This window comes from Colias croceus, chromosome 13 (genome assembly GCF_905220415.1).
Source record: "Colias croceus chromosome 13, ilColCroc2.1".
In the NCBI taxonomy this organism is placed as follows: Eukaryota; Metazoa; Arthropoda; class Insecta; order Lepidoptera; family Pieridae; genus Colias; species Colias croceus.
In genome coordinates, this window is record NC_059549.1 from 5531689 (window position 1) to 5592636 (window position 60948).

Here is a 60948-nt window from a genome sequence, read left to right on the forward strand (position 1 = left end):
CCTGCTGGTAAGCATTTACCACGACGGTTCGTACATTTGGCGATCGAGCGTTCGGGACTCGGGTACTATTATCTGTACATACGTACTGCTGCACTCGCATTTTCTCCACTCAAAAAGAACGCACGAAGCATAAGTACATAATCCCGTGATATGAATTGATATTATATTGTACCGGGAAAAACGTAAACAAACGCGACGAAAAAAAGCAAGTTTTCACTTCCGCTAACAATTAGGCACTGTTTGTCCGTTGTCGCAACGCGTTCGGCGTTGGGGTGCGAACTGCGAACTGCGAACTGCGACGCGGGCGCAGGCCACAGAGGGAAAGGGGGTGGCGGGGTGAAGGATGGCGAGCTTCGACGCGAGTTTGCCGGAATTTATCAATGGAGCTGTCCAGCGGACCTATTCGAAATCGTACGCTAGAAAATTACAACACAATACCTAGTGTGGGTCATTGACTAAGAATAGATTTAACAATTTTTACATATTTATGTGGACAATTTTGGGTCATTTCTGTTTGTTAGTGTTTTTAATTATTTCTTACACAAATATTATGATTGGTTAAAGGTACTTAACACCCTGTAAAATTTTATGTACTGATTAAAAAATAGTGGTGTATTTTGTAAGGCGCGCACTGCGCTAATAAAGTTATCTGTAAATAAATCAAAGTTTTTTGCGGACGCACAATGCAATGGTTTAAAATCAAACATTTGATTTAAATACGCGGAAACTAACATACGCTTATCATCATATTTATCTTTTAAAGTTTGTAAAATTAAATTATAATTTTCAGCGGAGGGGGTTATACCAGCTATAACAGTTGTGGCCTTCCCCGTTAATTTACCTAGTAAATAATATAAGCGCTCGGCATCTGTAAGGCCGGGATTGTTATGAACAATTGATTCAAAATTCGAAAGAAACAGCGGAAATGAGCGAATATCACCCGAAAATGGTACTAATTCGATAGGCGGTAATTTAGGCCTATTTTTATGCAAATTATTAATATCTCCGTGTGACGGACATGGTTGCGAATATTGCGATTTAATTCTTTTAATCCTGCTATACAAAGACTCGAATGCAACGAGGCTTTTATAATCAGGTTTCGCGGCGGGAATTAATGATAACAAACGAATATTATATTCATCTAAACATTTCTTATAATCATCGCGTAATGATTCTATCTGCGCGGACTCGTCAAGGAAACTTTCCATAAGCGCAGCGTTGTTATGAACGTTCAAAGACAAATCATAAATTCTTTGCACCATTTCGAATATAACTTCGCGTTTAGCTAACAACATGGATAACTGCGAATCATTTATATCTTCCGAATCATTAACATCCGAAGCGTCACTATCAGCTAACTTAGTCATTTTCTTAGGCGGCATTTTTAATAACAAAAGTAAATATTCAAACAGAGAATGTTACAATAAAAGTTACAATAACAAGTAATACGACCAAATAAAGTAGGTCAGTGACGCAAGCGTAATAAGAACCGAGTATGCACTATGCAATTACAATATGGTCGGATTATAACAGCGGATCGCGGAATGTAGGTACTCGATAAATTTCGAGTGCGGGTAGACCGTAGATAAATATGATGTAATATGTTCGATTTATAATGATTTTAGCGTTATAACTGCGGATAAACAATATGAATATAGCTTTAATTAACTATTTTAATAATAATATACGCGTAACTTAATGTTACGGGCGGAATAAAATATATTTTAAGCGGAAAATAATAGATGACGCAATGTCGATCTATGCGGTTATAGTTATTTCACAATGAATGTACTATTAAATCACTTATTAGGGCCTACAATGAGTATCCTAATAAGGGCGGGTTTAAAATATATTTTATATGAATAGTAGAAGACGCATTGTCGTTCTACGCGGTAAATTAAATAGTATTTCGCATTGAAGATACTACTAATACGCTTATTAGGGCCTACACAATGAGTATCCTAACAAGGGCGGTGGAATCATCAGGTAATGTACGATTCGTAAGGACTAACAATGGTTACTATCCGGATCGAAGGTACCAATCTATGGTCGCGCCAATATAAAAATATACGTAAATGTATTCTCGATATGAAAGTGGACTGTATTTAGATCAACGTGATGTTAGCAAAGAGGGGAAAGACGGGAACACACGGCACATACCTCGTCGGAGGGAGTAGCGTCCAGAACACACGCCGCTGCCACGCGGTCAGGGTCCTCCAGCTCGCGGCGGGCAAGAACGGGTCCAGTCCAACACTCCACACAAACACACACGCGGCGGTGAGCGCGACCAAGGGCCGGGGCACGGGATACCCCGGTGGTGTTACAAAAGCACAATGCCTGATGATCTAGAGAGCCTCGTGGAAGCTCTCCGGCGGTGAGTCCCGATCCTCGCTAAAGATCGGAGAGAACTACTGGCTGTCGTTCGTGACATAGGTAGGTCACGTGACGAGCGCTAAATAGCGCGCGGTGATTGGTTGTGCTCGTATGTAGGGAAGGATGAAGGAATAAACCACAAATAATAAACATTTAATTTCTACATTTACTATTTTAATTATATTGGCGTTACCAATCATGAAGATAAGAATTTTCACTCAATTTTTTCCCTTAATGAATTTGATATTTTAGTGCAGTTTTTCCAGTTTTCTAAAGGTATTAAAAGCGAACTTTTAACACTTACCATTATTTTATTGAAATTGCTTGCGTGATCGTGGCTCATATAATTATATAACCAAATGAATGGAGGGAAATTTACGTTTTCATTGGGGAGAATCATTTCAAAACCAAGCACAGTATTTATGAAAATCTATGCAAATTCTAATAAAAAAAAACTTGATACCTAAGTTAGGAGAAAAACTTGGAACAATTCTCAAGGTGTAATAAGTAGTAGGTATTATGCACTACGATTTATGAACTGCCTATGCCCCCAGGCATTTCTTCAAAACAAATACACTCACTTACAGTAATCCAAAATTAATAATGCGCATGCAAATCTTCGCTAATTGTCGTATTTCCGAAGACACTCGAATCATTGAATCGTAAGAGCCCTAAACAACGAACTTGCATTTTACACCTTGTTCAAAAGAAATAGAAGTCACGGTCATACACAATCAAAAACAAATCGGGCGGTAGGTGACGGTAGCCTGTCAGTCAAAAAACTCAAAAATCCGTCAGTTGTCTTTAAATATTGGTGGTGACTGCACGTGTTCTCTCTGTGTGGAATTATATAGAGCTGCTATTACGTACCCTTCTTGGTTTTGTTTTTAAAGGTGAATTGAATTAATCGATGAAATGATTTACACAGGTGATGGCAGTAGGGAAAGTGAAAATGAAGAAGAGTTCCGATGTATCTAAAATGTCAGAAATAAAGATAATCCCTAATTTTGATTGTTTTTTTTTTGTAATTGTCATAATATTGAAAAATGATCAGTACTGTAAATACTTTTGAACTGAGATTTTTTGATAAGATTTACATATATGGTTTAAATATAAACCTGTGTTTGAAAACCATACTTTATCTACACTAATATTATAAAGAGGTAAACTTTGTTTGTTTGTTTGTTTGTTTGATTGTAATGAATAGGCTCATAAACTACTGGACCGATTTTAAAAATTCTTTCACCATTCGAAAGCTACATTATCCACAAGTAACATAGGCTAGGTTTTATCCCGGAAATCCCGCGGGAACGGGAACTATGCGGGTTTTTCTTTAAAAACGCGGGCGAAGCCGCAGGCGGAAAGCTAGTACAATATAAATTTTGTGTTATTTTAACCTTCTTTTCTTCCATTATTACACCAGCTTCAGTAAGACACTTTAAAAGTACTATAAAATTTTCCAAGTAAATCAATCCAACAAAGATAATATACCTATTCGCAATCGTGGGGTTATACTCGCTATTTACTTACAAGGAATTATCGAAACAAAATCCTTACTTACCTACAAATACATATTAATCTCTTTTAGCACAAAACATATAATTTGACTAAATATATAATTATGCATGAAGAAAATGCATTTAACCGCTCTATATAGATATCATCTTCGGACGCTCCGAGAATATGACAGTTGCCGAACAGTGACGAAGATTTCTATGCGCATTATTACTTTTGGATTACCGTACAAACATTAATAAACTCACTTAAACATACGCATCTACTGGTAGGAATGTATATTCTACAAGTTTTCCCTCCTAAAAATTCCAATACAATATTTCGTATGACCTTCTGTACTTACCTATATTTAAATCATTATAAGCTTTACCTTTGGGAAATCTGGGGGCACGGTAGTGCCCCCGCCAAGACTAGCCAAAGAAGAAAGCGAAGCGCACGGGCACTACCTATCTTTTCTCGAAGCGCTTCGACGTTTTTTTGAACCCTCATAACTTGGGTTTGGATTATGCTAGATCAACAAAATTTTCGGGATATATTGTCAATAGCGGACTTATTGAACATATTAAGTTTTAATTACATTAGCTTTTATATTTCAGATTTTATTTATATCTAAAAAACGCTAATTTCGTCACTGACTCACTGATGATCATCAAAATTCTTAAGGTATTTCCTAATGTCCTAGAAAGCTGAAATTTTGTATGTAAGCTAGTATTAGCACACAAACAACAAAAAAATTATAAAACTTGTAACTTTCATCCCCCAACCCCTTAAACTAGGGGATGGGAGTTTGTATGAGATCTGTAATTTTAAATTAAATTTTGATGACGCTAGAGGTCTAATATAATAATCTAAAACTTGGTTCCCCTAGATATATATATGTATAGGTACTCCTTGTTAAAAAAAAATATTTAAAAATTTAATCGACATATATCGAGACATATACTTCAGATCAGATCATATAAATATGAATAGAAGTGTTGCGAACGTCTCCTGCCTCTTACGTCCACACAGTAGCTAAAAATAAAAATAAAATTAAGAATAAGAAAAAATAGTTTGGAAAATCCAAAAGTGCACGCCTCATAATCTCATCCTTTACAATAAAATTGATTATTTATAAAGAGTACGTGACTATAAATATAAAAATGAAATAAAATAAAACATTTGGAAAAGTAAAGAAAGCGGTACCGTAATAATTGAGCTATTTTTCTTGTGGCCCCACCTAGATGTGAAACTGCGCAGGTTTAAGGGACTGACTACCAACTTATTTTTTTAAACCTTGGCTTATAGTATAAAGAATCGAGTTTATAATGGTGAATTTTGAGTACACTATAAAAAAAAAAAAAAAAGTCGATATTTTTTTTGTTTATTTAATAACAATTAAACCACATCGAATCAGACCCTGAAAAATGAAAGGGTTCTATTCCTGAGCATACTCAAGCGTAAGAGAAAAAAAAAGACTCGATTAGTAAAGTATCGGTCGCTATCGTGTTAACAAGAAAAAGGATCCGCACATACAGACACACGGACGTCCAAGACAGAACTTTTTTAAACTGTTTTTTAACTAGTTTAAATAACAAAAATGACATCAAAAATATCATGAACGTTAAAAATAGTGTTTTTTCTTAATATGTGTGTGTATGTATTATCTTACAAGTGCAATGTATGATACATAAAGACATTTTAAGTTTGAAAAATCAGATGTTTTGCGCGAAGTGACAGTAGTACCCACCTCAACGCTTCGCTTATGAGGCGTGCAATAAGAGAGTGGGCTATAAAAAAAGGCGTCTCTGATGTGCAAGAAATACACCCCAAAAAAAGAAGAAGAAAAAAATATTAAAATTTTTTGTTACAAACAACTTACAAAAAGAAATGAAATCCCACCAAAAACATTTTCATGTAAAATGTTGCCAACCCGAGCCCATATGACTCGCACTGTCAAAAAGTTATCAGATCTAATGTAGAGCCAAGCTTCTAAACACTACACGCCCTATCTCTACAAGGCCTAACTTCACAAACTCTAAACCTTAGTCAAAATATGTGGCTGACCGACCACCGACACAGACACCGACACAGACACAGACACCGACACAGACACCGACACAGACACAGACACAGACACCGACACAGACACAGACACAGACACCGACACAGACACCAACACAGACACAGACACCGACACAGACACAGACACAGAGAGAGATACAGACACAGACACAGACACCGACACCGACACAGACACAAACACAGACACAGACAAAGACACAAACACAGACACAGACACAGACACAGACACAGACTCAGACACAGACACAGACTCAGACACCGACACAGACACAGACACAGACACAGACACAGACACCAACACAGACACAGACACCGACACAGAAACCAACACAGACACAGACACCGACACAGACACAGACACAGAGAGAGATACAGACACAGACACAGACACCGACACAGACACAAACACAGACACAGACACAGACACAGACACAGACTCAGACACAGACACAGACTCAGACACCGACATAGACACAGACACAGACACAGACACAGACACAGACACAGACACCGACACAGACACCGACACCGACACAGACACAGACACAGACACAGACACAGACACAGAGAGAGATACAGACACAGACACAGACACAGACACAGACACAGACACCGACACCGACACAGACACAGACACAGACACCGACACCGACACCGACACAGACACAGACACAGACACAGACACCGACACCGACACCGACACCGACACAGACACAAACACAGACACAGACACAGACACAAACACAGACACAGACACAGACACAGACACAGACACAGACACAAACACAGACACAGACACCGACACAGACGCTGACACAGACACAGACTCAGACAGAGACACCGACACAGACGCTGACACAGACACAGACTCAGACACAGACACCGACACAGACACCGAAACAGACACAGACACAGACACAGACACAGACACCGACACCGACATAGACACAGACACAGACACAGACACAGACACAGACACCGACACAGACACCGACACAGACACAGACACAGACACAGACACAGACACAGACACAGACACAGACACAGACACTGACACTGACACTGACACTGACACTGACACTGACACTGACACTGACACAGACACAGACTCAGACACAGACACCGACACGGACGCTGACACTGACACTGACACTGACACTGACACTGACACTGGCACTGACACTGACACGGACGCTGACACAGACACAGACTCAGACACAGACACCGACCCATATGACTCGCACTGTCAAAAAGTTATCAGATCTCATGTAGAGCGAAGCTTCTAACACTACACGCCCAAACTCTACAAGGCCCTAACTTCACAAACTCTACACCTTAGTCAAAATATGTGGCTTGGCCGTTCGTTACTACAAGAACTATTGTATAACACAAAAGTAATGCACAGTCAATTAATTTTTCACCTTACGCCGATGTGAATGTAGCGAAATGGCCAAGCCACATATTTTGACTAAGGTGTAGAGTTTGTGAAGTTAGGCCTTGTAGAGTTAGGGCGTGTAGTGTTAGAAGCTTCGCTCTACATGAGATCTGATAACTTTTTGACAGTGCGAGTCATATGGGCTCGTCTTGGCAACATTTTACATGAAAATGTTTTTGGTGGGATTGTTATTTGTGTTAGCCACACCTGTTCGAGTTTGTGAAATCAGTTGTGTCACTGTAAGTACACAATTTTTATTATTACGAATTAAAAAAAATCAACAACCACACGTTACAGCCCGTTCACACATGTCTCCGTTTTACTGTTCCGTTTTATCGTGTACGTTTTTTTTTCGTCGATGGCGTATGTAATTGTATGAGCGACTTCACACATGGCACAGTATACTGTATACAGTAAAAAATATCGTTCTGTAAAAAAATTACACTCCGTTTTGTCATCGAATACTGGACGACGGAACAGTAAAAATATACGGATACGTAGAATTTTAACGGATAGGTCCTGTGTGCGTGAAGAGCGGTGTGTGCGGGGTGTAGAAGGGGGAGTGATGCGACAGGTTTTGACTCACATTTTTTATTGTACATTCAAAGAGAACGCGTGCGTGCATTGTGTGTAATAATTATTATAATCATTGATTTATAGAATAACGGCGGTATACTGCGAGAGATTTCTGTTCACACATCCGATCCAGTAATGACGGATCCGTTGAACGTTATACGGTGCCTATGTGTGAACAGAGCATAAATTTATGACGTATCCGTTAAAAACGTTCAAGTAAAACGGACTCCCATGTGTGAACGGGCTGTCAGTTATAAATTACTCTTGAATTACTCGGATATCATTTATGTGATTATATGTTGGATGTCTGTACGAATATTAACTAACTTCTGTCAAATGCATTTGACTACGCAATTTTATTCAAAAGACGACAATGAAAGGGGTGTCTGTAGCAGATTATGGCTCTAAAGCGGCCAAAGCGAGTCGTATAAGTATAATTACGTTCAAGTTTAGCGCATGTAGTGCCATTTGCTAATAACACAGTATCTCATAGCTCGTGAATACGGAACTGAGACAAGCTGGTAACTAGGCAATAAATGACAATGGCCGTTTGTCCGCAGTCGGAGCTATAGCGTCTCTGCAAACATTAATCACTAGACAAGATCGTGTGTGCTCTCTAATGGTTCTCCAGTGTCTTTGGAGTACCTTCAAAATCGCCTTATATTAAACGATATTTGTTATAATCGTTCCTTTTGTAAAATAAACTTGTAGATTGCAGTTTGAGTGATAGTACGACAATACTCACTGGATTCTACTTGAAGCTATTTTCGATTCGTAGTATTTCCATTGTTGAATATATTTTTTCCTTCTTATTTAAATGGCTACGATAGCTGAACAATGCACAACGTAATTCATATATTTTTAAAGTCTTGCGACAAATACCCGCATAACTATGAGTTTCTCAATGACTCTACCAGTTCCCATTTAACATTTTTTTTTTTTGTGTGTCTATTTTCAATGTGCAATCTATCAATAGGTAATAAGGTAATAAGCCTTATAATATATCTACAGAAGTTGTGAAACTTACAATGTTATAATCCTTATCGAACGCTAATTCCCAATCAAGAACGCAACGTATATATCTAAGTATTTAAAGGCAATGTACTAAAGATGATGATGTTATTACAAGTTCCATGAAACTTATTATGTGGCGATGTATAAACGACAGTTTTAGCATGAAAATTACTGGTCTGAAGCATGCCCATCTATTCCGACCGATTAGATCGATAACCCGTCTTAGAAAGTTAAATTGAATGGGTTAAGGCTCCGCTAACATACAAGTTAGGTACAATATATGTAAGTACGATATAGCTTACATACCCATGAGTATTTTCTATGAATTTTGATGTAGGTACTGTATATTAATAAAGACTAAATTAAATGATAGGGCTAAACGAAATCAATATGGACTGTTTGAATTTTAAATTAACTAATCGCATGGATTTTGAGAAGTACTAATTATGTATATAATTTTATCAATCTGAATCCTCGAAAATATCATCTAGTTTGATGTATAATTTGTATATTTTATTTTTTAGATTTAGTCTTGAATATTATACGTCATATAATAGAGAGACAAGAGGTCCTCACACACGATTGGTAATTTTGCTTTATAAGGTTCTGCATCATATTTTGTAGAGCTAACGTTTTAAATGACATCATCTATACATATAATAAAATCGTAGGAAAGTCAAAACTGTACATTGAATATTTTTTTAAAAGAATACCTGGGCCGTGATCTATAATCGATATAGAAGCCAAAAACATAGTTTTTAGAATTTTTGTCTGTTTGTCTGTTTGTCTGTATGTTTGTCCGAGCTAATCTCGAAAAGTACTGCATAGATTGACTTCAAATTTTGCATGAATATTACTAACAGGTCGGGTGAGGCTATAGGCTACATATTATCAAGCTATCACCTACGGGGGAGGAGCTGTGAACCTTTATTTTTCTTACGTATTCCGTGTATTACGACAGCGTACAATCTAAAGACTCATGTTTAAATGTTGGTTTCGAGTAAGCCATGCTATTATCTAGCTTTACAAAATAAAAACTATGTCATTTACGTAATTTGGGCAGAGAAACAGTTTAATGAATTTAGTAGTATAAAGACAAATTAGAAACAGCGCCATCTATTAAATGTTATAAAAATCAAATCAATTTACACGTTAACTATTGGAAATTAATAATCAAATGACGCATATATAAATGTTGTTTGACAATATCTATATTGACACTATAAAAATTATGCCATTTAAGTAACTTGGGAAGAGAAACATAGCTTAAAGAATGTAAGTTGTATAATGTTAATTTTGTAACAGCGCCATCTATGAGATTTCGTAAAAATCAAATCAATTTACATGTTAACACTACTGAACACAATGTTAAAAATTAATAATTTAAATATAATTATGTTATTTATTTATTTAACTCTTTAACCCATATCTTCCGTTCCCTATAAGATATATTTCGTGTAAATAATAAACTACATTTTTTTAAAGCGAGGGTAGATGTTTATTATTTTAAGTAAAAATAGACACCATTATCTACAGTTAATCTAATGATTGTGTTCCAAAGAGTATACTAATATATTGTTGCGTTCATTAGTTACAATTTTAAAAATCTTCGTGTTTTATAAATTTACTAGCTTACCGCCCGCGGCTTCGTCCGCTTTGTCTAAAACCTAATAAATTATGTACTAAAACCTTCCTCTTGAATCAGTCTATCTATTAAAAAAACCGCATCAAAATCTGTTGCGAAGTTTTAAAGATTTAAGCATACAAAGGGACAGGGAGCATTAGTAATCATCCGCTTCGTCAATTTTTGACTGAAGTTAATGTCCAACGTCCAATGGTTCAATCATTGGAAGTATTTCGGGAAATTTTGGAGGATATTTTTCAGGAAGGAGAGGAGGGGCAGCCAACCACATATCAAACTACTACGTTTTAGTACCGAAAAAATTTTTATTGCCAAATGAAACGTAAATTTTGCACTCACAACTTTACAAGTAATGTTTTTATTTTGACTTTGCGGTTATCTGATTATAATATTTATCGTTATGGCTATCGACGTACCGACCGTACTGGGATCAGAGTAGGTACATGATATACAGTTCATCATCCAGGATTGCTTAGAGCATTTTCACACTGAAAAAGATGTTTTCTTTGAATCGTAGTTGCTTCATTTATTTATTTTTAATCATTTTACATAATATGTTTTATATTTTATAAATATATCATTTTCATTATTTAAGTAGATAAAATAAATTATGTAACGGTTTTATGAGAAAACACATTATATTTGTTAGGCGACGGTGATTTCTTCCAGGCAAAAGATATTCATCAGCTCAATAAAATTGAACAGTATGTTGTTAGTTATTCTTTAGATTCACAATTGTAATGAGCATTTCCGCATGCAAGTTGTATCGTAGTTTAGATATATCATAGTTTTTACATATTAAAGTTCCAACAAAACCCTCAAATTTTTTAGTAGAGTTGAGCAAGATAATTTGAAAAATGTGCCGTGTTAAGTATTATAGAAAAGGTTAGTTCGTTGTTAATTATTATTTCTTCTTCATTTACATGTTGTTAGTAAAAATAAACTTTGACTAACAGTCAAAGTATATTTTAACTAATACTACTTAATATCTATTATACTTATGTTCAGTATTTATCTGTATTATTATTGCTTGACAATTAATATATTTTCATGTCGTATACCAAATTATAAACATAAGTTTAAAATGTAATTAGCTGGATTTATTTTTACACACTCACAGACTTATATTTTATGTTAAATGTTAAAAGAGTGTTAATATGTAGTGTAAATCATAATACATTTTTTCACAATTAAAAATAATCCTTTTTTCTGATGGTGTTGGCATTGAATTAAACCGCGCTGTCGTTTCGTTCACAAAAAGTGATGTTATGAGGAGCATATTCGGTCCTCATATCATAAAAAATCTTTGCGAAAACAATAAACACGTGTGAGGCCCTCACGGCAGATCGGGGCGGTCTGACGCGAAGTGGGGACAGCGTTGTCACTGTATCGCTCTAGCCACGCTGGTCAACAGACTTATTCGTTAGTTCAGTTTTGTATTAAGACCTCTGTGACATCCAACCCGTGAGACAACCAAACCCGGTCTCCCCTACTATCCCGTGAGACCGAACCTTCACTGAGAGGGTATGACGTCACACAGCTGATCGCAAACGGCATATTGTACTATCCCGTGAGACTGAGAGGGAATTTCGTCTCACTACTGATCACGACAGTCATATTTTATCTCGAGAATCTGAAACTTTACTCAATATGAAGACCGTTTGACAAATGATAGGGTGCATCATAATAAGATGAACATGAGCATAAGCAATGACTAGAGTAGGGACGCGAATATTACAATTATATGAGACAAGAACGATTAATAAGTTTGTTTAATGAAAGATTAAGAATTGAAACTATTCGGTCTCTGGAAACGTACGAATAGCGAGAGGCCCGTCTTACTGCAGACAGATTTCGTCATAGTCTTAATGTCTTGAGGTAAACAATCTACGAATTCGGTGGTGTGGTCTGACAAATATAAAAGTGGGTTTGCTTATAACCTCACAATTGATTACAGATCATTTTCTGTATAGGCGATATTAACGTAGTATGTTCTTTTTGTAATGCTTTAAAGTGTAGTAAGGCGATTCGGCTTTCGTTTGAAGATACACCGGAACTTTTCACAAAATCACTACTTTTAGAGGAACATACTGTGCAATTAGCGTTTAGCTACTATTATGTATATTCTGTGGTGCAATGTAAACTGTTATTAGACAATATTCGCTCTTATAGTAGTGCGTTTCAAATGATCCTTTGGTGCTCAATAATTATCAGAAGATCCGTTCATGCTTACTTTTAAGATACAAGGTCAAGTTTACCATTTGATAGGATCCCTTTTGCCTGAAGGCCAACCTAAGTTTGTTTAAATATATTTTGTATTCGACTACAACGAATAGTGGAATACAAGAAATCAATATTTCTCAATTTTAAAACTGAACTCATTTCACAATTTTAGAACAGGTTAATTCGTATGTATGCAGTTTTAAATCGACATTAGAAGCTTTTCCTCAAGATGGTGATATCGGCACTCAGGAACTCCCTGGGCGTGTTATAACGCCCAGGCCACAGTATTACAATTTTTCCTACAGTAGGGCGACGAATGTATTTTCGCATAGCAACGGAGGGGAACTCGCGGGGGGTCAAGTGACGCGGGCCACGTACCACAAACATGCTTAGTTTGTGGTATGGAGCGCGAAAGATAGTCATCGTGTTTTTAGTAAAGTTACTATGTAAACTAACGTAATTTAATACTTAGGTACATATTCTATAATGGTGTGCTCAAACTGTTAATCTACATTTAATTTAGATTATTATTTGATACTAAGTAATGTAGAATTTAAACCACATTCATGTTTTCTTCAGATTTTAAGATTTTCTTATCAGAGTGTTCAATTTTTATGTAGTTAAATTTTATAAGAGACAATAATTAAGAAAATTTTAAAATAAAGTGTCACGTATTTTTTTAAACGACGAATGACGAAAAACGACCTAATCGCGGACGAAGTCGCGGGCAACAGCTAGTTTATTATAAATCAAATTTAGGTATTAAGTTACCTATTCTTAGAGGATATACAAAGTTTCATAAAAATTTGAAGGTAGTAAGGTTATTACATAATTGCTGTTGTAACAATGACACGACCGAAAATGAAGAGCTAATTGGAGGAAAATTAAAAAATACACAATTTCTGACTTGGGGCATATTGTTTTATCGAAATAAATGACGAATTTCCTTTTCCTTAATGACGACAGCGTTATTAAGAAAAAGGCAAAGTAATTAATTAAAACATCGTGGGCACAAATCTTTGTTAAACTCTGTATTGTATAATTAAGGCGAAGTGTACTTCTTATCATTACAGCGTAGGCCTTTAAACTTTCAAAATTGTATTTTGTAATACGCAATGACCTTAGGACCGTATAGGTAGGTACACACTTGTTTGAGAAGGAATTTTGCCAGCGGATTGTAAAGTCTATTACAATTTGTCAGAGTACAGTTTTATAATACTTATATTAATTCAGTGTTACGTGTCAGATTGTTATCTGTGGAATTAAGTTTAACTAGTGTAGTATCACACCAGCGAAGCCAATTCGCTTTCGGCAAATTAGGTACTACACAACTAAGCCTATAATATCCAACCCAAGTCTAAAGTTATAGAGACTCATTTTCTAAGAGTTAATGTAAACTTTCAAGAGATATTTTTATCTAAATGAGTATTTTTTTTAAATATAGTACGAAAGTACTTATTATTACTTTATTTGTGATTAATTTTTATAAGAGAATTGTGTAAAGAAGTTATTTTAAAATAATACTGGTTAAAATTGTAGATGAAAAAGTAACAATAATTCTTCCTTTTAGAAAATTGCAAACTTCAATGAAACTCATTTCAAATTTTTAAATTATGCATTTTAATTCATCATGCATGTCATCATTTTATTCACTTGGTATTTAATTTTTGTTTACGTAAATTATTCGTCATTGTAACGAAAAGTAAATGTATGATTATTGTATTATACAGTTCATTGAGGTAACTGCGAACAATGAGTAATTTGGAAAATTGCGATTTCCTCTTAACGTTTAAGCTTATTGAATAATACAAAGAACTATATATTATTTAAAACTTAGATAAGTTCTAGAAAAGTAATTATTCTTACAAACTAAATAGACAAGCAGTTAACTAATTAAAATGTGCCTTATGTAAATTATAAGCCTAACCTTAAATTCCACGAATAAGCCAGGAAGCTAATATATCTAGATAAATTAAGCTCATATTATTATGTAATTAGCCATTGGATAAACCGTAAAGGTAACCGCACCGCCTTAGGGATAGTTCAAATACCTGGAACGTATTTAGTTAGTAAACAACGCTTGTATAGAGTACGGAATGAAGCCAATCTTTGCAGACCCTGTTTAAATTAAAATTTTAAATTGAGTCTTACCTTATGTAAATATCATCTATATGGTAAATGGTTATAAATGAAGATAATTAATAATTCTTATTTAGCAATCCTTCAAATGTTATCCTGATTTTTGCGCTTACCTATAGGATTTTGGAAATACATTCGTGAAGATTCGTTAAGATATTTCTTTCTTATACCTACGTTAATTTACGCTAATGACTTGAATTTTTATATTATAATTATATTTCCACATCTAATTATTTCAATTATGTAATCCCGTTGCCTTTGCGACAACTATCCATTCCAGTTGCACTCACGAATGCACTTTAAATTTTCTATAAGCGCAAAAATCAGGATAACATTTTGCAATGCACATTAATCGTAAATAAGCGACCGTTTCCGTCCGCAACATCCGAAAGCCATTTTAGTTTCGAGATAAACAGCCATAAAGTATTTGCGATGAAAATAAAAATGTACAGCAGCATTGTTTTAACATAAACGAATACATTTATCGTGAACATACCTATTACTAGTATTTGGTAAACTGGGAAAAGAGATTACTATTTAGGGGTCATATCCACATTTTTTCTAGGAATTCTTAGTTTTCAACAATATATTATACCTATTATGAGGTTTTGTTATCTTGGAAACAATTATTGCGAAAAACATAGGTATGTAAAATGGGCATTGGGCACCGATGTAATATTTATCATCTACCTACAGAAAATTAATTATTTCTACTAATACGAAATAATTTCACTAACAATTTTTGTAATATTTCTACAAAGAGAAAGTGATATTATTAATTAGGGACTTGCTGCCCCAGCAAAAGTTGATCTGCCCGATTGCCCCTTTTTCGTGTTTTCTCTCCATTCTGGAGAATGGTCTCCAGAAGGTTATTTTCTGTGTCCAAAAAAGATTTAATTTAGCCGCATTTGTGCTCAAGTTTTACGCTTAGCAACATATTTGGCGATTCATTTTTATTGTAATTATAGAAAATAGATACAAGAAAACTTAATGGAATACCTACAAACCATACAAATATTATGTTCTATAATCGTTACTTTAGTTTCGCGAGTCTAACCAACGTGGCTAAAAAATGTTATTGCCTAAAGAAATAGCACTTAAGTTTCTTCCTTTAATTTAATTTAAGGAAATATAATTTACCTCCCTCTACTTGTAGCTCTACCTTATTAATTTTCTCCTATCATTACCTACTTCATGGATTGTTTTATTTTTTAACCTTGTTTTAAACATGTATTCGGCTCTGAATTTACTACGTAAGTGTTATCCTATTACCAATTTACATTAAATACTTAATTACAAGCAAATAACGAAATTTTTAGGGTTCCGTACCTCAAAAGAAAAAAACGGAACCCTTATAGGATCACTTTGTTGTCCGTCTGTCCGTCCGTCCGTCCGTCTGACAAGACCCTTTTTCTCAGGAACGCGTGGAGGTATGAAGCTAAAATTTATATCAATTACTCAGGTCTACTGTCCCTTGAAGCTGTGAAAAAATCAAACTTCTAAGCCAACGCAATCAAAAGATACAGCCGTTTATGCCGCAAATTTTCGACACTTGCAAGGGAATGAAAACCTACAGGGTGCTTCCCGTGAACTCAGAATCTTGAAATTTGGTACGAAGCAACGTCTTATAGCATAGATAAAGTAAAAATTACGAAAACCATAAATTTTTAGTTACATCACATAATATATTTTTTTTTTTAATAATTTTAAACTTACTACCCATTTCCTCACAAACGCGTAGAGGTATTAAATTGAAATTCATACCAAATTATGGTATTAAATACGTAAGTAGTAAATAGGTATTAAATACGGAACCCTCGGTGCGCGAGTCCGACTCGCACTTGGCCGGTTTTTCCTACTTACATTAAATACCTAATTATTCACAACTTCGTCACAACATTCAGTTTCTTTTTTAGGTATTTCTCCAGAATAAATAAAAACGTCAATAGTAAAAAAATATTCTCATTTGTGAGTAAAAAGCCTTCGTTTCACCATTGCAAAACGCGTAATATCCATCGATGCATAATGCCCGCTCGCCACGCCATAAACAAAAATAATGCTCCACACCAACAGTGGTTCAAAAGGACTTTAACAACATTATATTTATGCTACCTATTGATAACTTATACGATTTGTTTTCGTATATTTTTATATTGTTACATGATTGTACTATAGAGACAAATAAATTTATTTACACTCAATATTGAAAAAAATTTTGATATTTCTACCGAAGATTTAGAAGTAAGTACATAATATAATTTATGCAGTAGGTATGCTTGTTAATAAGACTTATTGTTCTCGTGGTCGTTAAATTGTATCGATAAATAAACAAAGTACCTACATATTAAAACCTTAATAGTTCCAATTCCGGTCTCTGCCAGAACGCAGTCACGGTCAACCTGTTTATAAGCAATAGCACCCAGTTTCGTATACAGTTAATAGTAAAAGAACAATTATATATAATAGGTGAATAGTACAGTACTAAAAGAACAAAACATGAAACGATTTGGAAAATAATTTTTAGCCGTACTTACCCAACAAATTCAACTCTCGTTAGAACATATCAACTCGGTAGAGTTAATTCAAACAAGCTTAAACATTTGCGACAAACTCGACTAAGTATGCACAAATTTTCGTACAATTATTCACTTACTTTGCCTTAAATTATTTCACCTTGCGTACCTACGAAAAGTTTTCCTTCACACGATTACCATTAAACGAATTAACATATTACAAATTACTCGTAGGAGAAAGGAAAGAACTGTCTTAATCAAAAGCTGATAAATTGTTACCTACATAATTTATAGGGCAAGAAAAGTCGACTGTGAGTAATAAGAAAATCAGTCGCTTTTGCTTGACTGGACTACATCTCAGATGCAAGTAGTCGTAACTTAACAATGAAAGGCGAAAGCTGTAATTACAACTCGGTAAGCACTAACCGTAGGCTATTCACGAAGGTCAATCAGAACTAGACCGCCTGTTTGTGTTTCAAATTATTTTAACTTGAAACCATCGTGTTATAATGTTGAGTTTTACTGTTCAAAACATTAATCCGGAGCATTTAATTTCGCGTATCCAAAAGAGCCTATTAAAACTGTAATTATTATTTAATGAAAGAGATCTCTTTGAAAGTAATCGTGTTTATTTTGTAACAGTTTTTCATTATTTGATACAATTTTTGCTGGGACCTTTTTTAAAAATATTTTCAAGTATTGCACTCCGGGATTGTGATGGATTTGGTACTGAAATTGAAAAATACACAATTGACTTAAATAATTATAAATTTCACTTTTAAAAAAGAGATTTCAATGTCCATTTTTATGAAGGACATTGAAAACTCATAATGATGGGCGGTGGCCTTTTCGGCATGATTCAAACCTAACTAATTACACTAATGAGCTCAAAATGAGCTTAAGTCTCTTTTACTTGTCCTTTCCTTATTAAATTCAGAAGCATTCCATTCTTCATGTCTCTTAAATTAATCATCTTTATATAAATATAAAATTTGAAACTATCTATTAGTTATTAACAATAATTCTCGGAAAATCAACCACTATTAAATTGCGATTAGTCTCTGAACTACTATGATTACTGCCGTTCAGAAAACTATATCAACCACCTGAAATCACTACATCTATACTAATACGTGGGCCACACTGAAAGTTTTGCGTAACTAATAAACAAAACAATTTATTTGTCCAATATTATATTTACTACTTTTTAAAGTATTCTCCGCTACATTTAAAACACTTTTTCATCCGTTCAAACCATTTCTGGAAACATGAGGACCATTGGTCCGAGGGTATGTTTTCTGCGTGCTGTTTGAAAGCAACCACGGCCTCTTCTGGCCTCGTAAATGTCGAACCACTCATTGAATCATAGATTTGTGGGAAAAGGAAGAAATCGCAAGGTGCTAGGTTAGGACTGCGTGCGGCATGAGTCACGTGCTCTATGTTTTCAGTAGCCAAAAATGACTTTGTTTTGTTCGCGGTGTGCGCCGAAGCACTGTCATGGTGCAACAAGATGCGACTTCTAGGTCGCTTTTCTCTTATTTTTTCTAAGACATTGGGCAAAAAAATAGTGGTGTACCACTCGGCATTAACAGTCTTTTGTTACTCAAGTGGGATAGTGCAGACAGGATTCGTCTTAGAGAAAAATAATGCAATCATTTGTTTGCCAACCCTTCTCGCCTGCCTCTATTTGGTTGGTTTGCTGTCACTTTCAAACACCCACAAAGAATATTGGTGTTTTCTTTCTGGAATATAACCATATATACATATTTCATATCCTGTCACGATATTATACACGGCATTAGAATGTCCGTAATTGTACTTTAATAGCATTTCTTAACACCAATCTACTCGATGTCGTTTTTGTTATGGAGTGAGTTTGGGAGCAATTCACCGGCAACCAATCTTCCTAACTTTGAAATGTTCATGTAAAATTTTCTGAATTTGTCTCATATCAATCCCCAAATGTCCTCGAATATCCTAATAAGTGATATGGCAATTTTCTTAAATTAGTCGTCTGATGGTAGCCATATTTTCCTCCGTGATCGCAGTTGAGGGTCGACCTTCACGAATTTCATCATGAAGAGAAACACGGCCGCGATGAAATTCAGCATATCAATGCCTTACAGTGCTCAAATAAGGTGCTTCCCTCCCAAAAGTATTTTGAAGGCGAGCAGTGCAAGCTTTCGGAGAAAGCGAACTTTTAAAATCATCAAAAATCATCGCCCTAAAATTGTTTCGTGTTAGTTCCGTTTTTGCTACGGACAACGAACTTCAACTTGAGATAAAAAAAAATTGACACGAGCTTTCAGCCAAATTTTTTTTTCCTCAACTTATGAGACTTCATAGGTTAAAAAAATATAACATTCAAAATTCAAACATTTATGGGTGGCTAGAAACGCAAAACTTTTAGTGTGCACTAGGTATTATAAATGCGAAAGTAACTCTGTCTGTCTGTCTGTTACTCAATCACGCCTAAACTACTGAACCAATTTTCATGAAATTTGGTATGGAGATATTTTGATACCCGAGAAAGGACATAGGCTACTTTTTATCCCGGGAAAATGACGCAATCCCAGAAATCCCCCGGGAACGGGAACTATGCGGGATTTTCTTTGACTGCGCGGGCGAAGCCGCGGGCGGAAACCTATATAGTATATAACGAAGTCACTGTCAATGTCTGTCCGTCGGCTGTCCCCATAATGTAATATAATATACATAAGTCTTTAAAAGTACGCAACGGATTTTGATGAAGTTTTTTTAATAGAAAGAGTGATTCTTAAGAAAGGTTTTTTCAAGTTTATAATATAGATCTTTACCCAAATTAATATCATCTCGGAAGGTGCACCCGGGTCGCGGTGGCGAGCACAGTTCCAATCTAAAACTGGATAACTCATCGGGAGATGGCATCTCATTACGGCATGGTGTCGAACGTAATTTATTCGCTAGTAAACGACCGAACTTTAGCATTGCCTGCAAATTGGTGTTAACTGTTAACCCATATTTATCATCTAACTCTAGGTTACACCTATACATTTAGTATATTCAAAACTTAAAGTTTGTTACTAACTAATTACTAAGAAATACAATCAATTTTAAAGCGTACAAGTCCTTGTAGATATAATAAATGTAGCTAGCAAAATACATGTGTAAGTATTACTTCCATGTTATGCTTTCAGTCCACTCCATGGGGAATACTTACAAGAAGTTATGTTATTTTATATGATATACGAGGAGAATAGAATAGCTTTCTATATGAATTTTATGCAAAAATTTTGATACAAGTGGATCTTAGTCCAACATTTCCTACTTGAAATAGGTGTTTGTTATAATACGCGACTCTTATTTGAAGTTATTACGTTTAATTTGAACAATGATTTTGACGACAACAATTGCTAAGTATCTAGTATTTTTATTAAACACCAAGTGATAAAAACTTAACAAAACGCTTAGAAAAACATTTTTTTTTTCACAAACGATGATAACCAAACTTAATATAGATAATATTTAATTTATTATGACTTACAGAACGAGCTGGTAAAGGTAATGTAGGACGCACATAAACTGGAGAACATGCCAGTAATACCGACAAAGGTGCATACATTTTTAATATGGAGAATGGCATAGGTGATATAAGCATATCTGAAATATGTAGGAAGCACATTATATTATGTTATCTACAATCTACATACTTGTAAATTCAGTGACACTGAACTACTTCATTAAAACCTATTTAATGAAAAATTACGTAGGTAACATAACTCTTTTGTAAATGTATGTAAAATCTAAAGCCAAAAAAATAGATTTTACATTAAAATGTACTCAGTTAACTAAAAGTAAATTTAAATATTTATTAGTCGATTCTTCAAGGCAGCAAATACTAAAGGTTCCTTGATTATGAAATATTTAATAGAATAAATTGGCAAAAATTACAAGTTTTCTTTTATACTTACTAGGATACAAGCGTGTCGCATAAATATATGAAGATGAAAACAGAGTTTTCATAGAAGAATAAAAGTCTTCCGCCATATGCCAGATTTGTAAAATAGGACCGTGCCGCCTTCCTTCCACATAAAAAATAACCTTATCCCCTGTATCTAATACAAACCCCGTTAATAAATTATCCCTTTCCGAACTGGCCAATATTTCATCGTTGATCTCAGTTATTTTACGAAGCAAAGCTATGACGGTATTTGAATCGTCAACAAAACAATATAATCTCGATAAACTTAGGCATAATTCCTTTGGCCTACATCCAACAAAACCTATCGAGACCTCTAACGTCATTTGTGCTTGTAAAATGATAGAGGGCTGAACGATTATATCAGGCTTCAAAGGCTTTCGGATGCCATTTATATCATTTGTACAGATACCTTCGCGTTCTAGGCTAATTACCCTTCTGTCGAGAGGGAATAACGAAAATTCTCCTCGCACCAAACGATTAATTCCCTTAGACAAGGAACTTGCATCGATTTTTGTTATTGCAATACATGCATCATGCACATCGTTGATTGGTGTTCTTGATACAGTATCTTGATTAAAAAACTTTGTATTGCTATAATTGCTGTTAGAGGTTTGGAGTATTCCTCGTAACTGGAAATTTTATATAAAATCTAGCACAAAGCGTCCAAACAAGAAATTAAGTATAAAATCGTAATTCTACCTCAATTTCAAATAGATTATCCAAAAATGATGACGTCACATGTGGTGCTATGCAGTGTTCTAACGGGATAGCATGGCGGTCGTTAAAATTTACTTGCTTCTTTGTTTTAATTTGTCGTATAGCAGAATCGTGTACTTCGTCCCCAATTTTCCATCGTGTATATAATTGAGATATCCTGAAATATTATTATCAGTTTGAATATGATTTTGAGAATTAGAATATTTAATCTGAGTAAAACTTTAAAAATGGAATTTTTATTAATACACATGTTATGAACTCTGCGCCCAACAAAATAATACCTAGCTTTTTTTAATGCCTCCAAAGGTATATCGCTCAATGTTTCCACATTCACGAATACAATTGGTAAATCATCATGAGCGGGAAGATTAGTACTGCTTATTAACACTATTATTTCCCCGAGTTCCGCTGGTCGGTCACCGATAGTTTCAAATTGCGTTATCCTCCCAACTCCTGAAATAATTTAGGTCATTAGCTTCTAAAATTCCCTTAATTTTTTTTTGCTATAATCTATCTAGATTTAGGCACTTAAGACGAGCTTGACAATAATCCATCACGTTGTCGTAAAACTTTTGTCGTCTATAAGGCCTTTGAATATTATTATTATCACTAGAAGATCACTAGTTTTTAAGAAATACCAGTGTTGGTTGAAAATGAATTTATTTATTTCTTGATTTTCTATGCCCGTCAATAATATTACAATTACTATTCATATTAAGGCCTGAATCGGCTAGAATCCCCTTTTGATACCGAAAATTAACTCTAATTATAACCGTTTATCTTCTTAGATTCTTTACGTACATATCTAAAAAAATGTATATTAAAGTTTCGAATATGATAAAGGGCATGGATGTTTTAATTTGTTTATTTTACAATCAGGTTTTTTGAAAAAAAATCATGAACTGAGGTCGATTTTTGTACTTTAAACAAAAACGCTAAGTCAATATAATGTCAATTATTGTAGTGTTTTTACAGTGTGTTTATGAAATTGAAACACAGGGCATGGTTGTTTTAAATTTTGATTCAATATCCAAATATCTTTTTAAATAATTTTTATAGTACTTTTACTACGATAGATTCGCGCCGGTCCCCCGATTCCGCCTAGTAAATCGTCGCCAAGGTCGCTAGCCCCTATTAACGCCTTAATAACAAAGCTAGTCAAAAAAGACCGCAACTGTTACCAAATAAATTCTAGATCATCATCACTGAATACCTAATAATATACACGATTCTCATGTAACTAGAAAGTTCACTTTTGCCTAGAAGTAATAATTAAATCTACACTTTAGATGTTTATATTATATTCCACCGAAATAATTATTCAATGCACAATTTTACATGCTACATAAAATTATTTACAAAATATACCGGCCAATATAACGTCACCAGTAAGGTTTATTTCAAACTTTATTTTTGGGGCTTCCAGAACTTTCTTCTTTTCTTTTGGAAATTTAGATTCTCGTCTATCTCTTGGCTTGAACGCTTCCTCAGGTTCAGGTTCTATTTCTTCCTCAGACATAATTCTACTTAGAATTGTTTCTTGAACTTTTGATATCACAGCATCTTGATGTCTGATATCTTATTAAAATAGGAATAAATAATATAAAATAGGTGATGGAAATGCATTACAAATAATTATTGTTTTACGCTCGAATTCTAAGTAAAAAGCGCAGCATCCTAATTATTTATTCAACAAAACAAAACACAAAACTTACTCGAAATCAATTTTTACTCCGTAAATGATAATTGTTTCAGTAATGAATACTGTGCAATGTTCCATATAAATTAACAATGTTAATTTGTTGCCAATATTAAGAAGGTACTCTACTATTCCGACATAATAAATTAAATTAAAATTGATGAAAACGAATGAAGTGATAATAAAATTTGCCCTTTATTATTGAGAGCTTATCAAATATGGAACCCATCAATGCCAGAACCTTCAGCATTGCATATTAAGTAAGTAATCTCGCATAAAATTATGGAAATTTTCCATATCACAACCTGACACGATATTGGGGCAATCAAATGCCCCATCCAAATAAGACTGCGGTATAAATTCAACCACAGAACTCCATATAATGTGTTGAATAAATGATTCTACACTCTCCTCTTTTTCAATGATAGTACCAAAATATCTTCGCTCACCAAACTTCAATTCAGGTAGATAAACTTCCAAATTTTTGTCATTCTTTGCACTTGAAATAAAATAATTATACCATAGGTTCATTATAGATAAAGGAAAGGAAGTAATTGTACCTACGATAAATGTTAAAATTAACAATATGTCATTTTCCATTACTGTATTAGAAAATAACAACGACGTACAAGACCTGTTTCTTGGATCTATTTTTTTCCAGATAGGTAAGTAAGTAATTGTGACAATCCTTTGTAGCCAAACCCATTAGTTAGACAATTTTTTCTCGATTTTGTGGTTAATTATAGGGATTTAGGACAAAATATTCGATTCCAATTTCATATAAACAAAATAACTTTATTGCCTTCACAAAGGAAACAAGCCTAATTTCATCAAGTGGTCAAAATTTAAAAGATAATTTAATTACTAATTTATATTTTAACAGTACAAGAATTGATAGAAACCTTTGCCTTTTCATATGATCCTATACAACCAAAGGTAGTTTTCTCATCGGACTCGATAATAGAATAAATTAAATAAAAGTACTGTTTACTTTGCACTGAGTGCCCCGAAACCAAACGTAGGTGTAACTGTAGCTACGAAGTTCTGGAAATCCATAACTCTGACAGGAAAGGCATGGCGTATGGAAAAGGCAAACCAGCGTCTCTCCAAAAACTGCCACGTTCGAACCCATCCATATTGCATTCCACACCAAATCTGCACACGAAATATTATGTATTCTTACGTTATTACTTTTACTTTTAATGATATATTTTTTGTACGTTGTATTCTTCTATGTATATCTATAAGTTGATATCTCCTATAACATCCTGTTTTAGCATCTTTTCATGACTCAACTTTATGTTTCTGTTGTAAAATGATAGTAAAGTCGTAATAGCATGTCTTTCTATAATTATCCAAAGAAACGATTTTACCCACCTTAATAACGTGAGGCCAGATCAAAATATCCACATCGTAAATCTGCCCTGGGTATAATTGATATTGTATCTTTATCCCCTGGTAGCAGGTCCCCAAATCAATCCAGCCTTCATTGCAATCATGCCAAACATCCAGACCGAGTATCTCTAAAACAAATGTTAAGGTAAAAGTACTTTTAGCATGTGATTCATTAGTGCTCACGATTACATTTTTATTGGACACTCCTTTATTCATATTATTTTATTTGATCAACAATTGTTTGCTTTTTTGACAATTCATAATCGTCATAATCGATGACAATTGAAATGCAGTGCGAAATATGTGCAAACTCTCATCATAAAAAAATAATGGGGATACAAAGTCACGTCACACAGAGGCAACCCCAGACGTTAAAAGTGGACCACTCATGGACTAGGTAATGAAAAAAAAATCTCGAGCTCCTGTGTAGTGTATTCCAGTCACAGATTCCAGTCTTCCAATTTCAAATAGAAATATTGATTAACCGTGGATTAACCACTGTTATGTTTGTGTTTCAGTAAAAATGCACCTATATTCGTTACGATCACCTATTTGGATTATCAAATGTAATAATTTGTAAGTATAAAATATTATATCTAGTGAAATTGAAATTCAAGATGTATTGTTTTTTCATAAAAGCGTTGCATCGCTATTGTGAAAAAATACAATGAAGTAATGAATTATATAGATAGCTATTATATGATAGTTTCAGCAGTAATAATTTACTGAAGCAAAATTTCGAAGGCATAGTGAAAGTTTATATTATTTCAGATATATTAAAAACAATGTAACGAGAAGTTTACCGTTACGTATGAATATGTCTTCATCAAACAAGGAAAAATCAACAGTAGACGAAGGAGATGTTCAGAGACATAGTAACCTGATTAATGACTGGTGGGATCCCAATGGAAGTATCAAGGGATTACATAGCTTCAATTATATCAGGTACATACATTAAAAAAATTGCTATGTTAACGTAGTTCAGGATTTTCAGAATTATAATTTCAACCACTTGACCAAAGAGGGAGTTTTAATTTTTACAATATAGAAATAAATCGGACCTATGACCGATCTTTCTTTAAAGATCAAAATAAATTAATATCCTTACAATAATTATTATTGCCCAATATTCATTTAATATCTTTTCTAACCAATAAGTGCCAATAGAATGTTTAGTTGAATTATGTTCATTTATCTTTTGCGTAAAACAAGTTTCTCAATTGCACTAGAGTACCTTTTGTAAGAGACGGTCTTGTGTCTGAAATAGAACGAGATAAAACTTCTACCCCATTGGCCAATAAGAAGATTCTGGACATAGGCTGCGGCGGAGGAATATTATCTGAGGTAGTCATTTAATTCTTTTATTCATAGTCAGTATCCCTTGGGCATTATACTTTTCTATATTTTATTCTAGTCTTACTTCTTCTTTGTCATTCAAGGGCTTGGCAAGAATTGGAGCAATCGTAACTGGTGTTGATGCGAGCGAAGATTTAATTCATTTAGCAAAACAGCATAGCCACATAGACGCTAAAATAGCTAGAAACAAACCCACATATTACTGCAATACTATTGAGGTACCTAATAATTATTATTTAGAATGCTTTCAATTTCATCTACGTAACGTGATAACAGCTCTTACTTCGTATTCTACCAATATTCTAGGAGGTAGCAACGTTGACAAGTGAGCATTTTAGTATAGTTGGTTCTTTGATATGCTGTTCCTCTTGCTATTTCGGTTACAGTCCGGGCTGTCTGGCTGGCCGCAGTGGTTGCGTTTAATAGTGCGCATCATATCTGCACAGGAAAATATCCTTAATTTAAAGTCATTTTTTAACGCGTAATTTTTAATCGTTTGCCTTTAGATAGATCCATTAGACATACATTTTTTATTGCAAGACGTTTTTTTCGTTGTTATATAGGTGCCAGACGCAATTTTTATTTCAAAATAATTAAAATATCATCGAAATAAGTGAAATTCCATCAACATGAGTCCCAGTGAAGGATAAGTAATCACTGTGTTACTTATACTATATATAATATTCATTTTACTATTTACAGTTTTATTGCAACAATCTACCATATCGCCTCCTTTTCCCAACGAACCTCAAATAGGACGTTAATGTAAACTTGATAAAAACCAAATATCATCAAGAAATTAAAGACTTTTTAACGGATTTTAAACGCGATTTTATTCATTGTATTATTTTCCCAAGTCTTTAATTTCAAAATGTATAATACTCGCGTATAATTAAGCACTAGAAAATACAAATATCATCAAATTCATATTTATACCCAAAGGTGTAATAATTATGAAACCATCTATTAAAAATATTAGTTTACTAATTATTCAATATAAGTATTAAAAAAGGATAATATAATATAAATAATAAAGTTATTACTTACCTTTTAAGCGGACTCATGTTGATGTAATTTCACTTATTTCGATGACATTTTAGTTATTTTGAAATAAAAATTGCGTATGGCACCTATTTTACAACGAAAAAAACGTCTTGCAATAAAAAAATTATGTCTGATGGATCTATCTAAAGGCAAAAGATTAAAAATTACGCGTTAAAAAATGACTTTAAATTAAGGATATTTTCCTGTGCAGATAAGATGCGCACTAATAAACGCAACCACTGCGGCCAGCCAGACAGCCCGGACTCTAACCGAAATAGCAAGAGAAACAGTATATCAAAAACCCAACTATACTAAAATGACGTTTTTTTTAACGTTGCTAGCTCCCGTACTACAAGAAGCTTTATTCTACTTTACATATTGGCAGGTCATTCAGTCCAGAAATTATAGACAGATTTATTTTTGTTATGTATATGACCTTTTTCATTAATGAGTACGTTTTTGCGCCTGGTCATACTATTCCCAAATACCTGGTGTACGAAGTTTTTATAACATCAACCAAATCAGAAATGAAATTGCAGAAACATTCAAAAGAATTTTCCGAACACTATGACGCAGTTGTAGCATCAGAAATTATAGAGCACGTTGCAGACAAGGAACTGTTTGTCAAGTCGTGCGTAGAAGCGGTGAAGCCTGGAGGAAAGATATTTATAACAACTCCCAATAGATCGAGATGGACGCAAGTTCTGGGTATCTTTGTAGCGGAGTATGTACTGAATGTCTTGCCGAGAGGCACGCACCAGTATGATAAATTTACGACACCCAATGAGGTGACGATGTTATTGGGAAGAAGTGAGTATTTCATAATCCATACTTCCATACTAATATTATAAATGCGAAAGTAACTCTGTCTGTCTGTCTGTTACTCAATCACGCCTGAACTACTGAACCAATTTGCATGAAATTTGGTATAGAGATATTTTGATACCCGAGAAAGGACATAGGATAGGTTTTATCCCGGAAATCCTACGGGAACGGGTTTTTTTCTGAAAACGCGGGCGAAGCCGCGGGTGGATAGCTAGTTGTAATATACATATACAATGCAGGTTTTAGGTAGACTATAGGCATGCTAAATTGCAATTACTTCTTTTTTTACTGAGAACTGTACTCTCTGAGCTCTGTACCTACATGACAATAATTATGATTTCACCATAAAAATTGTATTCCAATATAAAGGTTGAATGCGCGTCGGCGTAACGACACGATATTTTCAGTGTATTATTCATCGTATTTTGATCAATTATTCTCGTTCATTCCTTTTCAATAATCTTAGCAATTAAATTAATTTAACCGACATAATAAGCCACTCCTAAGATATTTACGGTAAGTTTCAATTTAAATTCAAATAAGTAGATAATAATAAGTAGGTATACAACATATTTCATTAAAATTATCACAATTCAATTTTTTGTTAACCGACTTCAAATAAAAGGAGGAGGTAATTTAATTATTTTTTGAATAGGTTTGAAGTCGATGCCAAACTCTAAGCACTTAGTATTAAGCCAGTGCACCGACATCAAACCTATTTAATAAATAACACATCTAAATAATATTATTTAGTAATTAATAATATCAAATCTTTTTTATTTTTTACTTTTCTGTTTTTGAAGTTTGTTGTTTTGAACCATTGAGCTATTATTATGTAATATTTTAATTAATACCATATCTGATATCAATATCCGTTCATCCAACATTTCACCTCCGAGTTAATTTTGCTCGGATGAAGTTTTTTTTTTTAATATGTACAATAATGTATACTGTATAGCTGTTGTATACTTTAATAGACTAAAGACTATAGAGAACTGCCTCGGTAAGGTAAACGGACCCGTCCGATTAGGGCCCCTCTGGCCTCCTCCACTCAAGCGACAGCCCAAGCCGAGGTTCGAGATCCCCGTCAAGGGGGGACGCCCTTGCGCATGTCGCTACCAGGGTGAACCTTCAGTTCACCCCCGCGTCCGCGTTAAAATGTAGAAGCCCTTCTGGCTAACATTGAGAAACACCTTATATAAAAAAAAGGTAAACGGAGGTCCCAAGTTGATAAAAATTGTATATACATAAATGATGAGAGATTGATAAACTTATCGGATCGGATTCGATATACCGTTTACCGTAGACACAATATTCGGATTATTTGTTACAGATAATTGCCAAGTGGAGCTAGTGAAGGGGATCACTTACAATCCATTTAACAACAAGTGGGCCTGGGTGAATTCGCATACTCTGTGCTTTGCGCTACAAGCGACCAAGTTAAATTCTTCCATATAATAAAAATTATATTATGTTTATATAAACTTTATTCAATATTCTAATTATTAACCCCTGTACAGTTCCCTCCTAATCAATGAGCCTCGAATAAATTTGTTACTTTACATAAAGAATTATAGTATTTTATGTATAAAAATCTATACAATATTAAAAATTGTAAGCATAACGTATTATTAATACATACACGTACAATGTACATAATATAAGTATATACAGTTTCTAGGATAACCCGAGATTTAGTAATTCCTAACAAGCAAAAAAAAGGTGACCGTATGATGTGTTTTTTAAAAATCCTACTCACAAAACAGATAGCATTGTTTTTTATTCATTTTATAATGGTTTAATTAAATTAAGAGAGCTTGCCATTAAATTGCAATAATCTTCTATACATATAACAAATCTGTAGAAGGGTCAATTCTGTACATTGAAAATATTGAAAAAATAAATAGAAGAGGGTGTTACAGTTTACTGGATCGATACCAAACCCAAATATGTATGTGCTTATTATTGTTTTTTTTTTTTTTTATAAGATGTCATTGTCAGAGTGGGTAAACTCAAATAACTCAAAATTGAGAAATAAATCCACGCGAAAACCAACGTCCGCGCGGACGAAGTCGCGGGCGGAAGCTAGAACCTATACAATATGAATAAAAATTAAAAAGTATAAATTTTAACTGAGAAGTAAAATACCTACATATTTTTTTTAAAAGAAAGCCTATAAATTGCCTATACATTATGACAAGTCAATCTAAACTGTTTTATTATGTTACACGTGATCCCTGTCACGCGATATTGCCCTCAGAAGATAGTGAAGGCACCTATATCACAATTCACACAGTACGATATTACATGCCGGGTTGTAAGTTAAACCGTAATAAATCGTTGTTTAACGGATTATAGTTAGCTACCTAGTACCTATATTTCAGAATATTATATTCACTTTACGTAGCTACTATAATAGGTACCTACCATAAATGTACCTACATATTATATCTCATATTATTATTAGATAGTCTGATGAAAATTATATTCGGTCCAGTTATACCGGAATATAGGTAGGTAATAGTCAATAGGTATGTATACCTGTGGTATACCTAGACATTTGATAAAATAGTATAGGTACCTAATTAATATTCCGATATGAACATCCGGTTGATTTCTCGTTGGGTACCTAGTTACAATATAATTACTTATAAACTAAAATTCTTGAAACGATGAGAATGAGAAATCATTTGATAATAATAATAGGTAAAACTTTTGTCGAAAGGCAAGCAAGATACTTACCTACTTGTAAATTTCTTGCAATAAAGGCTTTCATTTATTAATTCATTCATTAATTCATAATTAAAACAATAGTACCTACACAACAAAAAAAGGTTCATCAAAATCTGTCGAGCACTTATTTTGTAAAACCCGGACAAAAACAGCCTTCTACAGTTGTAGGAATGTGGTTTTAATAGACGTATTAAAAAAATACATTCATAGTATAAAATATATTCTACTAATTGGCTTATTGTGCAGTTTATATTCTATAAGTACCTAGTTAATTCATATTTAGGTAGGTATAGGCAACAATATATTTTTTAATCATGAACGTTACCTCAAGATTACGGTAGAAAGTCCAATGTGTCTGATTCCCATTGCTGATTCCAAGAGATCCATGAGCTGTTGATTGTGATTCTTTTGGCTGATGAAGCTGCTCGCTTGCCGACGGATAACCGACTCCCTTGCTTTTGTTCCCAATGAAATAATATTAAAATAATTGAAAGCAACTTTGTATAGTAACGCAAAACTACCCTACCTGCTCGACTTTGAACATCATAATAATAAAAAGATTTAAAACATAGTAATAAACTGAAGTCTAAAAGTTTGTACACTAAAATTAAAAAGAAGATTTTTTTTTTTTTTTTACTGTATTCGCGCCAAAATGAAGAGGTACATTCCGTCATTTGTTTGAGCAATGAGCTGTGCAGCATAATGTTACTATAAATGAAATTATAAATAATTGCTTTTGTTCGTTAGTGTGAAATTACTATTTAGACACATTTCTAAAGGCTGAAAAATATTTTTAAGCTATTGCATAGCTTCTACCGCGGACCTTGAGCGCGGGGACCACAGAACGTCATAATATAATATACTCAGGGCGGGGACCGAATACAAAAATTCCGTATACATTCCATCTCCATATTCAACTATACACACCGGCACAATTAGCGGAACAAAAAAAAAAGTGAGACTATGAGATAATAACGCATATATTTGACGAAAATGTAATTAGATACAAAATAACAAGTTGATTAACATCTTTTAATAACGACTTTGAAAAGTCTTCGTTATTTTTTATTGAAAAATTAAGAAATTTGAAATGAGTGAAATTTTTAGATGATTAAGAACCATCACAAAAAAATAAAAAAAGTAAGCATTAAATGATTTGACAATAAAATTAAAGCAAAATTAATAACGAGTGTTTCCCCCTCTATCTCTGATTACGGTTTCCATTCGTCTGGGCTTGCTACAGATTATGTTATCGATGATTTCTTGAGGCAATCGCTCCCACTTCTCAAGTAATTCGTTTCCAAGTTCATTCAGATTGTTGGGGGGTGGCATTCTGGATTTAACCCTTCTTTTTAGCAAGTCCCAGACATGCTTTATCGGATTCATATCGGGGGAATTTGCTGGCCACTGCATCACCGGTATACCTACGTGGCTCAGATATGCCTGTACTGATTGTGCACTATGAGCACGAGCATTATCTTGCATTAGAATAAAGTAGTCACCAATAAATGGGGCAAATGGTACAACATGTTCTTCTTAAATGTCTCTGATTTATCTATCTGCTGTCATGGTCCCTCCTGTGACTATCAATAACTCCGTGCGAGCTCCCAAACATATCCCTCCCCAAACCATTATCGAGCCGCCACCATAAGCCACTGTGTGTTCAAAATTAGACTATATTTGGCGTTCTCCTCTGTGTCTCCATATTCGCTGTCTCCCATTGATCTGTTTTAAAAGAACTCTGCACTCATCAGTAAAGAGAACCTGCTGCCATTCGTTCAAATCCCAGACGATGTTCTCGCGTATCGGTTTCTGTTCCGCTAATTGTGCCGGTGTGTGTATGTCGTGGTCATATATCGTAGATTTGATCATTTCATGATATGAGTGGCCATTTCACGAAATGGTCGCATATCGTGAAATGGCCAATTTAGTTTGGCCACATCATGATGTGGTTTGGGCAGATCAATGATAAGAAATCATTTCACGATATGGCCAATTAACGCACGGTTTTTTCATGAAATGATCAAAATTATTTGATCATATCGTAAAATAGTTACATTAATCGTTGGTAGAGGCGCTGCAAGCTCTGTGTTTATGTGATAAGATGGCGGCAGCTGGCGAAAATTAAATTATTCGCAGTTAAAAACTTCATAATTCGTTTAATAACAATATTATGAAGAAAGTCATAGCAAAGAATTTACGACGAAGAGGTACGAGTACTATGGAAAATGTGGATATCTTAAATGTATTTAAGAAAAAATGCGACTTCAATAAAATAATTTAAGAAACTACTACTATATTATTATAATTGTTTGTTTTTTAAAAAGCGATCCGCTTCTGGCACTCGCCGGCCGCTGCCGCGGCACGCTCGCTTTGCTCGCTCAGCTCGTGCGTTGTTTATCAAAGTCTAACCTAACCTAACCTAACTGTTTTCTATTGCAAAAACGATTCGCTTCTGGCATTCGCCGGCCGCTGCCGCAGCACTAACTTAAATGACATTAAACAAGTTTTTAGAATATAGTTATTCTGAGATTTTTTAATATTTTATGGACTCTTTATATTTTATACGATCTGGCCAAATGTGGATGAACAAATCGTGAAACATTGACGATTTAACGATCTGATCAAACTATGTTGGCCATTTCACGATATGCGACCATTTCGTGAAATGGCCAGTCATATCATGAAATGATCAAATCTACGATATGACCACGACATGTATATAATAAAGACAAGCAGTATTTTTTGACTGGCAGCACTCAGCACAGATGACAGCTTGACAATGACAATTGACCAATGAAAAAAAATGACAGTTCCTAAAACCCGATAGGCCGTAGGCGATACCCCTCGGATGATACCCAGAAATAAATATTAAATAGGTAATTAGTGTTCGAGCTTACAGTTATATGTTTCATAGTATACACTTTTAAGCTTGTATTAAAGTAACGAAAACAGTATTTTATGAGAACTCTTTAAATGTGCTGAATATATTTATTAGAATATATTTTATCGTTTAAAATACAAAAAGTAAACACAACCAACAACCGGTTTCAAGATAAAAATAAAATTATTTTTACTTACTGTTACGAAACATCGATCGTTTCTGAAGGTACTTCAGGTTCATTATTATTTGACTAATAATAAGGAACAAACATAAGTATTCAATACAAAGTTATAATTTGTTAGAAATATTCGTACCTGTGTATGTATATTGTGATTTACAAGTGTAATTCGCATTTGATTTACAATTGTAATTGTTCAGCTGATGCATATTTATTGCATTGTGCTAATTTTACAATCATTTGAGAGAGATCCGTTGATAAAGCAGGAACTTTTTGTTCTAGAGTGTATCAACAAAAATGAATGTGACTTCGTTACGACCCTCTACTTGGGTAACCAAATGTCTTCTCAATAATGGGTAAGTTTATGTGATAACTCCTAAGTATATACAGAGCCTTTAATAAATAATAATTTATTTGAACACATACATTAATAAAGATATACTATTCGTCACTTACATAATAATGCACCCAAAATAAATAAAAACCATTACTTATTCAAATAATTTATCCATAATTTTGCTTAATTTTATACGTAATGAATAATAATATTCAAATCTAGCAGAATTTTTAAAGTAATTCACATTAATAGATAATAATTATAGATATTAAATTGTGCAGTTACTTAAATTATTAATAACTGTAGCGATGTGTTGACTATACAGTTGTAATTTTTGTTATTTCAGACTACTTAAAAACAATTTAAAGAGGAGTATGTCATTAAGCATGAACATGTCAAAGTCGGACAAGCCAAAATCAACAGTGGATGAAGGTGATGTTCAGAGACACACCAACCTGTTGAAGGACTGGTGGGATCCCAACGGAAGTATTAAAGCATTGCATAGCTTCAATCTTCTCAGGTATAAAATTTTAATTTCGATGGTACTTGTCAACCTGTATAGCGCTGTCATTTTTCCACAATGGTAATAATAAAAATCTTTATTCAGAAATGAATTCCTCTTAGCAGTATAAAAATATCTTATGACATATTCTTAGACTTACCAAACATACATAAACTGCATCTCCCTCTTTAATTGCTTGCTTCTTCTATTCTGACTATTTTTAGGGTTCAATACCTCAAAGTAATAAAACCTTTATAGAATTACATTGCTTTTGCATCTCTTAAATTGTCTTCCAGCTAAAATCCACTTATTGTTACCTTTGTAAAATCATGTTTTTTTAAAAGATCGGCCATCATATACTAGCAATATTCTATTTTCAAAATAATTTTCTCATTTTCACTAGAGTACCGTTTGTAAGAGATGGTCTTGTATCCGAATCAGAAAGAGGGAAAACACTTACCCCATTGGCTAATAAAACGATATTGGATATTGGTTGTGGCGGAGGGATTCTATCTGAGGTAATTATTTCATATATATTTTGACGCATTCACATACTGAATAAACAACTACAAGTATTATTGTAAGGTGACATCAGACAATTTAATAATTAAGGAAAATTAAATAATAATATAAATTTATCTAAATTTGTAATTACCTAATCAATGTAGCTTTATAATAAGTCTGTTGTTTCTTTGCAGTTATAAAAAAAGTTTGAATAATTAGGTGAAACAACATATTACTAGACTAAAAATAATTAGAGTTTATACATATAGAAAATGTATCTAAATGTCATGGATTATAAGGGCTAAATAAATAAATAAAAAATATAGAAAATGCAATATATTATAATCACATAACTATTAATGCATACAGAACTGGACAGTTTCTATGATAATATGTAGTGAAAGGTTTATTTCAATAATGCCAAGGTTTGTTTCCAGTTATGAATCTAAAATAAATTTTGTTGTAGATTTACGGTTTGATTTATATGGACTGAATTATTTGTCTCAGATATATTATAGTTATTAAATGGATTATACAATTAATAAGCTAGAAGAACTAAGTATATGAATTAGTTGTGCGTTATTTTGAGATGAAACTTCTATAGGCCTGTTGAGAGTCGTACGTCATAGAGTAAGGCGACGACTTTGGTATCTTGGAATATTAGCAAAGAAGTTTCACTTTTGACACGTGTGCTTGGCACACATGTGTAATCTATACTAATATTATAAAGCTGAAGAGTTTGTTTGTTTGTTTGAACGCACTAATCTCGGGAACTACTGGTCCGATTTGAAAAATTTGGTGTTAGATAGCCCATTTATTGAGGTAGGTTATAGGCTATATTTCATCACGCTACGGGCAACAGGAGTGGAGCCACGGGGGTGAAACCGCGCGGAGCAGCTAGTTATTATATATTTTGCTATAAATACATTTTAACTAATACATGACAAGACGTTGATGATTAAGTTACTTGTTCGAGAGTTAGTTAAAATAAGGGCCGATTTTTCAATGCTTGGATAAAACTTATTCGTCGAATAATGTATAAAACTTTTTTTTTTTTTTTTTTTAAATATTATATCTGCGATCAGTCGCTAGACTATAAGCGGATATGTTGAAGGCGCGTATGGCAGGAAGAATGCTGCTCCCATTGGAGTCCATCCTTTATTTTATCGGGCTTGGCAGCCGGCAGTGTTCACTAGTCAAAAATGTCTCGTCGCTTTTTGAGACGACGCACGTTTTCAGGTTCAAGCAGTTTTGTAGCAAGAGGGTTTGGGTGTTTTCCCAATCGCACTTTGTATGAAAAATGTTGCGTACATATTTCCTGTTTGATGGTTGGTATATTCAATAAAGTGTGAACCTCTTCTGTTCTGATGAACCAGGGAGCACCTGATAATTGCTTGAGAATATAGTTTTGAACTCGTTGCATTATCATTATATTAGAGTTACAGCTTGCACCCCAAAGTTGCAGTCCGTATGTCCATATCGGTTTAAGTACTGTTTTATAAATGAGGAGTTTGTTGTTCATGGACAGTTTTGAGTTTCGACCTAGAAGCCAGTGGAGTCCTCTGTATTTTAAATTTATTTCGTCCCTTTTTTTTTTAATGTGTTCTTTCCAGGTAAGTCGACGATCTAGATGCATGCCCAAGTACTTGACAGTATCACAGTGGGGAAGTTGAGTATCGTTTAGTGTTACAGGAGCACAGTTATCTTTGCGAAGAGTAAAGGTCACGTGTACTGATTTAGTGACACTGGCAGTAATTTTCCATTTTTTCATCCAGGATTCTATTTCATTCAGTGCCTTTTGTAGATTTTGGGATGCTTGCATCGGACATTTGTGTGATGCAAGTAACGCTGTATCGTCTGCAAACGTCGCAACTATTACATCTGAGTTTCTTGGAATATCGGATGTGTATAGGGTGTACAAAACCGGTCCGAGTACTGATCCCTGTGGTACTCCAGCAAGGATATTGTAGAAGCCTGATGTACATTCATTTTCTGTTACTTGAAATATTCTATTGGATATATAAGATGCCAAAACTCCATAGAAGGTATGTGGTAATAAATTTTTGATTTTATACAATAAACCTTTATGCCAAACTTTGTCAAAAGCCTGCTGTATGTCAAGAAATGCAGATGAACAATATTATTTCTTTTCAAAGGACTTTCTTATGCTTCTACAAACCCTGTGGACCTGTTCCAATGTGGCGTGTTCACTACGAAATCCAAATTGATGGTCTGGGATAATTGATTTTTGTTTAAGGATGTCATTAAGTCTATGGAGCAGAGATTTCTCGAACAATTTAGATGTAGTCGGCAGAAGACTGATCGGTCGGTATGAGGTTAATTCATGAGCAGGCTTTCCAGGTTTAAGTATCATTATGACCTGCGAGACTTTCCATAGATCAGGAAAGTGCCCTAGTCGCAGTATAGCATTAAATAATGAGGTAAGAAATACTATTCCCTTTCGTGGCAATTCCTTCAGGACCTTTCCATCAATGAGATCAAACCCTGGTGCTTTGTTACTGTCCATAATTGTAATATTCCTACGGATCTCTTTAGGAGTTACTAGTTTTAGAGGAAGATCGAGTTGGTAGTCCTGCATGAGAACTGAATCAATATACGTTTCATCTTCATCATATTCTGTTCGGTTTGACTGGAAAACTTGACTAAGATGATTTGCGAAAGCTGTAGCTTTGTCTTGCGGGGATTTAGCCCAGTTCCCGCCTTGAGTTCGAATTGGTGGCTTATGGTGAAGTGGCCGGTCAAAGTTTTTGCATGCCTTCCAGAGTGAGTAATTTGTGGCTTTGGTGTTTGTAAGATTTTCCAGATAAGCTTGCATCGATGCATCATTGGCTTCGGATAAAAGAGCTTTCAGATCCTTGGCGGCTTTATTCAGTTTCCTTTTATCATTTGGGTGTCGACTTGTATGCCATACTCGCCTCAGTCTCCTTTTCTCCAATATTTTTGTTTTTATGGATTCTGAGATAAGCTTGTCCTGAGGTAGGCGGTTCGGTAAGTTGGGAGAGCATGTCCAGCAGCATTCCTGTATTGTTGTAGTAAAGATTCTTGTAGCTTCATCTATATCTGTCTCAGTCTTCAGGGGTATTTTCAGATCAAGCCTATCATTAACCAGTTTGTGGAACCTTTTCCAATTAGTGCGTGTGTTATAAAGTTTTATACTTTTTGAAACTTTAATAGCATTTATGCCAATGGTTAGAATAACTGGGACGTGATTCGAGTCGACGTCCAGGCATGTTTGTATGTGATAGAATAGGCTTGATAAACCCTTCATTATAAAAAAGTCAATAACATCAGGCAATCTTTTCGAGTCACTTGGCCAGTTGGTAGGATCTGATGTAGAGATGGTTCCTAACATATTTTTGTCAATACTCTTCTTGAGTTCTCTCCCCCTAGTGTTAGTGAGTCTTGAAGCCCAATGAACATTTTTTGCATTCCAGTCCCCGCCGGCAATGAATCGAGTGCCAAGTGTGTTAAAAAATTCGTTGTACTGTTCATCTGTTATTTTATGCTTAGGAGGACTGTAAACAGCAGACACATTAAAATTTCCAATTTTATCCTCAATCGAGATGGTGGCTGCTTGCAGGTGGGCTGTTCTATATTTAGGTTGGGCATGATGTTTGATGTTGGACTTGACTATAACAGCAGCACCGGCGTGAGCAGTACCATCTGGGTGGTTAGTTGCATATACATCATAATTACTTATTGTAAAAGTGCTATTATTATTGAAATGTGTTTCAGCCACAAGAAGTATGTCAATTTGATGTGTATGCAATAGAAGTTCAACTTCATGTTTTTTTGGAGACAGACCGTCTGGGTTCCAAGTTGCTATTTTGAGTGACGTCATTTTGATATTTTGGACACGAGGGTAGTAATCAGGTTGATTAGTGTGCTCATTTGTTGGAGTATAAGATCAAATTTTTCAGCTTGTCTGAGTAACATGTCTTCAATGGTTTTGTTTGTTGATGGAATTATAGGATCATTGTTTTTATTACCTCGTAGTACATCAGAATATCTCATGTTTTTGTTGCTATTAGTATTTTGTGTGAAATTATCTTTAGTATTTAGCAGTGGGTTTTGGGTGTTAGGGTTTTGTATTGTTTTATTTGTTTCTCTATTTATAAGATGTGAGCGGTTCTTTTCTTTTCTTTCTAGAATTTCTCTGTACACTTCACAACCCTTATAATTTGCTGGATGTGCACCAAGACACAGGGCACATTTTGCTGGTGTAGTACGATCAGTCTTTGGGCAATCTGCCGTTCTATGAGATTGTGCACATTTAACACACCGATAGGGCCTCATACAATAATTCTTAGAGTGGCCATATTGCTGGCATCTTTGACATTGGACAATAGTGTTTCGTTTCCGGGGATCTTCTATAGTGACTGCTTGGTGATAGATGAATTTAATATTTTTTACAGCTGTATTGTTCGAATTCTGTTTTAGGTTAGCAAAGAATGTTGAAGTTGGTTTCTTGTCTGGCCCGTATTTGGCATTAATTATTTCTCCAATAACTACATTTCCAGTTTCCTCGATGGCTTCTTTAATAATTGTGATGGGTGTAGTATGATGAAGGTTTTTTATGACGATTCTACAGGGGCGTTCATCTTTGTTATTAAATGTGTGTCCAATTAAACCTTTTTCTCTGACAATAGATACTGTTTTCTTATAAGAATCTATAGTTTGGCAATTAATGCGTAATTGGTTTTGGTTAACGATTTTGTAAGTAAAGTCTTCTTTGCTAATGATGTTCTCTAATAGTTCAGTAAGCTTATTGACATCTTTGATACCATATAATATTATTGGAGGTGGCTTTGTTACTTTCTTGATGGGTTCACTATTTTTACTCAAATCATCTTCCCTTTGGTCAACGGGAAGACCACAGTACTGGTTGTGAATTGATATTCTTTCTGGAGATGGAGAGGATGTTTTTTTCCGCTTGGCATTTCTTAGGGAAGGGACTCGTTGCCAAGTAGGAGGAATAGTGTCTTGGGTTAAATCGGAACTTGACTGAGTTTGGATGTTTTCAATTTCAGATGTTGATATGCTTCTAGGTTTTGACATGAATAAGCTTGGGTGAAACGCTTGTTGTACAAATTTTTTGTTGCTTTGTTTACAAGCAGTGGTTTTATTAGGTGCTTTCTCATTATTCCTTGGCATTAGCTGAGTTTCAGTTTCATTTGGAATACAAGTTGGGGAGTTTTCATTATAATTACTCATTTTTTTTCAATGATCAAACTAGTAGCATGGTTATTTATATTCATTAATCATTATTTACTTATATATAGTATTATGCTATTCAATTTATTTTATTTTATTATTTTTTTTTTTATATATTTTTTATTTTATTTTTTTTTTAAGTTAATGATTTTTATTTTCTATTATTATTTATTTAGGTAGTAGCAACACAGTTAATATTGTCTATGGATTGTCATGACATGTCAACGTCATGTCATCTTCACTTGACAATAGAAATGTAAGGTGTAATTGAGGGTAGTCTGTAGTTTGCAAAAAGTTTTAAGTGTCACTATAAAGTTTTAGCACTAGTTTTTTTTACGAAAAACACAACACTTTCACTGGATAACAATCACACATGAACTTCAGGTTATATTTTCCACTTTTTTCACTTTTTAATGACATAAACTAGAATATTTCCCGTAGTAACGATTTTATCTTCACGAGAGTACGTTTTCGTGGTTATGACAGATGACAGATCTGCGATTTTTTGCTTGCTTAATGTATAAAACTACCATTTTAAAAACGTATTCTAATTGCCCGTATTTGACAGTTTACGTGACATTTTAATATTATCGTGTAATACTTTATTGGACGGCTAAGTTTTATCCAAGCATTGAAAAATCGGCCCTAATTGAAATAAATTATCTCAAAAGTACCTAACCAATTTTGTAAATTGTATCAGAAGTAGGATCTACATTACTCCTTAGTGGCATAGGGTAGTTAATAAATTAATGTTATATTATTTTATCAATAAAATAATCTACTTAATTCAAGGGCTTGGCTAGAATTGGTGCAAATGTAACTGGAGTTGATGCGAGCAATGATTTAATTGAATTAGCGAAACAACACAGTACCATCGACCCTAAAATAGCTGGCAACAAACCTACATATTTATGTACTACTATTGAGGTAAGAGAGAACTTTATTTTAATTTAAGCAAGCATGGTTTTTTATTGGGCAGGGGACAAAAGTTAAACTTGTATATGTATTACCAGTTGTTCAATATCTATTAAAAAATTGATCCAGTCAAATAAAAAAAAATGTATACCTTCTTTTTTTAAATATTTCTACCTAAACAAAGACAGACACAAGTAAGAGGTTCTTACAGAATTGAGCACACCATTTCCAATTATCACATAATGAAAAAATATGTTTTATTTAATTCCAGGAACATTCAAAGGAATTTACCGACCACTATGACGCAGTGGTAGCTTCCGAAGTCATAGAGCATGTTGCGGACAAGGAGCTGTTTGTCAAATCGTGCGTAGAAGCAGTGAAGCCAGGGGGAAAGATATTCATAACAACTCCTAATAGATCGAGATTGACGCAAGTTCTGGGCATATTTGTAGCAGAGTATATACTTAATGCTATACCAAAGGGCACACATCAATATGATAAATTCACTACTCCCAATGAGGTCACGTTTTTATTGGAAAGAAGTGAGTATATGTAGAAATTATAGAATGGGCAGGTTGTAATAGCTATACTTCATGCTTAGGTTTAATACATTTGTGTTTTTGTATGTATTTTTCTAATGTTTAAAAATAAAGAAAACTAAAGGGCGATTTCAAAAAATCTTTCATCAGCAAAAAGTTGCATTGGTCATAAACTCATTTTAAACCTACTGATATTATAAATGCAAAAGTTTGTGGGGATGGATAATTGTTAGGTACTCTTTTACCAAAAAAAACTTCTGTACAAAGAATGAAATTTAACACTATAGGTCAGGATAGATCAGAGTAAAACATAAACTATCGAAATACATGAATTTGCCTACGTGTTCGTCCGCGGGTAATCTATCTTTTATTATAGAATATAGTCCTTTCGATTGAAAATATCGAAAGTGGTTAAAATACAGTATAAATTCTTTTGAATTTGACACTTTATCAACCACTTCATTCATTAATGCTTATCTAAGAATGCTAAGTTGGTTTGTGTAATCCAGCTAGCTATAGGTACTCGATACTGATAAAGATACTTTATTTAATATTAAATACAGGATTAATTTACTTTAATTGGAGATATATTATTTAAAAAAAAGGGATCCTGTTTCGCTGTCTGTCTGTCCGCCTGTCACAAAGGTGTATCTCATGAACCGTGATTTTTGCATATAAATACTAAAAATAAAAAAAAAATAAATATTTTAGGGGGCTTTTTCTCGATATTTATAACGGCAACACGTTCATACAATAATAATATTCACAGAATCTTTTAATTGAATAAGAAACGTGATTTTATGCAAGTTTTTTCTCGTTTTTGATACTAGATAATTTATTTTCAAGCTCATATAAAAATGTTGTAGGTATGTATAGGGCAAATTGTTATCATAAATAAGAAAATAAGGATAATTAACAATACAACTATATATGTCTATGTACCTACTACATTTATAGGCTTATTAAAGAAAAAAGCTTGTTTGTACGGAACCCTTAAATTATGATTCTAAGCTCAATGGAGGTTATAGTTTTGCTTACTCAGCGTATGCAAAACTATAACCTCAATTATTGAGCTTAGAATACCGACGGTGGGACACCCTGTAGGTATAAAGAATGCAGTCTTGAAATTTACATTCGGGTTTCTGCAATAAGTTTAACTATCGCAATTCCAGTCTCTTATCGCCCACTTCATTTTAATAGAACAAGCAAATTGAAATAACATTGCAAAAACAAAAAACTCAATAACAAAAACTTTTTCACTATATTATTTTCTACTAATATACCTAATAAATACGAAAGTTTGAAACAATTTAAGGCTGATGCACCCAAAAACAGCTGTAGGAACTGTATGAAATTCGTTACAGATATTATAGGCTTTAGTCTGTATTTAAAGCATAGATAAATTATACCTGGCATCACACGAGTGTCGTAAAATTATGGTCGGACTATGTATAGATTCTACAAATATGTCCTTCAGAATTTTTGCCTTTTCTTCTCTGTATATAGATGACTACTTGCCGGTATGTTTCACAATTCAAGAGCGCTTCTAGAATAAGGAAATGGTAAAACAATGTTATTACGATTCAAAAGTGCTTCTAGTAGTCTAATCGAATCTAATCTAAATAAGTTATTGTATGTATGGATTTGTTCCAGATAATTGCCACGTGGAGATAGTGCAAGGGGTCACTTACAATCCCTTTACAAACAAGTGGACCTGGATTGATTCGCAAACTCTGTGCTTTGCACTACAAGCTTGCAAGCTGGATCCTAACGTGAAATCCACCCTATCATAAGAATAACTTTTATTGAATAAAAGCTGATTAATAAGTATATTTTTTATTTACAAATTTATGCTTACCTGGTGTCAATTAGTCATTTTGTAGTGTCGTTTTACTGAAAGGAATAAGGTAATAAAACCAGATTTACCGATAGAGGTATGTAGATCGAAATATTATAGGTACCTATGTAATGTGTATAGTAGTTAGTTTTATGTGGGTTTTTTTTAATAGACTAGTAAATAGGTTTTTTTATTTTCATTAATTTTATCTAGACTGTTTAATTATTGAATTTAAATTTATATATTTTACACGAAATAAAAACTTGTGAGCAAACAAGCAACGAAAGTTGTTAATTCATTATTACATTTCTTATGTCATGAATTAGTTATAATTTTTAATGTATCGGATTTAAAAAAACATAGGGCCTATAATATAAATGAGATTATAATAAACTACTCCTGTGAAATGTGAATCGCGCTTTACCTACAACCACGCAAAGTCGATTTTAAAGCTTTCATATTGTGACTATAAATATTAGACTCGTACATAGAAAAATTAAATATTATTGTATAAATAAAGTGAAATAAATACAGACCCCTAAAACTGTAATTACTTTGTTTAACTAATGTAAACACTGGAACGGTAAGTTTAATGGACTTTTGATAGGAGGTTTTGTTTGAAGACTGATAAAGAAATAATATCACTTACTAAACATCAAGCATATAGACACTACTTGCATTGCTGAGTGGTAAGTTAAAAAGTAAATTATTTTTAAATTGTATTAACTGAGACAGGCCTAGCGTAGTGACACAAAATAAAAACGTAGTTACTTTTTTATCTATTTCTTGTTAGGTATGTACATTTATTACTTACCTAAGTATACAGGGTGTAATCGTTAAGTGTGCACAGGCGATTATTCCGTAACTATTACAGATATCAAAAAACTTTAAACTGATATCGAAAGTATCTAACCTAATGAGTAAAATGGCCATAATAAATTTTTAAAAATAAAACGAGAAATATCTAAAAAATTAACTTGAAACCCTCCCATACATTTAGTATGAGATACGAATATCCCATGTACATGGGTTAATCCAAAAGTAATGATAATCAATATTAAACAAGGTCATTACTGTTATAATAATTATGTAGTTCTCTAGATAGTCTTCTCACTAGAAAATATACTTCAATATTTTTTTTCCTAAACTTAAAAAAAAATACTGACTTCATCCACTAAAACCCCTCCACGCGGCCATCACTTCGCTGTCGTCTTAAAATAATTTATTGCTAAGAAAGTGTTTCTTGTGCCGAGAAAAGAGATAAAAGTAAATAGGAGCTAGATCTAAAAAATAGGGTAGGTATTAAAGCATTTGGAATGCCGATTTTTGAATGGCAGCCATCGCAACTGAGGCTTTGTGATCTGGTGCGTTGCTTGGTGAAACAGCGTTCAGGTCCGCAGTTTGCCATGTCTCTTTTCCTTACTAACCTACCGCAATCTTTTAATTTGGTCTGTTTAGTAAGAGCCCAATAAAGTGGCTACCTTTTTAAAATATTCCACCATAATTATTCCTTCAGCCAGCGTCCCAAAAAACTACCGTTTTAATCTAACCTACTGATTTTCACTTTGAATTTCTTCATCGTCGCTTTGGAAGCTCGCATCCAGGACATTGATTGTTTTTTGGTTTCAGCATAAACATGGTGAACTCGGATAACGTCCATGATCACAAAACGTGACAAAAAATTATCCTGATATCATTAAAAATTTAGAAATTTACCCTCTACATGTCGAATCGTTGTTTCTTCTTTTCGTCGGGAAACATTCTGGCACGCACGGTTCACATTCAAATTAATGTAAATAATTAGAAACGTGGCCTGTTGATATGATTTTTTTGTGATTACTTAGTGAATACATGAGCAAGCAAAAAACATTTATTTTATATTTTTATGTGCACAGGAAATACCCAATTATCATTACTTTTGGATCAACCTAGTACATTTAATATGAAAGATTTTAGCTTTTTCTTTCTTTTTTTGGTTTACTGCTTTAATTACTTCGCAAATTTAAAGGGAAGTTCATTTAGAAACTATAAATAGAGCTCCGCATTGTATTTCACAATGAGGACATCACTTCGAAAATCTGCTATGAATACAAAATGTATGGGATATAAAATGTATGGGAGCGTTTAATGTAACACTTTTGGATATTTCTCGTTTTATTTTTAAAAATTTATTATGGCCATTTTACTCATTAGGTTAAGTACTTTCGATATCAGTTTAAAGTTTTTTGGTATCTGCAATAGTTACGGAATAATCGCTTGTGCACACTTAACGATTACACCCTGTATATTTATTCTCATTCGGATCTGGATTGTGATAACAGACAATTCCACGAAAACTTTATTTATATCTGTATACCAATCTACGTAATTATAAATATCTAACATTATATCACGAACTTGAGGTAAATGCAATTTTATTCGTATAAAGACAATCACAGATACAGTGAAACTTGGATAAGTGGGACCGGGTTCAGTGAGAAACTTTTCAATAAATGTTTGAGTTTAAGTTTGAACTGGGCTATAACTGGGACTAATGTTTATAGATAGTAAGTTATATAGGTTTCAGTATCGTTTTGGCTCTGAATTACGCATCTGTTCGTGGGACGAACCAAACTTCTACATGGCCTGCGCATACGAGGGATTTTAGTCCCTGGCGGAGTCGAATAAAAACCGCCGCGGACTCAACGCACACGTATTGCGGAGAAAAGTACGCTATGGAAGCATTACAACGCGAACTAAAGTCCGCCGTGTGCGTTGCTTCGCCTAGTTACCCGCATTCTATTTCTTTCGGGAAGTCCCGCATGCTCCCTCGTACTTTTATCCGGTCCGCTCCCTGCATGTTCGCGGTTTTTCGGGGGACTTTTAGTACCTACTCGGTACTTTTAATCCCTCGTTTTCGTTACTCGATACAATTGTAAGTATATTTTAGCGAACAAAAAAGTTCGCAGTTGGTCTGCGAAGGCCAATATCGGGATTCGTTCTTCCGATTTACCTATTGTCATAGTACACCTCTATCTGAAACAAGTGTGAATTTTATATCCATCCAACAGAGGTCACTCTGTTACTGAGATAATATCATTTTATTCGTTCACTTACTTGTTCCCTAGAATTATATTCGAAAATGCCTTACTTAATTAATTTAAATTTTTGGACCACCATGACCTTCAGTTTTACTTTTGCTTTGCGGATGTTTAATTGAAAAATACCGAAATTTCAAATAAGGAATAGATGGCGAAGATATCTCTTAAACTTTCAAAAAAAAATGTAAACTTACAGTTTTGGAACGAAGTTTATTAACGCGTGTTGCGAAAGGGGGAAAATGGAAAATTTGTAAATGGAAAGGAAAATACGAAAATTTGTAATGACACTTTTAGCTATAGGTAGTTGTGCCGTGCCGAGCGGGCGTGCGCATGTGTCTCTGTCTGTCTCTCTCTCTCATAGAACTTCGCCTTCATTTTATTCGGATGTCCCAGGATGTCCCTAAGACAAATTTGCTGGCCCCTTCGAGCCTCACATAACCATGTTTCAGTCAAGTACAATTACCGTGGTACAAGTTGTCTTTGGTCATCAAGATCATAGATTAGAATACATCTGATCAAAATAACCCACAATGAAATACCGTAAAAACTATAAATAATGTGGGTACTAAAACACCAAGCATCATTTGTTAAAATATTGTTGAACATCCTGCAAGTAATATTTGTTGACAAATAAAATATTTCAAAAAGTACTTACTTAACTATAAATTAAAAATCTCGCAATACTAACTAAGCTTTTTATTACTCATTGTAGTAAGTTACTCGTGCGTGTAGTTGGAGTACTTCATTTAAATATTAAATTAATTCATAGTACAATATTTTTTAGGTTATTATCTGCCACGAGAATGTCGAATCCCGAGAGTTCACTAACTACAGTCGATAAAGGAGAAATCGAAAGACATGGCAAATTAACAGGGGATTGGTGGTCAGAGACTGGTATTATTCAACCGCTACATACCTTTAATGCAATCAGGTAATTAATACCTAATTTTATGTACTAGCAGTCCTAGCTTTCACTTATCTGCATAAATAATAGGCAAATACCATCTTTTATTTCTTCCGCTTTAATTCTTGGGACGAAATAAGAATGTATTATGACTTATCTGTCTATTAACACTTTTTTTTTTTTTTTTTTTTTTTTAAAGTGGGAACACTTGTCCAAATCTGTTAAAATCTAAAAAATATGAATAAAAATATTAGTAAGTATTTTCAAGCAGTAATTATAAGTTATCCGTTACCTACATAAAAGCTTTCACAGACTGGGCAATAAACTTTGTAACTTTTAAATACGATGATTCGAAATTATAGCATATTCAATAGGTTCGTTTTACGTATACCTAAATACGTAAAACTGATTATTACGGTGATCAACCGACATTTTAAGCTTAAATCCTTAAATCCAAATTTACACTAAAATTAATAAGATTATGAACAAATAATACTTAATTCTAAATGACTGTGAGTAGTAAGTATTGTAAAAAAATTTGTATCGTCAAATCTTCGGAAATGTGACAGCACCAACATAAAATTTCACAATTGCACAAAATCACGATTTTACAACGTTAAACTGCCCTTTATTTTTAAGTATCGTATGTACCAGAATCCACCTGTTTACGAATAAAAATGTTGGTGTTTTAACTATTCTTATTCAAAAATAATCTGACTGATTCTTGTGAGATTCCTTCTGCGAAAACATGAAATAATATTAATATGTAGGTACTACTGTTTAACCGACTTCAAAAAAAGGAGGAGGTTATCAATTCATCATTCATCATCAGTTTCATTCATCAGTTTTTTTTTATGTATGTACACCGATTACTCCGAGGTTTCTGAACCGATTTACGTGATTCTTTTTTTGTTCGATGCGGGATGGTGTCGAATTGGTCCCATAAAAATTTTATTCGGATAGGCCCAGTAGTTTTTATTTTATGAGCATTTTTGTCTGTATTTGTAAATGTTGCAAGTGCAAGTTTGAAGTCGGTTGTTTTTAACGCAGTTATATAGACTTGTTTACTTACTCTTCATATCATGATAATATCATGAATTATGCTGTTGTTTAATGCGCTTAATTTGAATATTTATTTTAAAATGTTTTTGTATCATAAAATGGAAGTCAACTGAATTAAAATATTCATTATAATCATATTTTTTAATAATGTAATCATATACTTTATATACTTTTTCCAGAGTACCGTATATAACAGACTGTCTTGTAATTGAATCGGACAAACGTAAAAGTTCAAAACCGTTGGCCAACAAATTAATATTAGATATAGGATGCGGAGGAGGTCTTCTCTCAGAGGTAAACTATTTATCCCTTTTCAAGCAACAGAAAAAAAAAGGTTCTTTATTCGCATTGAGATAATATTACTACGTATGTAGGAGACACCACGAACAAAATCTGTGCAACATTTTTTTGCTCTAAGTTTTAAAAATTATTATCTAGTTTGGTACTTACCGATGAAAGTTAATCCTTTGCACTTTTCCGTATTATTTGTGGAATATCGTAACACACACGAAGGCATATTTGATGCGTTTCACTTTAAAACAAATAAAAAATGAGCGTGCAGTTACGCCATATGGCGTATGATGAGCGAAACATAAGTGATGTAGGCGGTGTCGTCTCCATATGTATATTCGACTATATTTTTTGGGTATGTTACCTCAAAAATTTCGAGTGGTTGAACCGATGTTGATAATTTTTTTTAAAGCCTTGCAGTTGGTCCAATTTCAATTTTGTTCAGTTCTGACCATATTTACTTTAAAAATATTCATGATGATAGTAATATGTTTTATATTCTGTATTCTTTCTAGCCTTTGGCTAAACTAGGAGCAAAAGTCACCGGCGTTGATGCTTGCAGTTCTTTGATTGATTTGGCGAAAGAACATAGCGACGTGGATCCAGAAGTTGCAAAAAACAAACCGACATATTATTGCGAAAGCATTGAGGTACTTATAGGTACAATCTGCTAAGTCAATAAGCGTTTAATAGCTTCTGTGCAGTGGCTGTAGGGCTGTTTGTGTATGTGTACCGACCGTTCCGTTTCTTTCTAACTCGTGCTCTTTCTTACCCCCACCCCGCCGAAAACGCACATACCTACACCGCCCTACAGCTGTAGGGCTACTGCACACAAGCTATAACAATTATATTTTATATTAAACTTGTTGTAACTATACATTTCAGGAACATTCGCAAAAATATGCCAATTATTACGATGCAGTCATAGCTTCTGAAATTGTAGACCATGTCGCCAATGTGGAGCTGTTCTTGAAACATTGCGTGGAAACACTGAAGCCTGGTGGGAAAATAATAATAACGACACCAAATAAAACGAGGTTGTCGCAATTTTGTGTTGTATTTATGGCGGAAAACGTCTTGAATATAATACCAAAAGGAATACATAAGTATGCAAAATTCAAGTCACCGAAGGATGTATCCGAAATACTACATAAATGTAAGAAATTCATTATAAGATATTCAAATAAAGATAAAAATAATGATTTCAAACAATGTCTAAAGCCCTCATTAGTTGTAAATATTATTTCGGACAAAAGTTAACATTTCATTAAAAATAAGAAAAAAAAATGTGTGCGTGTACTAGTGTACACACGTAAGAAGTGAAACTTCCTTATGACCTTATTTTTCAAAAAATAATTTACTATATTATGCAACTTTACATAAATACGTCGAATCACGCGTGGTAGGGATAAGAAAAAGATGGCGCGTACGGAAAAATGTCACGCGTAACAAAAAATTGTTACACTAAATTTTTTTCCAGCCCCTATAAAGAAGTTTCACTTCAAAAAATTGCTAATGCTCCATACTTAAGTAGTTTGATCTCTCGATCGGTATAAGCTGGTGGAAATATTTCTAATGAATACCATAACGTTTAAATTTTTTTTTTCTGTTTTTGCAGATAATTGTCAAGTGAATAACGTTCATGGAATATTGTATAATCCTGTAACTGGTAATTGGTTCTGGTCATACTTTCAAACTATCTGGTATGCTCTGGAAGCGACAAAGCTATGCTGAAATGCTATATTTTTGTTTGTTTGTTTATAACAGTCAGTCCCTTATCGTTTGAACTATTAAACTTTCTTTTTATTCATTGAGTGTTTTAATAATATCTTATGTCAAATGAAACGTAGTGTAAAATCTGGTCAATAAGTATGACGCACTTGGTTAGGAGTACATAGGGTAATAAATAGGAATTGTTTTAAATTTTTAGAAATGCTAAATTAACCATGTCCAAAGTTTATGTAACTAGCTTTGGATTTGAAATTAAATATAAAATAGCTTTGGGTTTAGAAATTGAATTCTTATAAAATCAAAGGAGATAACTACATAAAACATAATTTGTAAATTTAAATGCATATTTGTAACTTACAATTATGACCTAGAAATTGCAAGCAAGATATTAAGATGCAAATGACCCAGATCAGTATGTAATGATAGGGATATACAACAAGTTTTCTGATTATGCGAATCTACGCATGATCAGAAAACTTGTTTTATACAGGCTACCTACGTATTCAAATTATCAAGATTTTATTAGATCGGTAAAACATATAGGTATTCTTAATTTAAACACCTATAAATTAAGAAAGTTCCATTTAGACCGCCTTTGAATTTTTTACCGATATAAACATACATTTTAATACCTATAGGTAATTAAAGTGAAAGTCAACATTGTTTCGATTACTCATTTACCTAATAATTGTGCGCATAATAAACAATAGAATGCAGGGCAGGGGATAATTATATTCATATTCACAACTCAGGCTAAATTCAACACTTTTTTTTTGCACTCGCGATAAGTTTGTGTATAATTCTGGTGAGTAGATACAAAGAAGTTAATTATCGCGTCATTCTTATATCTCAGTAACTCTGGAGTGCACGCGTTTGGATTTTACGTGAGTAGTTATTAGACTTCTTTTTTTTTAGCCTAATACCTACGTTTTATACATTTACTTAAGTTTTTATTTTGGCATAGTTAAATAAGATTTAATTCAATACATTAAGATCATTATTAAATAATAAATTAATTAATTAATATTTGTATTAGTATTTTGTATTATAACTAAATTTTTTTTGTATTGTATTTGTTTGATCACATTTATTTTGATTGGCTATAGATTTACCTCATCGTCAAGTAAAGTTATAATTTATAATTATTAAAGCATAGCTTAGATATTATAGTAAATTGTTTTATTTTTTACCGTAGGTACTAGGTGGGCCCGTAATTTTGTACCTACCTATTTAGTAAACATGCCATAATTAGGCAAATCTGTAAAAACTACATATAACCTTATCAAAATAAAATTAAATACGTATAGGATCAATGAACTGCCGGTATGATCTACATGTATCTGTATTTTTACATCATTATTGTGAATGAGAAACTGATTTTATCTTTACTATATGAGTTATAGAATTAGGTACATTAACCTCATTTGTGTACAGTACACAATAGTTATACATCACAAAATCTAAACAATCTGTGGTACTATTCAGAATATCAATTTACCAACCTACAGAATTTAAATAAACTGCGCCATCAGAAGTATACCTACCTATAACATAATTAGAATGGTCAATCTACATAAGTAAACCTGGGCAATTACATACTTAATTTAAAGCTTAGTTGGTATAAGTAGTAGATATTACAGTTACTAACAGACTAGTAATTGCCATTGTCTATTTTTATTACATTTTCTCATGAAATACACACTCATCCCATGATCATTAAAGGTTAAATATTCAATTGTATGTAGATATTTTGTCATGGTATGTAAGCACGAGTTTCACGCTCCTACTTTATAAGTTATAACACCTTTGGTAATACAAAAGTTAAATATATATTTTTTTTTTTTTAGATTAACCGGCAAATAAAATTTAGATAAAGATGGCACATTCGAGTCCTACGCTTACAACAGTGGATAAAGCAGACATTGAGAGGCACAGCAAAGTGAGTGACTGGTGGAACAAGAAGGGCTCTTTACGAGGTCTACATACCTTTAACAAGTTAAGGTACGTAATACTTTTTTTATGTCAGAGCAAGCAGGGGCAGAGTCATCTGATGTTAAGTTGGCACACACACTTGTAACACCGAAAGTGATAGTGCAGATGGAACTGATTTTTCCGTAGGTAATATAGATAACAACCATTGTTGTTGTCATTACATATAGCTGTTCACCCCAACGCCATTTGAATTAATCTGATGAATCTAAATAAAAACTTAAAAAATATGTCAAAAGGGCGGGCGAAAGGCTTTAATTTCCTAGCCTACTGTCTCCAGGCAAAAAAACTACCTAATGTAAAGCAAATGTTTATACTATGTATTACCAAATTATATTCCAACTCCATATCATTTGCATATTTTAATAAAAATTACAAATATTCATCCAAATCATCGTGTTTCTTCATATTTTATAATATCATATGTAACTTTCTTTAGGATTCCCTATATAGTAAACAACCTTATACTAACAGACGAAAAAAGAAACTCTTCAAAACCATTGAAAAACAAGAAAATTTTGGATGTTGGCTGCGGAGGTGGTATCGTTTCGGAGGTAATTATTTGTGTACCATAAATTAAATTGTAATAAAGGTTAATTTATGAATATGGAGACATGCTATGTTTTTATGAAAAAAAAAATTAAGAACAATTTGTTATCAATTGATGTGGTACCTAATAAAAAACACCTTGATATATCATTTGACACATAACATTTTAAATTAATTTGTTAGTTATAAAAACAATGATCATTTTACAGGCTTTAGCAAAATTGGGAGCAGAAGTAACTGCAGTGGACGCAAGCAGTGTACTTATAGAGATGGCCAAAAAACACACCGCCTCTAATTCGGAACTTGATGATAATAAACCAACATATCTTTGCACAAGTATCGAGGTAATTAATCTTATCCTATGAAAATGTATTTCTATAAAATTCATAGAATATAGAAAAAAAACAAAATTGATATTTCGATACCTACTTTACCTGCCTTTTTTTGTTAAAATAATCTTTAAAGCTTTACAATAATATATTTTTTTTAAATAGCTAGACAAGCTATTTTGTACTGTCTCATTAATCAACTGGATTAGTGTCAGTATGCGTCAAAAAAAACTGTCTGTGTAACTCATTGAGATAATATTACTACGTATGTAGGAGACACCACGAACAAAATCTGTGCGCCAGTTTTTTGCTCTAACTAAGTTTTAAAAATTATTATCTAGTTAGGTACGTCTCCGTATTATTTGTGCAATATCGTAACACACACTAAGGCATATTTGAGGTATCACTTTAAAACAAAAAAAAATTAACGTGCAGTTAAGCCATATGCCTTATGGTGAGCGGAACATAAGTGATGTAGGCGGTGTCGTCTCCATATGTATATCTCAATGGTGTATCTAAAAAGTTTCTCCTTGGCAGTTGAAAGTTGCCAAAAATGGCAATCATTTTCTTTTTTGCTAATCGTCGTCCTCGTAATTTAATTTTTTATCTTAAAATGCCTTTATTTTCAATTACAGGAGCATGCACAAACATTCGTCAACTATTACGATGCAGTCATTGCTTCTGAAATTGTAGACCACGTGGCCAATGTGGAGCTATTCCTAGACTCATGTGTACAAACCCTTAAACCAGGCGGAAAAATATTCATAACCACGCCGAACAGAACACGCATATCACAATTTTGTGTTATATTTATGGCGGAAAACGTTTTGAACTTGGTACCCAAAGGACTCCATCAATATTACAAATTCAGAACCCCTGACGAAGTTGGTGCTATACTGCAGAAGTGTAAGTAGTTACCGTACCGTACGTACCTACTTAGAGACCAGTGATGTTTCTGTAATCTTATAATAATAAATTTAACGATTTTTGCAAATATTTAAAACAGCAGACAAAACGATAGCTAAATGTAGGTTCTAGTGATCCTTGAAACATAACATAAAACTTATTCTAGCATGGGCGTAGCCACGGTGGGGCAGGGTGGGGCGCTTGCCCCACTCTAGCTTTGACCTGGAAGGTAGGTAGATACCTAACCAAATCTAAAAATTGAAGTACCTACTAACTACTAAGCTTAATATCCGTAAGGTGTTTTGAATAAGAATACCTAATTCGAATAACGAATTACACACGAAAAAAGAAAATAGCTGAGGCTTCTATGTTACATGAACTGTAAGAAAAATGAGTATAGTACCCCAATTAGTTGCCCCTTATAACTTATCCAATTTCACTTTTGTTGTGTTACACGTTATAGTTATATAGTTATATATTCTTTATTGCACACAATTTTTAATTTACAATACAAGGACATTAGAAGCAATTGGCGGCTTTATTGCTAAATAGCAATTTCTTCCAAGCAACCAGTACAAAGCATGAAATATACAGTTACAAATATGGGAAGATAGTGTACACATAAAAAGCAAATAAATTAATACAAAAAACATACAAATCAAAATAAACGGAAAAAAAACACAAACAATATCAAAACATTAAAAATAAAACACAACAAAGAAAAACAGCACAGAAAATTAGCAGGTTTGCAAATAATGATTCTTTACCATATTTTTAAAGGACTCAAGCGATTGAGCTTTCCTAATGCTGGTGGGTAGATCATTCCAAAGTTGCACAGCTTTAACAGTAAAAGAAGCGTTAAAAAATTTAGTTGAGTGAACAGGAACACGTAGCATTAGGTTATCATTTGATCGTAGGTTCAAACTCCTGGCAGATAAAAATTCAAAGTTATCTTTTAAATAGCAAGGAATACGAGGATCAAATAGTATGCAGTACAGGAGCGAGAGGACATGAGCATTGCGGCGGTGGCGGATGGGTAGCCATTTAAGCTGCTTCCGAAATGCTGTGACATGGTCAAATTTTCTCAACCCAAATACAAAACGCAGGGAAAGGTTCTGCAAACGTTCGATTTTATCGAGTTGTTCCTGGGTTAGGTTGGAAGCACGTCAGCATAGTCCAGAATGGGCAGCATTAAGGTCTGAGCAAGCATAACTTTGGTGGGAATAGGCAAAAAATTGCGCAGCCTTCTTAAACTAGATGCTGTCCAAAATACTTTTTTACTGATGTTTTTTAACTGCACTGACCATGATAGAGTTTCGTCCATATATAAGCCCAAGTTTTTAACCGATTTTCGGTAAGGCACAAGTCACAACGACGCCATCAATATAGATAGGTGGTAAGGTAGTCCAGTTGATTCTAGCCACCAGACTCTGACTACCAATAATGATGGCTTGTGATTTTAATGGGTTTAATTTGAGACTATGGGATACACTCCAATCATACACCTTGTTTAGATTGTTGTTTATATCATTAATGGCAGTGTTAATATCAGCTAAAGGCGACTGTGTATATATTTGAAGGTCATCTGCATAAAGATGATAAAGGGAAGTTAGGTGAGGCGTTAAAAAGTTAATAAATATAGCAAACAGAATAGGAGAGAGCACACCACCTTGTGGCACGCCAGTTGAAAAAGAATTATCGACAAGAATACGTTCACTTCACGTTCTACAACTCACTGATACTTTTTACTTTACACTTTTTTTTTCTAGTGCCTATACTAGAAAAAATGCATTCGCGAATGCCTTCGCGAATGCCTTCGCGAATGCCATCGCGAATGCCTTCGCAAATGCCTTCGCGAATGCCTTCGCAAATGCCTTGGCGAATGCCTTCGCGAATGCCTTCGCAAAGGGAACTATATTTTCTATCACCAAAATTTATATTTGTCATCAAGTTGTATCACCTAATAAATAGATCTATCACCACGAAATATTTTCGTTCTCAGATAAACAAAAATTGTTCCCAGGTATGAATTATCAAATTAATGTTAATATATGTGTAAAATAAGAGATCGATAACCAATAAAATTATATTGCATTACATGAATATAAACTTCGTTATTATAATTACAGTTTTGTTACTTATATAATAGCTCTGTGCTCAGAATGGTAGATCTGTCACCAAATAAATCGATTATCGATCCCTGACTGCGACTCCTTTTTATTTGATATTTTGTCACCTATACAGTAGTAACATTTTATTTCGTTCAGATAATAAATTAATAGTATTCGTTATCAATTTAATACATCAATTTATAATTTTAATGAAAAAATGATCAAAGGGGCGGAGACAAATTGGCGCACTTTAAAAATTGACATGTGCAAACATATTATCGGATTAGCCATACGCTTAAAGCTGACCAACCCCCCCACCAGAAGCAAAAAAATGCGCTTATCGGCCAGAAAAGAAAAAGGCCCTTCGAAATCCAAACCAGCGCCGATTATTCAGTGATTATTGTTTTTTAACAATAAATATTGATTATTTTAACTTAAATTAAGTGTTTTATCTAAAATTATGCTAACCATTAGCCAGCTATTAAACCAGAGCTGATTATTCAGTGGTTATTATTTTTAAGAATAAATATTGATTTTTAACTTTTAGTAACATAATATGATTTATTGGTGATCTCTTTAAATTAGTTTGCTTAAATACTTATTAGGACACACCTATTTTAATACATACAAAAACATTTATTTGGTACTAGACCTTATATCTCAGGATTTTAGGTGATTTATTGTGGAACTGATTTTGCATTGTTTGGTGACTACATTTTGGTGACAGATCTACTATTTTGAGGACAAACCCTATTATTTAAGAAACACAAAACTAATTAAATTGGTGATAGCTTAAATGATACCCCTTCGCAAATGCCTTCGCGAATGCCTTCGCCAATGCCTTCGCGAATGCGTTCGCAAATGCCTTTGCGAATGCCATCGCAAATGCCTTCGCGAATGTCTTCGCAAATGCCTTCGCGAGTGCCTTCGCGAATGCCTTCGCGAATGCCTTCGCGAATTCCATCGCGAATGCCTTCACAAATGCCTTCGCGAATTCCTTCACAAATGCCTTCGCAAATGCCTTCGCGAGTACATACTTGGTACATACAGTTGCTATTTACATATTATTTTTTACTAGCTTCCGCCCGCAACTCCGTCCGCGCGGAAAAATTAATTTTTTTTTCTACGTATTTTTCCGGGATAAAAAGTATCCTATTTTATGCCCAGGATAATAAGGTATAATTATACCAAGTTTCATCGAAATCGAACCGTTAGTTTTCACGTGATGACTGAACATACAGACAGACAGACAAAAATTTTTTTTATCACATATTTGGGCTTGGTATCGATCCAGTAACACCCCCTGCTATTTATTTTTTCAATATTTTCAATGTACAGAATTGACCCTTCTACAGATTTATTATATGTATAGATTGTTGCCCCACCTTGAGCCCATGGCTAGCTACGCCCATGTATTCTAGGCCTATTTTATCGAGTCACAGTACCTACTATAATATAAATTTAACTACAGTTTCATAGCTAAAACGCTAAACTTTAACTAAAAGTACAATTAAATAGCCATTTTAGTTGCTTTTTAATAGTGTATTTAACTACGTTGTCGTTAACTTTTATGTTAAATGTTTTTGTAATAATTCAAAACTATAGTTTAGTACTTAAAACATAAATAATATTTAAAATACCTACTTTTCTTTTTTTAATTACTCCGAGCTCAATAGAAGCCGAGGGGAGGTCCTTTACTGAAAGAGTAGAAGAAATTCGATTGCTCTGGCGGATTCACGGGTAGCAGAAAGGCTAGGCGTAGCCCCGGTTTGGCAAAAAGAAGCGGGTTCGAATCCCGCTTCGTAATCGAATATTTTTGAATGGCAGACATCGCAAGTCGCAACTGACGCTTTGTGATCTGGTGCGTTGTCTTGGTGAAACAGCGTTCAGGTCCGCAATTTGCCATGTCTCTTTTCCTTACTTCCTTAATCCTTAATTTCTAATTAAATTAAATTTTAATTAGAAATTAAGGATAAATTTAAATTATTCCTTTACGTCCTTAATCTTTTAATTTGGTCTGTTTAGTAAGAGCCCAATAAAGTGGCTACCTTTTTAAAATATTCCACCATAATTATTCCTTCAGCGTCCCAAAAAACTACCGCTTTAATCTAACCTACTGATTTTCACTTTGAATTTCTTCATCGTCACTTTGGAAGTTCGCATCCAGGATTGATTGTTTTTTGGTTTCAGCATAAACATGGTGAACTCGGGTAACGTCCATGATCACAAAACGTGACAAAAAATTATCCTGATATCATTAAAAATTTAGAAATTTACCCTCTACATGTCGAATCGTTGTTTCTTCTTTTCGTCGGTTAACATTCTGGCACGCACGGTTCACATTCAAATTAATGTAAATAATTGGAAACGTGGCCTGTTGATATGATTTTTTTGTGATTACTTAGTGAATACATGAGCAAGCAAAAAACATTTATTTTATATTTTTATGTGCACAGGAAATACCCAATTATCATTACTTTTGGATCAACCTAGTACATTTAATATGAAAGATTTTAGCTTTTTCTTTCTTTTTTTGGTTTTCTGCTTTAAATACTTCGCAAATTTGAAGGGAAGTTCATTTAGAAACTGTAAATAGAGCTCCGCATTGTATTGCACAATGAGGACATCACTTCGAAAATCTGTTATGAATACAAAATGTATGGGAAATAAAATGTATGGAAGCGTTTAATGTAACATTTTTGGATATTTCTCGTTTTATTTTTAAAAATTTATTATGGCCATTTTATTCATTAGGTTAAGTAACTACTTTCGATATCAGTTTAAAGTTTTTTGGTATCTGCAATAGTTACGGAATAATCGCTTGTGCACACTTAACGATTACACCCTGTATATTGATATGACTTTATGGTATGATTTTTAGATAGATTCCTTAGTCTACGCAGGCACATCCGCGGCCAGAAAGCTAGTGAATAATGCTGAGTTTCTTCTTTCAGATAACTGTCAAGTAAATGAAGTGTATGGACTATTCTTCAACCCGCTAACTGGAAATTGGCTATGGTCATATTTTCAACATATGTGGTATGCTCTTGTAGCAACTAAGTTGAGTATATAAGATTGTTTTAAATGAGAACGTTTTAATGTAAATACCTTTTATCTAAAGAGAAAAATCATAATGTAACGTTTGGTATAATACTATAAGAATAGGAGTTACCTACGTTATTATTGCTATTTATCTTTACGTGTTAAAAATGAACATTTTAAATCGTTGCCATTGTTCTCGTTTTTGTCGTAAATTAGCGACTTTTTATTTTTTTAAGCATAGATTTATAGATACCTATCTACTGACCGTTGTATATTTTATTATTAATGGGTAGTTATGGTGAAATTTGTAAAATATATTATTTACCCAATTGTGTGTGTAAAAATACATTGTTATGGACCGATATATATTTTTTTATTTACACAACAAAAAAAATCCTCTCCTTAAAATTAACAATTTGCTACAGCCAATCTCATTTGATGAAACATATATCATATTTTTAGCAACAGCAAGGTAGTCTCCCTTATCTCTTCTAGCCTTCTCTTCTACCTACCTATTATAATATTATCAATGCTTCTACCCTTCAAAGGTACTTTTAGTTTTAAATTTCAAGCAGACCTTAAGAAAGTATAAACACAGAATAAATAATATAAGTACTGGTAATCAATAAAATGTAATGAGTAAAAATATCTATAATATTGCTATGATATATAAAAGAGCTAGATACATTACCCGCTCTCTATTTTGGCAAGAAAAAACTCAGGTAAGTGCCCGAGTTTCACTTAGTCACGCACCATTCAGCGTCGTGGCTGGACGTTCTTTTTGTATTTTAATCGGCAG

General features: G+C 33.7%; 5 protein-coding genes across 14 annotated transcripts; 4 read left to right on the forward strand and 1 right to left on the reverse strand.

Moving 5' to 3' along the window:
• Positions 1-18041: 18041 nt before the first annotated feature.
• On the reverse strand, positions 18042-25531 carry LOC123696586. Its single transcript, XM_045642862.1, has 10 exons — positions 25249-25531; positions 24863-25026; positions 24177-24370; positions 23541-23750; positions 22454-22625; positions 22155-22329; positions 21445-22084; positions 21018-21133; positions 20311-20464; positions 18042-18223 (listed from the first exon to the last, which is right to left on the reverse strand). The coding sequence occupies exons 1-10, from the start codon at positions 25480-25482 to the stop codon at positions 18144-18146; spliced, it is 2139 nt and encodes a 712-aa protein (XP_045498818.1). The 5' UTR covers positions 25483-25531; the 3' UTR covers positions 18042-18143.
• On the forward strand, positions 24489-29969 carry LOC123696575 (ubiquinone biosynthesis O-methyltransferase-like). Its single transcript, XM_045642839.1, has 7 exons — positions 24489-24536; positions 25785-25842; positions 26038-26211; positions 26496-26610; positions 26706-26840; positions 28206-28476; positions 29825-29969. The coding sequence occupies exons 2-7, from the start codon at positions 25790-25792 to the stop codon at positions 29947-29949; spliced, it is 873 nt and encodes a 290-aa protein (XP_045498795.1). The 5' UTR covers positions 24489-24536; positions 25785-25789; the 3' UTR covers positions 29950-29969.
• A 4122-nt stretch (positions 29970-34091) lies between these two features.
• On the forward strand, positions 34092-44145 carry LOC123696574 (ubiquinone biosynthesis O-methyltransferase-like). Of its 3 annotated transcripts, XM_045642838.1 has the most exons (8): positions 34092-34329; positions 34370-34426; positions 34569-34642; positions 34970-35143; positions 35529-35643; positions 41657-41791; positions 42051-42321; positions 43972-44145. In XM_045642838.1, the coding sequence occupies exons 3-8, from the start codon at positions 34584-34586 to the stop codon at positions 44109-44111; spliced, it is 894 nt and encodes a 297-aa protein (XP_045498794.1). In that variant the 5' UTR covers positions 34092-34329; positions 34370-34426; positions 34569-34583; the 3' UTR covers positions 44112-44145. The 3 variants fall into 3 exon arrangements, with proteins under 3 accessions (XP_045498794.1, XP_045498792.1, XP_045498793.1); XM_045642836.1 differs by lacking the exon at positions 34370-34426 and having other exon boundaries at positions 34092-34333; XM_045642837.1 differs by lacking the exons at positions 34092-34329; positions 34370-34426 and having other exon boundaries at positions 34504-34642.
• A 606-nt stretch (positions 44146-44751) lies between these two features.
• LOC123696576 (ubiquinone biosynthesis O-methyltransferase, mitochondrial-like) lies at positions 44752-51302 on the forward strand. 8 transcript variants are annotated; one of them, XM_045642847.1, is made up of 6 exons: positions 44752-44844; positions 48020-48166; positions 49381-49495; positions 50008-50142; positions 50378-50648; positions 51111-51302. In XM_045642847.1, exons 2-6 carry the CDS (start codon positions 48039-48041, stop codon positions 51224-51226), a joined length of 765 nt encoding a protein of 254 aa, XP_045498803.1. In that variant the 5' UTR covers positions 44752-44844; positions 48020-48038; the 3' UTR covers positions 51227-51302. The 8 variants fall into 8 exon arrangements, with proteins under 8 accessions (XP_045498803.1, XP_045498805.1, XP_045498797.1 ...); XM_045642849.1 differs by lacking the exon at positions 44752-44844 and adding an exon at positions 44900-44918; XM_045642841.1 differs by lacking the exon at positions 44752-44844 and adding an exon at positions 47674-47793.
• A 465-nt stretch (positions 51303-51767) lies between these two features.
• LOC123696577 (ubiquinone biosynthesis O-methyltransferase, mitochondrial-like) lies at positions 51768-60513 on the forward strand. Its single transcript, XM_045642850.1, has 6 exons — positions 51768-52107; positions 53071-53224; positions 53652-53766; positions 53971-54105; positions 54726-54996; positions 60062-60513. Exons 2-6 carry the CDS (start codon positions 53100-53102, stop codon positions 60178-60180), a joined length of 765 nt encoding a protein of 254 aa, XP_045498806.1. The 5' UTR covers positions 51768-52107; positions 53071-53099; the 3' UTR covers positions 60181-60513.
• The last annotated feature ends 435 nt before the right edge of the window (positions 60514-60948 follow it).

Bases quoted from the DNA above. Each gene is read 5' to 3' on its own strand.
- LOC123696586 (XM_045642862.1), bottom strand. From the start codon at position 25,482: ATGAATAAAGGAGTGTCCAATAAAAATGTAATCGTGAGCACTAATGAA. The intron at 25,027-25,248 runs GTGGGTAAAATC...TTTCGTGTGCAG, and splicing joins TCTGGCCTCACGTTATTAAG to ATTTGGTGTGGAATGCAATA. The intron at 24,371-24,862 runs GTAAACAGTACT...TTTTATTTCAAG, and splicing joins TTCGGGGCACTCAGTGCAAA to TGCAAAGAATGACAAAAATT.
- LOC123696575 (XM_045642839.1), top strand. From the start codon at position 25,790: ATGCACCTATATTCGTTACGATCACCTATTTGGATTATCAAATGTAAT. The intron at 26,212-26,495 runs GTACATACATTA...CAATTGCACTAG, and splicing joins CATAGCTTCAATTATATCAG to AGTACCTTTTGTAAGAGACG. The intron at 26,611-26,705 runs GTAGTCATTTAA...TTGTCATTCAAG, and splicing joins GCGGAGGAATATTATCTGAG to GGCTTGGCAAGAATTGGAGC.
- LOC123696574 (XM_045642836.1), top strand. From the start codon at position 34,584: ATGAATGTGACTTCGTTACGACCCTCTACTTGGGTAACCAAATGTCTT. The intron at 34,643-34,969 runs GTAAGTTTATGT...TTGTTATTTCAG, and splicing joins AAATGTCTTCTCAATAATGG to ACTACTTAAAAACAATTTAA. The intron at 35,644-41,656 runs GTAATTATTTCA...ACTTAATTCAAG, and splicing joins GCGGAGGGATTCTATCTGAG to GGCTTGGCTAGAATTGGTGC.
- LOC123696576 (XM_045642840.1), top strand. From the start codon at position 47,792: ATGTGGGTACTAAAACACCAAGCATCATTTGTTAAAATATTGTTGAAC. The intron at 47,845-48,019 runs GCAAGTAATATT...AATATTTTTTAG, and splicing joins AAAATATTGTTGAACATCCT to GTTATTATCTGCCACGAGAA. The intron at 50,649-51,110 runs GTAAGAAATTCA...CTGTTTTTGCAG, and splicing joins ATCCGAAATACTACATAAAT to ATAATTGTCAAGTGAATAAC.
- LOC123696577 (XM_045642850.1), top strand. From the start codon at position 53,100: ATGGCACATTCGAGTCCTACGCTTACAACAGTGGATAAAGCAGACATT. The intron at 53,767-53,970 runs GTAATTATTTGT...ATCATTTTACAG, and splicing joins GAGGTGGTATCGTTTCGGAG to GCTTTAGCAAAATTGGGAGC. The intron at 54,106-54,725 runs GTAATTAATCTT...TTTCAATTACAG, and splicing joins ATCTTTGCACAAGTATCGAG to GAGCATGCACAAACATTCGT.